Genomic DNA, 72,089 nt, shown 5'->3' with positions numbered 1-72,089 from the left:
AAATGAATCTTCTTATAATATGCTAATTAGAAAGTTTCACGATGAATGCAGCTAAAGTAAACAGTCCCTCAGAGAGCGGTTCGGAAGAGAGGAGCGGGGTCAGCAGAGCTCATTTGCATTTAAAGAAAAATGCAACGAAATGGTGTAAGAATTACAGAACCTCAGACACTTTGAACTTCTGAGATGGACAACACCAACACGGTGTATTAACATACAGACATCTGTTTCCACATCCCACTGAGAGAAAATGCAGGAAAATGCCTCTCTCACATATGCATCAGTTCCTTTTCATCCCCTTCCTTCCCCTCACCCATCCTTCCCTCCACTCTGCTTAGAATGGTCAATAGTAGATTGTAATGTTCTACATGAATGCAATGGGCTCATTCTTACAAGTAGTAAACTAAAAGGAAAAAAAGATCCTAAGAGTTTAGAGATATTTTGCACACTGTAGAGGGCGGGTCAGTTTCCAGTGGTTTCTATGCAAAATTACCTTTTGTCCCAAAAGGTGTTAACTCGGTCAATGCAAATTCCAATCGTTAGCTCCTGTCTCCATCTCGGGGGATGTGGGTCTTGGTCTGGGGTACTTAAGGAAATGTTGCAAAAGCAGTGTGGTGTGTCTCTATACTTCACACTATGGATTTCTATAAAGTCAGGTATGCATCTTTTACTCGTAGATTTATCTTTGAGAAATCAATGTTTTGTATTGATATGATTTGATATCTCTGAATTGGCTATGTAATTGACATAATACATATTTACCTGACTGATAATAAATTGTAACATTTGATCTTATTCTGTTTTACTCTGTAATTATTGACTCTAGTAGAATACGTTGTATCCTTGTTAACGACATGAGCACCTGAATGAACAAGTAAATATAAAGTAAAGAGTCACTAGAATAATCAAATATCAGAAGAATACTAATTAGAAATAGACAAACAACCAATTTGCAATTCAACCTAAATTCGAGGTTATAATAAAATGGAGTCAGATTAGATACTAAAATGGAGTCAGATTTGAAGTTAACCTAGATTGAATAACTTTGAAAAGGCCGAACACGCAGGAAACCTTCACCCACGATTGGATACCGTCCTTGAACCAAATTTGTGGACCTTACAATGGCTTGCTCTGAAAAGAGCTGTTTTTGATAGGGTAAAAAAGGTGTTTTTTTACACTACCATTGAGAAATGTTAACCAAACTATGTAACAGACTTTTCATTAAGACCCTAATGAATCATATCAACTTGTGGAAAATGTGCATCCAATGACCCCTTTAACTTAATTTAGGCTAAATCTGCAACACTGTCACTTACAATCTTTTTACCCATGCTGACAATATTTTTCCCTCTATTTCATTCAAAACTCATATAAAATACATTGAACAATGGGTTTCACTTTATTTTGATGGTCCCTTTAACACATTATATTGACTATAAGTAATGTTGCACCTACATTTCTACTAACTCTCATTAGATTGTTAGTAGTGTATTAGTTGACTGGTAGGGTTAGGGTTAGATTAAGTTGACACGTTCTTGCAAAGTTACTTATAGTCAGTAGAATATCTGTTGGGAGACCAACACAATAAGGAGTTAGTAGATATTAAGCAGACAGTCTACTAATACTCTTATGAGAGTTTGTTGAAATGTAGTTGCAACATTACTTAGTGTCAACAGAATGTTCAAAAGGGACCATCAAAATAAAGTGTTACCGAAAAATGAAAATGAAAAAGGAAAAATAAAAACTCATAATAAGCACCTCCATGCACTGACCCTTTGTTAAAAAATATTAATAAATTTTAAGAGTTTCAGGCCCTATTCTGTACTCTATTTATAAAAAGTGCGAGCCGCTGATGAATTTTGTGCCCATCAGAACTTGTGTAATGGCATGAGACCACCAGAGTTCCTATGAATGATTCAGCGCTCATGTTATTCACACTTCTGTGCTCCTGAACTCAGTCTAGACAGCTACCATTGTTTTACCAAACTAGACAAATCCATCACATGCACCATGGCATCAAAATGCAATAGGGTACAATGCAGTGTGTCACTGACACTCACATTTATTTCAGTCTTTCATCACGCTTAGCGAGACACATAGAAATGAGGAAATGTGTCTTCTGACCCATTTTATCTTCTACTGTTTCTTCATGCTTTCTTCTCCCTCCTCATTATGACTTTTAAATTAAATAAATATTAATACATGCTTAATCTGGTCAAGAAACGCCCACTCAGACAAAAAAAAAAAAAAAAAAAGGAAAAGTGTGTCAGACTAACACAAAAAGCAACCAACCAGCTTGTTGAGTTTATATAAAATAGATGATATCAAAATGAAAGTGAGCCATGGAAAATGTTAATTCTAACATCTAACCCATAAAACAGAGGACACGCATTGAGTCATTGATTCTATGAGGTGGCGACAGGTCTTCTGTGGTATCTGGTCCCATAATATCATCAGCAGGTCCTCCAGTTCTTGTACATTGGGGTGGTGGTGATCTTGCGCAAACCTGCTTTTCCAAGTCAAACCACAAATGTTTGACTGGGTGAATTTGGGTGAACCATCATTTTCCTCGAACCATTCCTTGATTATTCTGGCAGTGTAGCATGGCACACTATCCTGTTGGTAAAGGCCATCACCGTCAGGGAACACAGTTGCAATGAATGGGTGCACTTTGTCCACAACGATGTTCAGATACCTGACAGAATGGGAAAACTGCTGATTTATCAGAGTTTGATAAAGGGCAAATTGTTCAATACAAGGCACGCCATTTCCGAGATCAAAGTTTCAAGGCACCGGACAATCACAATTTGTCCTTTATCAAACTCTGATAAATCAGCAGTTTTCCCATTCTGGCACCAAACATTCTACAATCCGAAAGCCGGTCCTTGGGTGGTATATATATCGCTCTGTGAACTGCACCTGCATCACCATTTGGTTGCCAGATGCTCTAGACTGGGGGTTGTCATAACGGACATAACGGTTCAGTTCATGCAGTCAGACGATGAATACAATCGGTCGTAGGCGATCAGTTCAGAAGGGGTCATTCACGGTAATGCAACACTAGCCGGGATTCCATCCAAAAGCTGCGACTTTAACTTATGCGCAAAATTGGAATATCACATAAAACATTTACAAATAAGCACCGTATTCACGTCCTGCTAAACTGGCACTAATTATCACTAAGAAAGTAGAAGCCATTGAATATAATAAATTTATTATATAATAAATTGCTTGTGCCTCAGAGCAAGCAGACGAAACACAAATGCGGTCATTGCTTTCGGAGGTGGATGCCTGCTGTTTGGGAAGGCAGTCATGTAAGAGAATTCTTCTTTGATGACAGACTTTGGTCGGACATTTAAGAATGACCATAACAACATTTCAGACGCTGTGCAATGCAATCGGTCCGCAAGTTAGTCAAATTATACCTTCCAAGAGTGCAAAGTTACATTATTTTTTTTTGATGAACATGGAGGAATTTATTCGCAAAATTTATTTCCATCACCCATTATTCGCATTAAGCCTTTTTTTTTTCTCGCACAAGTCAAAAACCACCTCATATATATATATATATATTGCAACAGGAAAGAGCAGAAGAAGAGATGATTTAGGCACCAACCCCAAACAAGAATGGCGAGTTTGGAGTGCACACCAGGGCTTGAAGAATCACCTGCTTGTTTTGAATCAGCAGTGTGGGAAAGTTTTAGGTTCTAGAAATGCTGCATTGCAATCATTTCCCAAAACGTGATTTGTGTGGATTTTTTATGAAGTCTGTAAACAGGAGAAAATACTGTACCAGGCAGATCAAGCTCACTGTTCACAATGCTTGAAATATAAAAAAGACAAATATGTGAGGGTTTATATAAATGTATCTCTGAGAGGAGCTGAATGTCTTCAGAAATGTTTCGATGGCATTTTCTTTTCCTCTTGCCTCCATATAATGCATATTAAAGTAGTGTTTGTACTGTAAGTGCAGCTGCTTTGTTTACAGTGGTAACCAAGGAAACTCTATATTGCTGCTGTTCCATAAGCGCCACCTGCTATCAGAGAATGAATTTGCATTTTCATTCATTCAGTCTACTGTTTTTGTTTTGTGCAGGTGTCTTATGTAGCGTGATTTCACAAATCTAAAGTGAGACCATTTTGTTTTTGCTTTTAATCTTGAAATTATACAATCTAATTCAAACCAAAAACAACTGCTCATGCTACATTTATGCAGCACTACTGTCTGTTCAAAATAAATAACTGTACAGAACTTGTATCAAAATATGACCCAAAACCGAGTTACGTACCGAACTGTGACTTCTGTGTTCCATTACACACCTATAATGCAACGGATATTTGCACTAAGTGTAGAAATTTCTCAGTAAATTGTTCATTAACATACAATGAGCACAGTAATATGATAAAATAAGTCATTTATAAACATTGGCATATATTATCATCTGATACATCTTTGAATGACAAATTTCAATATTACCCATCGTTTTCCTTTAAAAGATCACGTAACCTATCAGATATGCTAATCAACTCAGATTTAGTAAGGAGGAAAAAGTCTGCTTTTATACAAGGATGTTTTCCGTGCAGAAATTGTGCTGCGTGCCAAAATATAGTAAATTGTAGACAGTTCATATGTCCAACAACACGAAATGCTTTAAAATTATATCTTGTATTACCTATTCAACTTGTAATGTGATCTATATGTTAAAATGTCCTTGTCAAAAAATATACATAGGTAAATCATCGCGTCAGTTGAAATTACAAATCAGTGAACACAAATCAAGTATAAGACGACAAGACATAACTTCTTCAGTAGCCAGACATTTTAATGAACTGGGACACGACATCAAACAATTGGAATGTATGGGTATAGAGGAAGTTGTTGGATCACGCAGAGGATGTAATATAAATAAAGAATTATTGAAACAAGAAGCATTTTGGATCTATAAACTTAAATCACTTACTCCAAATGTAATATTTTGTGGAGTTGATCTCAAGTATTCAGTGTGAAAATAAGTGATTATTAATGACGATGTATGTCTGCCCTGCTAAAAAAAAAAAAACAATAGAAGCCCAATATAAACAATCACAGAAATTCCAATGGTTTCCATTAAAATACCATTATGAACCATTAGCTTTTTCCAGTAAAACCATTACAAAATTCCTTTTTGTAGTGTGTTTTGGGCATTTTTCCAATAGGGTTTAACATCCCACCAATAGAATCCATCACATACCAGTAGACACCATTATAGTTTCCATTAAAACCAATAAAATTCCCATTATAACCATTAAATCCATTACATTTTCTATTGTGTTTTTGGGCAGGGTGATGATTTTAATCATTGAATTTTCCATTGTTATAAGTAGCCTATATACTTTATACAAGAATGATAAAAATGGAACCCGAGGTAATTTACGTTCAAATAAGAGGTATTGTTGTGCAGTGGTGGTTATGATAATGGGTACGATATTTAAATGCAAGTTGTTTAATATTGAAACGGAATACGTAAGCTTTAAATGAATGAACATTGGTAAATGAACGATGACGTCAAATGAGTAATTTAAAAAGTGGGTGGAGGATTATTGTTTAACACACTGAAGAAGGCCTTTGAGCTGAAACGTCTGTGTCCTTGTCCTATTGGTGATAAATGTAGAATAAAACGAAAAGAAAAGACTGTTTCATGTGAGTGCAGATCATGGTTTCGTACTATAACTTCATTTTAATTGAAAATAAATGCCTTTCCGATGCGATATAAGATTTGAAAAGGGAGAAAAAAAGTTCAGCAAAAGGCAGGTTCGAACTCGGGTCGATCACTTCAAAAAGCATAGGCCTTACCATCTGCGCCACTGAAACTGATGTTAAGTAAGTGTCTTTTTTCAGTCTTGACTCTTCCAATCAGACATTGGTGGGCGGAGTTAGTGTAAATAGCCTCTGCCAACAAGGCGGGCTCTTTGCACTTAGTGTAAATATACACTCCGTAAAAGGCAATTTAGCACATTTGCATTATATGCATCATATGAAAGTGAAAAAAGGCTGTAAAATAAAGGCTTTAAAAAAAAAAAAAAAAAAACTATATGGCTTTGGCTTGTTTATGCAAGTTACTAAGCTTATTCAGAAAATTCCAAATTCATTAGCATTAGATATTCAAATGTGTATGCACATTTCTGAATGAGACGTACATTTTTCAAAAGAATTTCACATGTGTGTATAAATCTTTCACTCATTTATTACTGAATGAGACCCAGTGATTCCGACAAATATGAAAACAACAATTCTAACGTTCAACAAATGCATTCAGGTGAAAGAAGGCTAAAATTTCCCAATTCTTATCCTACTGAATGCTGCCAATGGTGATGTTGGAGTTAGAATAAACATGCACAAACAAAACCCTCCATGAGCTGAAGGTCACAGGCATGTTGAAGTGTTTGTCCAACAACACAGCAGTTATTAATGTTTAAGATTATGGTACAGATAAAGGGCCAGTTTCATTTTGAAATCTGCAGTGGTAACAGAGGAAAGAATTTGTGTTCTCTCTGACAGGAAGCTCTCAAACAGTGTAGTGTATAATCATTTTGAGAGCCTGGGCAGGTGTTTATGTTAAGAGACAGCTGAGAGACAATGCTATCCCATCTTGGCCAGTGGCTGAGGTCTTGGCCCTGGCCCACATGCCTGGAAGTAAAAATAACCCATGGCTCCAGTGCACGTCTCCTGTCATCTGTCACAACACACTAGACTGACAAGAGCCCTCTCTCACACATACTCGTATGCCCACATTCCCTACCTTTTCCATTATCACACAATTTATTCCCAGCCGTCGTACTTCACTTGTTTTTACAGCTCTATGGTAATGCACTTCATCCCTGTAAAAATAAATGCATGCTCTGCAAGTCTCTCGCCAATGTATTTTGAAAAATAATGTTATTTTTTTATTGCTATTTAATAGTTTGTCATCTCAGAAAAAAAAAAAATCTATTAAATAAAATTCAATAAATACTATATATTTTGAAAACTAATAAAAAAGACAAAAACAACAAAATTACAAAATCTTTTAAATTAAAGGGAAAACAAAATAAACATAAAATCTAAATCATACTACTAACAAAAACTATAATAGTATATTAATGATACTAAAATAATAATCTAGACTTTTTTGTCATGATAAATGAAGAACAAACACATCAATCATGCATTCTGACCAGTATACACAATAAGAGATTTTCAAGAAGTAGCATGGTGCACCTTCATGTTTCTTCAAGTGCACAATCAGTACAGTTCAGCTGCTTCTGCAGGCATCATGCCTCACCAAACCGCATGAGCAGTCAAGAGCAAGCCGCGCTGAATGAGTGAGTCAGTCACACTGGACAAGGTCTTGCATTCAAAAACAGTTACATGGAGTGTAGCTCAATCGTGCAAGGGTCTCCAGACTTTCTTTTAGAAACAGAGTCTTAAAAACAGCACTTACGACTGTGCTGAAAAGGTATTGTAGTATACTGACTCTGTTCAACTAAAAACTTGATTTCTAAAATGAATCACCCTGGACTGTAGGATGATATACAACAAACAATGTACTGACTTGTAGACATGTTTCATCTATTCAGTATTCTGCCACAATAATATCTTCATTTGAAAGCTTTTCTCACAAAAAGCAATTCATTATAAATGTTGACGCCATGGTTTACTTTGATTACAATTTTTATTTGAATAACATCCTTACTTCTAATAGGTATTTCTATATGTTGTAATGTTTAGATTTAAAAGTTATACAGTGCATGTAAGGTTTGTCCATGTGCAATATTTTGCTTTTTTTTTCACATGCCGTGATGTTTTTATATGACATTCCAGCAATTGTTTAATTAAGATGTCTTTAATCATTGGAACTTTTTGGATTTAACTTTAATATCTTTTTATATTAAAGAAAGTTAATTAATACCCCTAACCTACAAATGTCATTCCCATTTTACATATGTCATCTATATAGGCACTCACAGATAAATATCACCTTCGGGTTCAGATTTATATTTAGTAAAATGTAAATAGCAAGCCAAAGTTATGGTACACACACCCACATACCATTCTAAATTATCATTAAATGTATTTTCATTGGCAAAATAAAACAATTATGTATGTATAGAAATTCTATATTGTTTATTATTGAATATTGTCAATATTAAATATTTGATTTTTTATTTATTTTATATTATTTCTTATTGCAATAAATGGTGATTTTGATAAAAGATGTCCAATAAACAATGAAAAAAAAAAAAAAACACTATGTGCAGCATGCAGGCAACCAAAGAAAAATAATTTCAAATAGCAAATAAATAAATAAACAAACAAATTTAACTCACTACACCCCCTCCACTCCACCAGAAAGACTGAGGGAGACTGAATTAAGTCACCTAAATTTCCTCCGGTTACAGGATCTTGATGAAACCTACACATATGAATGCCAAACAATAAAAACAATGAACACAAAAAATATTGTAAATATGCAGCAAAGCGAGACAGGGGTTCAACAATCTATACCATAACTGTAATATTTAGAAGAATACAAATGATGTTTGTTATTATTCGAAAGTAATTATTAAACCAGGCATTGAATTCCAGGATTAACTGCTCCATTCATAATTGCAATAAATTTTCAATATTATGAAACTTGTAAACAGTTTTTTTTTTTTTTCTTCTATTGCTGACGGAACTGCTTTAGCGTAAACAAATAAATAAATGTTGCTCTCTCAAAAGTCAATTTAGCCAGAAGCAAAATCACATATTTTCTGCTCTTGCCCATTTTCCCTAGTGTTATAAGTTTAGGTAAAGGTACCTTAAGGACATTGTGGGGGAAAAAACAAAAACATTATACTTTTAGTACTACATCATGAACCCTGAATGTATGAGGTCACAATTGCATTCCAGATTCTTCTGAAAAGCACTATGTAGCTATTTTACTAATTTTACCATAGTAATATCACAGTAACGCATCTCTTATGTGTTTTATGTGGCCTGTTTTCAGAGTGTTTGTTCTCTGAGGTTATACCTCTCTCTCAGACCTTTGACTTGTTAAATTTCATTATGCCATAGGTCATATTAGCATGATGTGCATAATGCACATATTCACCCAGATACAGGACTGCAGGGAAATGAAAGCAATTACCAAGCACCAGAGAAAGGTGAAATTGAACTACACAGTAATGATTAATTTTAGATATTAATCAGAACCTATAAGAAAATGTTTCACCAACATGCTTATTTGTATTCATATGTTAATGTATGTTGAGTAATGTTATGTAGCATAAAAGGGATGTTTGAGAATACACAAAATGTGAAGACAAACCACTGGATTTTGATTTTCTGATTCCTGGAAAGCTACTAATTTGATAGTCACAATTACGACATGATGTGCATTCAAGTGTCCAGAGCCCAAATGAAACCATCCATTTTAGATTTGCTTTTGTTTTGTTTTTTTGTTTTTTTTCACTAGATGGCAAAAAGGAAGCAAACTGATTTTTTACATTCAAAATTAATGGATGTAAATAAAACAATGTATCTTATAATTCTTGTTCTGCCACAAAAAAATAAATAAATAAAAATGTTGGAAAAGTGCAGTCACCCAAGCCTATATTCTTGTTGTAGCAAGTTTTTTCATAAGTTTCAGAAATAATACACAGCATACATCTAAACACACTTACATAGATTTATCTCAACTGCTCTGTGTACCCATAAATACACATGAACTAGACAAATTGAAAAAGTTTAGAGAAAAATGTACTATGCCATGGTACAACAGTTATAAGGCCCTTTCGCACCGCAGGAACCTTTTCATAGTACCCAAACTAATTGTGGAACTACCCACTTTTTGGCGTGTTCGCACCACGGGAACTAGGAACTGTTTTAGTTCCCGGAACTCCGTTTGGAGGAACTAATTAGCTCCTACTTCAGAGTAGGGTCTAAAACAGTTCCATAGGAACTATCGTGACGTAAGTGTACGCTGATTGGCTAAACGCGTACGAAAACGCCCTCACCCGCCATGATTTAAAACGCTGTGTAAACACATACTGTGTAAACATCGCATCAACTTATATTTCGCAAGAATGGAGAACAGTGATAGATGGACGGACGCTGAAGTGCAGGCACTTTTGAACATTTTGAACTCCTTTCCGATCTTTCAATCGCTTGACGTATAAGTTACGTCGACATTCCATGTCCATTATTGTGAACCCCGCAAGAAACAACAACAACTCTGATCACAGCGTCCTCCATCCTCCTGTTGTTATCTTTGTTCTTCTTTGTTTTCGTTATTGAACGCCGCGCACAAATGACGTCGCTGTCGACTGGCTTACGTCACTTCTTAGGACCCACTGTCGGTGCGAATGCAACCCTTTAAATGGTACTGGGAAATAGTTCGCGCAAAATCGTCCCAGTACTTTAGTACTGTACTTTTAGTTCTGGAACTAAAGCAGTGCGAAAGGGGCTATTGTCTCTCAAAAAAGAAACTCGTAATCTTGAGCGCAAATGGAGAAAAACTAACTTTTTAGAATTGCGTGGAAAAACAGTATGTCCAGCTATAGACAGGCAAAGCTGCCAGGGCAGAGCATATCCGCAAACTCATAGAAAATAACCAAAACTATCCAAGGTTTTTATTTAGCACAGTGGCTAGATTAACAAATAACCAGACGCCACCTGATCTAAATATTCTCTCACAGTTTAATAGTAATGATTTCAAAAAATATAAAAAATGATCTCTGTGAAGAATTTCAGTCAGGTTTCATGCCACATCACAGCACAGAAACTGCACTTGTTAAAAAAATTACAAATTACTTGTTTCTTGCATCAGACCAAGGCTTCATCTTATTGCTAGTTTTACTTGATCTTAGTGCTGCGTTCGACACTATAGATCATGACATACTCATAGATCGATTACAAAACTATGGGTATTCAAGGGTAGGCTTTACTATGGTTTATCCTACCTGTCAGATCGCTACCACTTTGTTTATTTAAACGGGGAGTCATCTCAATTATCACCAGTAAAGTATGGAGTACCACAAGGATCTGTCCTAGGTCCTCTGCTATTTTCAGTATACATGTTGCCCCTTGGTAATATTATTAGAAAATACGGGATTAGTTTCCATTGTTATGCTGATGATACTCAACTATATATCTCAACAAGACCAGATAAAATTCTAAATTATCTAAGCTAACAGAGTGTATTAAAAATGTAAAAGATTGGATGACCTATAATTTTCTCCTATTAAATTCAGATAAGACAGAGATATTACTTATTGGACCAAAAAACAGTACACAGAATCTCTTGGATAACAATTTGCAACTAGACTAATGTACTGTTACTTCCTCTACAGTTAAAAATCTGGGTGTTATATTAGACAGCAACTTGTCTTTTGAAAATCATATCTCCAATGTTACAAAAACAGCATTCTTCCATCTTAGAAACATTGCTGAGCTACGAAACATGTTACCTGTTTCCGATGCAGAAAAGCTAATTCATGCATTCATGACCACTAGACTGGAATATTGTAATGCACTGCTAGCTGGTTGTCCTGCATCTTCAATAAACAAGCTACAGGTAGTCCAAAATGCAGCGGCTATAGTCCTTACCAGGTCAAGAAAATATGATCCAATTTTACAGTCTCTGCACTGGCTACCTATTAAGTTCCGTATCAGTTACAAAATATTATTACTTGCCTATAAGGCTCTAAATGGTTTAGCTCCTGCGTACCTAACTAGTCTTCTATCACGCTACAATCCATCCCACTCCCTAAGGTCGCAAAACTCTGGACTCTTGGTAGTTCGTAGGATAGCAAAGTCCACGAAAGGAGGTAGAGCTTTTTCACATTTGGCTCCCAAACTCTGGAATAGACTTCCTGATAATGTTTGGGGTTCAGACACACTCTCTCTGTTTAAATCTAGATTAAAGACACATCTCTTTAGCCAAGCATTCACATAAAGCATCATATAATCTTGTACTGTTATACAGTTATATCTGATCAAACGCACATTATTATTTAGCTTGGGTTGAACAAATCATTTTTGTTTGGATGGAACAGCAGCTATGTTAATTATGTCTCTATTTAGGAATTACAGAAGCTTGATCCAACCCTTAAATGATTTGAGATGACCAAAAACCTGAGAAGAGATGATGCCAACCCCTCAGAGGATGCCAACCCTCAGACAAAATACAGCATTACCAAATTTTGCCATAAGTTAAATATATTAAGTTTCTACAATATATATATATATATATATATATATATATATACAGTATATATTGTAGAAACTTAATTTCCTGTAAAGCTGCTTTGCAACGATTTGTATCGTAAAAAGCGCTATACAAATAAACTTGAATTGAATTTGCAGCTTTTTATGATTTTTAAAAAATGTTTCAAAAGGGGGTTTTCACAGCAAAGCAACAGAAGGACCATCTTTGGTTCCTCAAAGATACTTTCAGTGAACAGTTCTTAAAGAATTCTTAGTTTGAAGAACATTTTAATAATCTCAATAATCTTTTTCCCACTAAAATGTAGCGTTCTGTTCAATCTAAAGGTTCCATGGATGTTAAAGGTTCTCCATGGAACCATATATTCCAATAAAGAACCTTTATTTTTAAGAGTGTACAGGCAACATCACTCACAATTCACAAATTATCTGTCAAAATACTGTATGTTGAAAAAGCTAAGTATATTGAGAACATATCCATCAAGCTCTAGTAACATTGGACAAGTAGTTTCCTGTCGCTGGATAAAAGCCTTTGACTCCAGTGTCTGAATATCAGTGGTGATATGTGGGTTTGGTATGTATGTGGGCGCGCTACTTTCTGCCGTCCAGGATAAAGTGAATGATGAAGTTCTGCTGAGTGGAAACCCACACCGCTGTTTCACATCAGAGCAGCTGTTCTTACTTTAAGCGAGGAAGAAAATATGCTTTTTACAAAAAAATGGAATTGGTGGACTGGAGGATCCGCATTGCCACGTGACAGGAAAACTAATGGATTTGCTTCAGCAGTGTCATCTTCCATCTAACTTAAAAAGTCCTAAAGTATCATGATCCCCATTGTATTTCAGCACTTACTGACCTGAACTTTCTCCATTATAGTAATTACTGTTTTATAGACATGGAAACTTCAGGATGTATTGAATTACAGCTCTTGTATAGTAAGTAGTGGTGCATGCTTCGAAATGCAAGTAGTGTTTTGCCATTAATGTTATTGAAATATTTGCTGAATCAAAAGAATCTTTGAAAATGTAATTTGGGAATATATCAGTCCCCTCTTACAAGTGCCCTCTTTCTTTGAGGCTTTTTATCCAGTGAAATATGTCCTTTAACAGTTTCCAAGTTAATAAGTATTTTGTCGTTACCCCCTTCACATTCACATCATGCTTCGGGATCTCAGTGACACAATGAAATAAAAAAATGCAAAAGTGACATTACACTGGACTGAAACTGTAACCTCTGGTGTTGCTGTAATGAGTGAATAACCACACACATTTTTTTTTTTTTTTTTTTATGTTATCATGTTTTTACCATGTTATTACTACATGATGAGTTGATGAAAAGCTAATACTGTAATTACTGAAACATTAAAAGAAGACTTTCTCAATGTATATTAAGTGGTAAGTATACATGTGGTTTTAGAAAGGACAATTTAAAAGAGAAAAAAGATTTTGGGACGAATCAATATATGAATAACTGACATTGTATGTAATAATATGTAATACATTAAAAGTAAATATAATTTCATTATGACCTTTTTCAAATATAACAATCTAAAATTAAAGTATAAAGTAATTCATTACTATTTAATATAAATTATAAAGTAATTTTTAATAAGAGCTTGTAGTCCAGGTGACATGTAATCAGGTACTCGCCAGCACTTTTTTAAATAATTTCAGTTACATCTTTTATCTTTTTATAGTGCCTTTGTGCCTGCATATTCATGTTTGCCATTAAAATTAAGTCTACAAGAAAGTACACAGCCTGCTTGAAAGCTTGAAAGTACAGTCTGGATACTATCTTGCTTCATTTTCAGGTCTATTTCACACTGTCCATGAGTCTTCCAATATATATATATATATATATATATATATATATATAGATAGATAGATAGATAGATAGATAGATAGATAGATAGATAGATAGATAGATAGATAGATAGATTGATTGATTGATTGATTGATTGATTGATTGATTGCAAGCAAAATAAAAAGTGTTAAAAAATAAAAAATATTGATCAATCTATCAATCAATATTTCATCACAATACTTGGCTACTTTTGAATGGCTGTCAATGGAGAAAGACCCATTTTACCTCCAAAATGGTGATGTTACAACATCTACCTAGCTGCCGCAGCTTAATAGACAGAATTGAGCTCCTGACATATGTTGCTATTTCTGAAGTGCTTGGCCCTGTTCACAGTGAATGTCTCACTGATGGGGTGGATCTAGAAAATTATTTATAGGGTGGCAAAGGGGTGGTATGAGGACCATGAGGGGTGGCAACACCAAAGCAAGCGTCTATGCATAGTTCTTCAGTATTTATGGCCTGATATACAAATTTGTGTACATGAATATGCAAAACAGTTGCATTACCACAAAGTCATCATCTATTTTGTTAATAACTTTAAATAACAAAATATCAATATCCAGGACAACAATACACTGTCTATTAAATCACATTAACAGATTATAAATATGTCTGAGCTTGTAAGAGTAGTTCTATGTTGGTAGGTACATGTTGTTTTATTAATATTATAGGCCACTTTATGACATATAAGACACAAGGTTTAGTGTATCAAGTTTAAGAGCAACAAAAACTTTTGAATTGGAACATCAAAAAGAATGCCAAAATATCAAAGCACTGAAGTGTTAGATTTTCTGTTATTAACCTAATAAAATGTCTGTATGTGGACGTTATAGACTCCAAGCCGGGAAAACGTACACTGTAAAAAGTGATAAGTTGACTTAACTTAAAAAAATTGAGGAAATCCGTTGCCTTAAAATTATTAAGTAAATAATCATTTAAAAAACAAAACAAAAAAAAAAACAGTGTAACAATTTTAAGAGGTGGTGATTGATGAAATGGTGATCTAAATATCAATCTAAATATTGTTTTAATTTTTAGAAAGTTCTAGATCCACGATGAAAGGGGAGCAGGCAATAAGAGAATATATGCGCCACAAGAAAATAGTGTAACACTTTAGTATAGGGACCAATTCTCACTATTAATAGTTTCATTAATGAGATTCATTGGACCCAAATTGTGAAATAGTGCAGTGAACATGAGGAATCATTTTCTTGTAAGAATTGGCTGCCACAGAGTCCTGAGGTTAACCCTGTTGAAAGTCTTGAGGATGTGCAGGAGTCGACTTCACAGAGTGGTTTGACTTTCATATTGTCAATACAAGATCTTGACCAAAACTTGATGCAACTCACAAATGAATGCTGTGATGTTGCATAATGTCGAAACAATGCCACAATGAAGGCACAATATAATCAAAGCTAAAGCTGGTCCAAAGAAACATTGGAGTGTGCAACTTTTTTGGACTTTCAGTGGGGTTAAGGTCAGGACTTAGTGGTGGCCAGTCTTTCACAATTTGCAGCTGATGAATCTTGACATTGTCATCCTGGAATATGTACATGAAAGTCTTCCGACATTATTGTATGAGAAATAAAAAAGTTATGCACTACAACAGGGTTAAAAGGGTTAAAGAACTGCCAGAATTATATTAATCAATCCTAAAATCTTAAGCATTTGCTTATTTAAATCCAGACACTGACTTTAAGCCAGACAGTGGAAAAAAATAAACAAATAATAATTTGAGGCAATGAAGCTCACTATTCTAAGCATACAGTAGTGTCATTCTCTCCAGCATGTTGGTTTGAGAAAACATTTAAAACCTAACCAGGACACACACCTCTAATCGTGCTAGATATTGCTAATTGATTTCTTGATGCTTTTCCACAGTGGAGAGGATGAATTAAGCGCGGAATTGAAATAGGAAGTGATTATGAGTACGTCCCTGTTTCAGTTCAGAGAGGGAAGTGACCTCCTGACCTGTTCTTATAGTAATGAGGAGGCAAGCCGTCCCCATGCTGCTATTCAGGCACTGACTAATGCTAACTGCAGCCATGATTGCCCATATTTGTGGAGGCCAGAGTACGTGAAAAACAATTTCGGCATAACAACCACCGTCCGCCATCTAACGCGGGAGAACATATTGTGAAAATAATGACAGGGTTTCAGGCGTCAGAGCTGTTCTGTCCCTACCTAATCAAATGCAACCAGTGGGGACGTTTTGGCACAACAGACTTTATTGGGGATGGTTCGGTCCCCACAGCTATTACAATCAACCAACCTATGCATTCATATATATGAATGCAATGTTCTCCTGCCCATACGACATATTAATTTCCCCCTCCCAGGTGGCACTAGGAATTGGCCCCTGAACACAAGGAGGAAACCAACTATATGAAAGAAATGACCCCCTAATGCGCCCGAATACAAACATCACACAGTCGTTGAATGTATTAATAAACACAGGTCACTCTGCAGGCACGTATCTCAGAGCTCTGGAGAGACAACAGAGTGACAGAGGGCTCTGCCACAGCTGTAACAGCAGTAAGAACAACATGTTGAAGATAGCAATGAGATTTTTAAAGAAATGGATGTCTAGATGACCTTGCCCATTCAGAGCTTTGCTGGTTTAAGTAGTCATTTCATTGGTGGTTCTTAATTGCTTTTGCATGGGACTAAAATAGTTTAGCATACAAAAGCAAGAAAACTCCATTTAATTTTTTTTATATTTTTTTAATGAAATAAATGTATTAATATTATTTACACTTTCATTCAAAAGTTAGGGGCAGTAAGATTTTCTTTAAGAAATTAATACTTTTATCAAGCAAAGTGACAGTTAATGGACATTTCTAATGTTACAAATATCAATTGAAACTTTTTATTATTTATCAAAGATTCCTGATTTAAAAAAATGCATCACAGAAACATGTCTGGTGAAAAATCAGCTTTGCCATCACAGGAATAATTAGCATTTTAAAACATTTAAATAGAAAACAGTTATTTTAAATGGTAATAATATTTCAAAATATTGCTGCTTTTGCTGTATTTTTGATCAAATTAACAAAGGGATGTTGAGAGCAAAAAATACTTTAAAAAAAAAAAATAAAAATCTGTCAAGGTTCACTAACCACAGTGTGGTTTAATAAGGTCTGTTACCACCAGCTAAAGGGTCGACTGGTTGTTCCCCAAAGGCTTTTACAGCATTATGTAACAAGACAGACCATATACTCCCCTAGGCACACTAGATATTTTTCATTGCTTTGAGAAAAACTGTCCTGCCTCGACCCATGGGATGCTGAGCCAGAAGACTGGAAAAAACATTTCCGAAGTGCATTCCCTGCCTTTCACACACACATAAGCATGCATAAAACTGGCCACCTCCTTCATGAGAGCATTTCTAGAGAGTGGCATTGGAGGCAAAGACCAATAAGAAATGCAATTTCCCGGCATCTGCCTATTTATTTTAAATCAAAATAAAACTCCGTAAATTCAAAAACACTCCACATTCACCACTGCTGAAGTACTTACTCCAATCAGTCTTGATGGAAATGACCCTGCCTTGAGAAAATACTTGCATAAATACAATTTAAACCTTAACTGGTCTATCATTAAATATACATGCAATTGTATAAGCAACAACAAATTAAATAATGAACTTTTAAAATCAGCATTGAAGGAGTGTGTGTGTGTGTGTGTGTGTGTGTGTAAAAAGATTTACTGTATATTTGATTGCTTTAGCTCTAATACTGTAGGAACATAAAAATGAAAGCATTAACTCTAAAACTGGATGCGCATCAGAATTCATCTTTAAATAGCAAAATAAGAAAAAATAAATAAATAAATAACAACATGCATTTACCAAATTAGGCATAACCTAAAATTGTACAACAGATTGTAGTTTAGGGTTTGGACAAGTTACAAAAGAGAGTGGAGCGCTGTGAGAGTCGAGCCTTATAAAAGTATGAAGTAGAAGGTGCATAGAGTATATAATTCAGTGAGAAAGATATATATTTTAAAAGGAATGACAGAAGAGACATTTGAACAAAAACACCAGTTAGAGATTTTGGTTTATTCTCAAAATGAAATCTAACTGAACCCTGTTTACCTTCTTAATGCACTTTCCTTTCTTATTGTGCAAGGAGGGAAAATTGTTATTTGTTTGTTATATTTCATATTTCAAAATATAGCTTTTCAAATACTACATTGAAAAGTTTGCAGTCAGTACATTTTTTATGAATTAATACTTTTATTCAGCAAGGACGCATTAAATTGATTAAAAAAAGACATTTATAATGGTACAAAAGATTTCCTAAAGAACTCTTAAACTGTCTATTCATCCAAAAATCCTGAAAAAGAATCACAGTTCCCACAAAAATAAATTATATATATATATATATATATATATATATATATATATATATATATATATTGAGCAGCATAACTGTTTAACATTGATAATAAGAAATGTTTCAAATCATCATATTAGAATGATTTCTGAAGCATCATGTGACACTGTGAATAATAATGCTGAAAAATCAGCTTTGCATCACGGAAATAATTACATTTGAAAATATATTCAAATAGAATCATTTTGTATTATTTTAAAATGGTAATATTTCAAAATTTCATATTTTTGCTCTATTTATTTTGATCAAATAAATGCCTTGCCAGTGTCTAATAATTTTGCCTGTAAAATCGGATTTTCCGGTTTGTATATTAATAGACAAAAAGACAAATAAAAAGGCAAATGTGATCCAGTTATATATAGATACTGTCTATATAAGTCTATGTGAAATGTATATCAGACACATTGTTGACAAATTGCTGTACATCTATAAGGACCTGGCATAGAATCGTTTTCTCAGTATTTCTGCATTCTCCTTAGGGGTGTCATGCAAATATTTGTGACTCAGATTAGGGTTAGGGTCTAACTTTGACTCTAAAGGTTATAACGCAGAATCTGGATTTCCTCAATTTCTGGCCTTTTACCCTCTAAAATCCTGCGTCTGCTGCAGCATGGAAAGATTTATATAATATTCATGGCTCTTCTATGTGCCGAGGGGTCATACATGGTACAGAGTGCCACTAACTCATCTGCTTGCTTTGCTGGTTTATTTATTCAGACATTTTAATGGGTTGCCAAGTCTTTGAGGTCATTTTGAAATACCTTGAGTGGTATTAGTGAAGTGTTTGAAATTGTGTGGGTCACTTATCATTCTAATTGAGATCCAGCGATCGGTTTATCTATTTCTCACACTTTCATCACAGGCAGAATCAAATTAGTGTGGAATTAATCCAATTAACAGAAATGTTATTCAGAATATTATCAGAAAAAATATTACACAGCACAACTGTTTTCAAAATTGATAAGAAATGTGTCTTGAGCAGCAAATCAGCATATTATATTGATTTCTGAAGAATAACATGACATTTATTGTAAATTACTGTTTTACTGTATTTTTGATCAAATAAATACAGCCTGGTTGAATTTACAGTAAGACTCTACTGTCAAAAACATTTAAAAGATCTTACAGCCAAGCTTTTGAAAGTTATAGTGTGTGTACAATTTGTCATCCATTTTACTGTCTTCCATACAAAAATTAGTTCTGATCACATAGAAAAGTTGATGATTTAATGCATAATTCATGTCTATAGCACAAACAATACTGGAAATGTTATGCAGCCAAATTTATTATAAAGCAGTTGTTTGTTCAACAGTTATTAGCACCTTTCAAAGCTCACAAATATGAATATGATCAGATGCTAATTTATGAAATTAGCTGCTGTTGGGATATAGGATTACAATTTAAGAAGAAAAAAAGAGCAATGTCTTGATGTGTAGTTTTACAATTGCAAGAGCAGTAATTATTTTGCTTCAAATGTGCGCTCCTGAACTTCTGTGATTCCCAGCTGAATCAGCAGACCTTGATAAAGCTAATAGGATAGAGTTGCACTGCTAACCATACAAATGATCTGAAATATTTAATAGGGATTATAGTATGTGCGAAACTTTGGAAAAAGTCAGAAAATATTTGACTAGACGGTAACTGCTTCTGGCCAGTCTTCTTTTATTCCTCTTAAATAACTTGGACGTATAATAAAAACACATCTTGTTCCATCTCTACACAGCCAAAGTGATTTAGCCACCTCAGTCAATGTTTACTCCTCGATTTTAAAAATACATCAGCCAAAAGGGAGAAAAAACAAGATTTCTACATTTTCACAAAATGCAAGCGTTCTTTTCCACACAAGACCTCACCACAACAATGCTAGCGTGTTCTGGGTGTCTGCCACTTGGACCTCATGCAAGCTTGAGCGCATGCTGATAACACCACTATTTCTGTACTAACTGATTTCCATTGACACTTGAGGATTAGATTTACAAAGACTGATGTAGCAGCATTCAAAGTCATATTTCTTTGGAGACGTGCAAGTCACTGAATTCAGCTGGTGTAGAGTTTTGCTGCTTGATCATCCATAAAGTTTCCATCTATTTTTCACAGAACGGAAGGCATTTTTTCCATATAAGAAATGCTTTGTTTGGACTTTTAAGAAGATGAATATACATCAATAAGCACAAAATTTAAGGTATTTTTTTCATCACTTGAAAACTTCAGACTGTGTGTGTGTGTGTGTGTGTGTGTGTGTGAGAGAGATCTACATTCCTGTGACTGCATTGTGATATTGCTGGGTGGACTTTTTTTTTCATTACAAATCATATTGTAAGCATAATATTTGACGTTAAAAATCATTAAAATGCCTTTGTAGGTTGGTCCCTCTTTTGCTTTAATGACAGCAACACTGCATGCAGCATGAATGAACTCCACCAAATGACGTTCTTCAGAACATGATGGTCTTTAGAAATTTTCACAAATTATGTTTTTGATTAGTGACAATGTATGAAATATATAGTTGTTCAAAATTTCTCACTATCCTAAAATGTTCTATTTGTTTCTAGGTTTAACAAATAGAGCATCGGTTTTTCCAAAGTGGTCTCTGACTTTTGGACCCCACAGTACACTGTCTCTCAGATTAAACGGGCCAATCAAAGGTAATTCACAGGAGTGCTTGTCACCAGTGACCTAACAGCTAACAGGCTTTTCATGTTTCCTCTGGCAGCTTTACCAGATGGGGTGCAAGGGTCATTTGGCCAGCTGAAATGAGTCAGTGACAGACAGGTACAAAGCAGAAATGCGTGCAGAGCAACATCCAGGCTTCTATTCGCTCCTCTGACTCAAACAGTTTACCATGTCTGCTGTAGAGACATCTTTCAGCAGAGCTGTGAAGTGTTGCCAGAGCTCCTCTGGAACACAGTCAGACACAGGAGCCAGAGACACTGAGAACTGAGATGCCACGGGTGTTATTTCGCCTGAGGGCTATACTTGCCATATTCACTTTACAGCTCTGCAAACCTACTATATGTCAACAATTATCTCATTTGTACACTGTAAGAAACAAACAAACAAAACATTTTAAGGCAACCAGCTTCAGCAGATTTTTGAGTTTGCTCAACTTATTTTTGTGGGAGATTCTCAAATTTTTGTTGTATAAACTTAAAACGACAAGTTGAGAAAATTCAAAAATCTGCTGAAGCTGGTTGCCTTAAAATTTTAAGTTGGCTCAACTTTTTTTTTTTTTTTTTCTTCAGTGTATACATTTTATTTGTCCAAGGGAACTTTGGAAGGAAAAATCCAAAGTTGATAATTAAATTAAGTGTCCTGACCCTGCAGGACTAGAAAAACGTATCTAGTTTAGTTGGTTGGCAGGACATTTTGCTGGTTAAGAATCCTGTAAGAAAAACCAGCATCCAGAACACATCATATGCTGGTGACCAGATCCATCAGTACTTTGTACTAACTGTGACAAGGACTGTTTTTGCAAGAATTTAAGCTCCAAGCAAGACAGAAAGAGACAGATAAGATAAATGCTGTTTACTGAAGGAAGTTTTGAGAGTAACAGAGATTTCTAAATATGGGAGTTAATTATGTTTCTTCATAATTATAAATAGAATGATAAAGAAAATGAGCAGTTCTAGGTGGATGTTTGTGCTGTGTTTTGTGTGCGGGTCAGGTTGTGCTATCATTCTGGTGACTAAATGTCCCAACAAGGATAAAACCTGAAATCCCCAACAGTGATGGGAGCAGCCAACAGTTGACACAAGAGCATCAGCTTAAAGGAGTTTAAAACTTTCAACCCTGTATAACTTCTGTTCCATTGAACACAACAGGAGACATTTTGATTAATATCCATGTTCTTTCTTTCAGTGCAATTATAATTAACAGGAGCTTTCAAGCTTCAAAAAGGATAAAGTCAAGGCTAAGGAACAAGATTTTAGAGTGAGTTTAACTCGAAAACAACAAGCTTAGACTCAAAAGAATGATTCTTTCATGAGAATGATTATTTCTCTCACTGAAAATGCTGGAAATCAGGGGTTCGCAAACCCTGTACATATGAAATAACTACTTATAGCATAATAATTCAATAATTTAAGAACATATGCATGCTTCCCAAATGAGACTTCACTCTGTGAGTGCGCCAAACTACTGGCTGGCAGAAGGTTTTGTCTACACCTACACCTACCCCTTACAATAATGAAAACAATTGTAATTATTGTTGTACAGTGCGACAAAAATTACATTGTATTGATGTGCGCATGCCCACGTATCCCTTTTAGCCTTAACCCTGGGCCATGTTCAAGCTTACACCGGTGCGCAACGTTTTGCTACGGGTTCCGGGTTGAAGGACATGTTTCCTGGAAATGGTGTGCAACAGGGTTTGAGATACGTTTTCTCTTGTTTGGTGGGCTTGTCAAAAATGTCAGCCCAATCAGCAGCAACATGTATATAAACCACGCGGTATTAAAGAGTCAGCTCGCACAATGGGTCCATTAAAGCCGTTTACAAATGTGTCCGCTGCAGCTGGGTATACACAACAATTGAAGATATTAGAAGACATGTTTGTCGAGAGTATTTTGCAGTATTCAACATGTATTTATACCGATTTCATCAGGCTATGAAAATTCTTCAAAAAGAACACAAAGAATGGCCTTCTCAGCTGCCATAGTTGCAACACTTGCGTCATCAGAACAGGGTGTTCAACGCACCAACGTTTCTGTTTAATAAATGTTTTGCTACGTTTTGTCCAGGCTGAACGCAGCCCTAGTAGAAAACGCTTCAAAAGTGTTCTGATTGGCTAAACAATCTGACCGCGGCTATTTTATACATTACTGCACTCCTGCGGGGAGGTTAAAAAGACAGGCATGTAATAAGGAGAGACGTTTATTTTTAACATAAACTCCTAAAAAATGGTAATTATAATCAGGGTGTGATTTGCCTTTAGGAATAGGAGGCAATTTCCCTGACGCTGCTTTTGATATGACCATTTTAAATATCATAAAAAGTCATGAGATTGGAACATCTTGTGAGTAGACCAATGAAATGTTTAACGTTAAATGTTTCTATAATGGTTAGGGGGGACAGTGGGTAGCAAATACAGTAAATATAATTAGCTTAACAGAAATTAGGCCAATTTGTGATATCTGTAGACTTCAGAAGCTTTGGGCTCCATACACACTGAGATTACATAGATGTATGCTGTTTTTCAGCCAAGTTATTTAAGGTTTTTTGCAGGGAAAAAAAGGACGGAAAAAGACAGACAGATTGGAATGGAGATTAGCCTGTCTTTCACAGTATCTCATATATCTCTCACAGCATCTCTCTCATTGTACATCTCAGCATTATACACAATTGCCTCAAATGTCGAAACAGAGAAAGATCCCACAGATGTCACTCTAAAAGGAAGCGAATTCCCATACTTTGGCAAAGATCTGGGAATGAAAAATGCGAATAAACACATTAACAGGTCATGTCACCACATCCTGACACACTGGAGATATATGCGTACATGTTTTACAGTCAGTGAAGTTGAAGTAGTGAGGGTTTATTGACTGCTGTTTGCAAAAAGGCCAGTCGTGAATGTATTTTTATGGCCCTATAGCTTCAAATATTTCTCTATTGTTCTTTTCAATGAGATAATATTGTGTAAAGCACTGATGTATTGGTCTTTTTAGAATAATTCTTTCATGTTGAAGTAACCTACTGTTTTATGAAACTGTCTGTAGTTATACAAGCCACAATTTTATAAATTGGTTTTTGGGTTATTGCAGAAAATATGCTCTGAGGCCAACAAACATTTATGATTCTTACACGTTTTGTTCATCACGAAAATCTTCACAAATGAATACAACTTTTATGAAATTTGAAGCCCAAATACTGTTTTATGAAACATACAGGTTTTTGTTAACATTTTTTTTTTATGTTGTAGAATAAACCATGAAAATGTCTTAAACTTGTGTTAACCAAAGACCGTATTTCAGACGTTTAACTAAAAACCCATTCAGAAAAACCATTGGCTTCGGGACAATGAAACGAAAAGTGCCAAAATGCTAATCTAGATTCTGAATGCTAATTAGAACCATGTCCTGACACTGGAGATTAACACCATGAGGAAAGTGTACTATTGTGACCTGGATGATCTGGATGGGTTGGGTGATGGCTTGGTGGATAAAAAAAAAAAGAGGAAATATTGACTGTATATGCAATATTTATCAGAAAACAATTATTATTTTCTTACATCCAAATGAGATTATTTTCAGAGTACAGTTTGACTCCTTGAACTGTGTCAAATCACCCTCTTCCAGCTTCACAAGAACATAGTTATATCATAAGTAAAGAATGAATACAGATATGAATGCTGATTACTGTAATTATGTCCTCGTCTCAGTGGCATAGATATTTTATATGCTGACCCTTTCCTTTATTTTATATGCTGACACTTTTTGCGTTTATGCTTACGCAATTGAGTTAGTGACAATGCAGCACTGCCACCTGTAGGACAATACATGTATTACATTATTCAGTGTAATGACAGTAATGACACCAGTAGGTTTTTATGGTTTAAGATGGGTTCTCATTAAATAAACACTTAATCAATAGAACACACAAAAGGTCGTACATTGAAATATTGTGAATGTTTAAATGATGTTTTCTGTCAATTCCAGTTTGAGATCATTTCAGGTAAATGAAAAAACTTAATTATCACGAAGAAAACATGCCAAGGTCTACATCACACAATCAACAGAACATAAATGACAGATTGAGTATACATGGCAAACATTATCACATGCAGGCAACTTGAATGTTAATATTAATGGCTCTGCAAAATCAAAAAAAATCAAAAAAGAAAGAAAAGAGACAGCTACAGAAAGGTACTGCTGTTGTCAACAGAACTTTTCTCCTCCTGAATCAGGTTCCTTGGCCAGTGCTTCCCTGGAACTACAGCCCATTGCTCTACATTTTATTGTGTAGAGCAACACGCTCTGTATTGTCTTTTGAGACATTGTAGCAGTCAGATGCATTTTGGAACTGTTTACACCTGGTATTAACATTCATCTTGGTTAATTTATTTACAAGTGGTCACCCAGAAGAAAAGATTGAGAACATTGTTGCTTCCAAATAAGCTTCAAATTTTAATTTCACCATAAATGTGACATTTTGAGGCATATTCATTTATGAACTGAACTTTGAAACTGCAACTGAGTTTTCATGAAGTCCTGTGCATGTAATTACAGGATTTTCCAAATATTTTGATTAGGTTAATTTCTAGGCATAAATAACTGGAAAGGTTGTTTGAGACCATTGCTTTAGCACAAAGAATGACTGACAGGTGAGTAGGTGGTCCTTCATGGTTTGAATTGTGTTTCTGTCCACCTTATGTGGTTTCAGTGATTCGATCACAGAATGTTTTGGACCCCATTTACACCTGATTTTATTACTGTCTACTTGTGAAGGGATCACCTGAAACTGATAATACCAGGAGCTTTTGGGTCAGAGTTCATGTAGAGGTTACAACTCTAATGCCAAAATACAATCGGAGCTGCTCCAGAAAGATGAAAGTAAGTACAGTGTGAGGAATCAGACGGATTCCAGCTGGGACAAGGCCCTGCGGAGACAAAACACATATTTACTACCAGAGTTTAACACACACTCGGAATATATAACAATCTTTATTGGCATTAAAAAAAATCACCTTGTAGAAAGCTTTAGGTCCGAGTTTTCCAGTATCAGACAGACAATGAATCACCCCCTACCACAGAAATTATAGTGTCACAACTGTTTTTGAAAGAAGTCTCTCACGCTCACCAAGCCTGCATTTATTTGATCAAATATACAGTAAAAACAATTATACTGTAAAATATTATTACAATTTAAAATGACTTTTATCAATGTTAATATATTCTGAAATGTAATGTATTATTATGCTGCAAAGCTGAATTTTCAGCAACATTACTCCAGTCTTCAGCTTCACGTTACTTTAGAAATCATCCTAATATACTGATTTGCAGCTCAAGATACATTTCTTACTATCAATGCTGTAGTGTACGGTGAATTAGACAAATTCAATGAAATTCAAGATGCAATGTAGATGTAAGATGAATATAATGTTTTTTTTAAAAATGGAGCAATTCAAGCAGAGTCTTACCCTGTATTCCCCCTTTGAATTCATCAGTCTGGTTTTCACCACATCCATAGGCTGACAGAGAACAGTAGCACAACCTCCCTGTGAATAAACCCTTAAAATATTACTAAGTGAGCTAAGCTGAACTACTAAGTGGAATCATCAACAACATGTTTTTTTTTTTTTTTTAAGACATGCCAAAAAAGGAATGGTCTTATAGTCACAGTTACAAAACCAGCTTGTTTAGTGAGAGAGAAGGTGTAAATGGTCATGCAGATTAAATCAAACTACTACATTACTACTTGACCAACATTATAAGTGGACCTTAGGGAAAAATAAAATAAAAATGTAAAAGAAGTAAAGGTTAGTTTATAATGCATTCCTGAGGAGGAGGGTAACTCACCGCAATGAAGCTAGCAACAAAGTGAGTGAAAATGTTATCTGTCATCAAACCAGTTCCCAGAACGAGCTGCTTGGCCTGGTCATAACAGGACAGCTAGAAGAACCACAGAAAGACCAGTGAGGAACTGAGACTATCCTGGTCATGGCAAAATGATGGACCACTCACAACCCATTCAATGACTGTCTGCAAGTGTGGTTATAATAACTAAACAGTTTTTCTTTACCTGCCCCACAGTGACCATAGCCCCTCTACTAGCTGCCATTGAGGCTCCAGAGAACAGTTTCCTTATTCCCTCTGTGAGCAAAAAATAGCAGGTCTTACAAACAGAGGTCTATGAATAATTCAAATAACCCCAACACTTGTCTGTTCTCTCTTTCCTGATGGATGAGTAAGGAGAACAGGCACACATTCTGTCATTTCCAGATTGCTGTGGGAAGGTTTTAATCTCTGACTTTAAGTGCAGACATCGGCATGCATACCTCCTCAGCAACAAACAATGCTGCAATTTATTCTATACTGTATTCTGTGACATTATCTTTCCAGACAGTTCAGCTGATATCTTATAGTCCTAAGCCAAAATGTCTCATTTTTTTGTAAACAGATTTTCTTATTCTCACCTTCTTTCCAGACGCGTAACAATCCATCAGGAGCATGTGCATAGCTGCAAAACACCATATGTTGTCATGACAGATTATTTTGTTTTAGTTTGGCATGTACTTCATATTTTTTGAGACTCACTTTCTTCTTAAATCAGGTGGCAACTTCACATCATTCTGCATTCTGTTATAAAACACAGGGTAGAGGAAAAGGCACAAAATTTACTTGAACCAGTTTCAGGGTGTTGTGCAGGTAAGGAGAGAGTTAAAGCATTGATATAATTGCAAAGTAAATGTATTAAATGAAAAACAAAATCAAAACACCCTGCAAGTCAGGAACACAGGATAAACGGAGGAGCAAAGCAAACCCTGGCCGAGCCAATGAAGGAAATGGCCACGGCAGAGGAAAAGACCACAGCGGGGCTGGAGACCCCCAATGGAGGAGGCAGCAGGTGAAAAGACCATGGTGGAGCCGGTGGAGAAGATGACCTGATGATAGAGCCATAGGGATGGAGATCCATGGAGGAGTTGGCTGGACAACTGACCATGGTGGAGCCAGTGGATTGGAAGACTGAGGAGGTGCCAGAGGAGGTAAAAACCTAAGTGAAGCCAGTGAATGGTGGACCAGGGCAACGTCACAGGCTTGGCGGACCAAGGTGGAGCCAGAGAGATGGACCCCAGTGAAGCAAGGGAAGACAACAGACCAAGTTGGAAACTTGGTGGATTCAGAGGGATAACAAACCATTGTGAGGCCAAGGCCCGAAGCGGAATCATGGTCTCAGAGGGCCAAGGTGAAACCAGAGGGTTGAACGTCACAGGTTGGGAGGACCTGGGTTGCCATGAGACCGTGGCTGCACCAGTAGAGCTGCAGGGCTGAGAAGGATTCTGACAGAATATCTAGAGGAAGGGCTAGGGCACTGGATGGGAGGAGTGAAGGAGGATGGGTTTTTGGGGTGGGTTTAAGAGTGGTGATTACTTCCAGGACACTCAGGTCAATAAGAGTTGGCTCTAAGATGGACTGGTGCGGCTGGCGCTGGCTCAAGGTTGAACAGGGTGGTGGGACGGACAAATCTTTGGATAGGGGGTCTGTTGCAGGCTAAAGCACCAGCTTAGGGCCCACGGTAGGCATGTGCATTGGCTTGGGGCCCGTGACTGGTGTGATGTGGTCCATTTTAAGGGTCTGTCCATGACATTTAAGCATAGATCTATTTGCAAAGCAGGAAATTTAACACAAAATAAACTGAGGAGAAAAGTCAACATTATATTGATGAGAACAGTGCCAAGAGCTGAATCAAACAGGCTTTATACATAGGCTAAATAAGGCAGAAAACAAGGAACAGGTGAGACTGATCAATTAACAAATCAATAACCATATGCACAAATGAAACCGACACTAAACTCAGGCACTCTCAGAACTAAAGTTACAATGTTGTCACTGCTGTGGTACATTTTCAAAAAATACAACTTTGTACCTAAAGGGTCCATATTGGTACCTTAAAAGTAACATATTAAAAAGTACAAAAGTGTACCTTGTGGAAAGGTACTGACAACTTTTGTACCTTTATTTCTGAGAGTGGGGGATGAAACTGAACTGAAACATGAAACAAGATATGACACATAGCAGTTTGCTTATTTACATAAAAAAAGAGTACCCAAAAAGATCTACAGTTGCTTCACCATAAAAACACTCACAACTCTGCTGCTGTTTTATGAGACTCCCTTGTGTAAATCACACATCCTGATATTACCAAGTGCGACGTGTTCCTGGGTCAACATATTTTGTTGACCCTGGAACAACATTTTAATCCAAAAATATAATCTTAACCATATTCCTACACCTAAACCTAACCTTACCCATGAGTAATCCCTAAAATCAGAGGAACTGATAGATGAATTACACTGATGTACAGGCACCAAACACTGATTGTAATCCTAAACTTCACAAAAATTATAAACTGGTTCTTGAAATCTGATTGGTTAATCACAATGTTGTTCCAGGGTCAACAAAGATGTTGACCCAGGAACACTTCGCACTTGGCAATATCAGGACATGTGTGTAAATCAGTGGCACTCACCTGACATTAACCATGTCCGCTGGTGTCCCAATAAACCCACCAGTAAGACCTACAGATTAAGAAATTAAAGGAACAGGTTTTTCTTTCTTCTGTTTTGTTATATAAAAACAGAGCCACTCAAACATTTTGCCATCTCATTTTGTGTTTTATAGAAAAAAAATACAACACATGATAAAAAAATGACGTGTTTGAATAAATGATGACAAAATTTTAATTATGAGGTGAACTGTCCCTATAAAACAGTGGTTCTCAACCAGGGGACCTCAGCAAACTTCCAAGAGGGCCTTAAAATGACATAAAATTATTAAAATAATTTTTATAAAGAATATATTTTTTACAGCTATCTCAGTTTATAAAATATTTTACTGAATATACAGAAATTGTGAGTAAATATATATATATATATATATATATATATATATATATATATACAAAAAATCCTTATTCTGTAAATCACAAATTACTGGAAAAATCATGTAAATGATAGCGTGAGATACCTGAAGAACATTCTGCTATTAAAACTATTTTTATGCTAATTTTAATTTGTTATTTTGATTTGTGGATACTTCTAGTTAACCAGAAAAAAGAAAGAAAATAAAAAAAACTTCTGAAAATAAAATTGTGGACAGTGGGAGTCTTATTTAAAAGATCACTGATTTAAAAGATGCCAAACAGAGAGATCCATCTTCAGTTCAGCATATGCTAAAGGCAAATTAATAGCGTTACAGGATTATACAGCATTAGTTGTGATGTTTTTACCTCCAAAAGCAGCCAGCAAGATCTTCTGGTAGAAGGGCATGGGCCCCTGGTTTTGACTAGAAATCTTGTCTCTCACAGTTTCATAAATGGCAAAGCGGGTCATCGAGTAAGTCATCTAGAAGAGTGAACATGGAACCACACTGTCAAAATAATCTTTTCCATTTGGGACGCCTTATTGTGAGACCTTAAGTGAGCACAAAAGCATAAATAAGCCAAATCCTCTGCAGAGGCACTAACCTGCCTGCAGAGTGAAGCACTGAGCCCATTGTAGAGCGCTAGCACCCCATCACTGCGCACCACCTGCATAGCCATGCCAGTCATCCTCATCTTCACTTCCTGCTGGGTTTGCAGATGAACCTGAAGGTGGAGGAAAGAACTAAGGCAAAACCCAGAATAGATAATACTAGACTACTGTACTATCTATACTACACTTCTGTATCTACTGTATTAAGGTATACTGGAACTATGCAACACTCCTCAAAATAAAGGTTCAAAATGGGGTTTTTGCAGTGATGCCATAGAATAACCATTTTTGGTTCCCCAAAGAACCTCGCAGTGAACAGTTCCTAAAAGAACCACTTTTTTTTCTTATAGTGTGAAGAACATTTTTATAGTCTAAAAACGATTCCATGGATACTAAAGGTTCTGCATGGAACCATAAATGTCAATAAAGAACCTTTTTTCTTAGCTCAGTTAGATTTGTCAATATAATATAATTAAATAACTTTAAGTTATCCTGTAGCCCCCTTGGAAGTGTGCTGAGCCCCCTGGTTGAGAACCATTGTACAATATCGTACCTTACTATACCAAAACAGAACTAGAAGAATTATGATGTTCCTGTTCCATAAATATGTTTACATTTGCAGTATACTATACTATAAACAATACTATACTATACTATATAGTCTACTATACTATACTATTTGCTACTACAATGGTTCTCCACAAAGGGGCCAGAAGATGGCTCAAAATGATTTAAAATATGACAAAACGAGCATAACATATTCACCCATCAATAACTGTCTTGAAACATACACAATGCAAATGTTCTGGAAATTGTGGAGGGCCTTGGAGTCAAAAAGGTTGAATCTCTGCTTGCTACAGTGCCTTGCAAAAGTATTCATACCCCTTCATTTGTTTCCATGTTTTTTTTATTTTATTTTTTTTTTATGTTGCTGCCTTATGTTAAACTGCTTTAAATTACTTGAATTCATTAAAAAATAAATAAATAACAAAAAAAAAAAAAAACAGAAATACGTACACTGCATAAACTGAGCCACTCAAGGACATTCACAGAGTTGTCTATAAGCCACTCTTGCTGTGTGTTTAGGTTCATTGCCCTGTTGGAACGTAAACCTTCTGCGCAGTCTGAGGTCCTGATACTCTGTACTGGGTTTTCATTAAGGCTATCTCAATATTTTGATGCGTTGAGGTTTTCTTCTACTCTTTCGGATGAGACGTTAAACCGAGGTCCTGACTCTCTGTGGTCATTAAAAATCCCATGACACTCATCGTAAAGAGTAGGGGTGTAACCCTGGTGTTCTGGCCAAATTCCCTCCGGTGGCCCTTGTCAATCATGGCTTCCCAATAATCCCCATCCACTTGATTGGCTCTATCTCTCTCTCTCTCTCCACCTGTAGCTGGTGTGTGGTGAGCACACTGGCGCCGTTGTCCTGTGGCTGCCGTTGCATCATCCAGGTGGATGCTGAACACTGGTGGTGGTTGAGGAGAGACCCCCCACATGATTGTAAAGCGCTTTGGGTGTATAGCAATACACAATAAAGCGCTATATAAATGCCTCATTCATTCATTCATTCATTCATTCATTCATTCATACTCCGACGGGTCCCTCAGTCCCTGCTGCTGAAAAACAGCCCCACAGCATGAGGCTGCTACCAGCACACTTTAATTTTGGGTTGGTACTCTGCAGGTGATGAGCAGAGCTGGTTTCCTTCAAACATGATGCTTAGAATTGAGGTTCATCAGACCAGATAATATTGTTTCTCACAGTCTGAGGGTCCTTTAGGTGCTTTTTTGTAAATTCCAAGTGTGCTCTCATGTGTCTTCACTGAGGAGAGGCTTGAATCTGGCCACAACGCCATAAAGCCCAGATCGGTGGAGTGTTGCAGTGATGTTTGTCCTTCTGTAGGTTTCTCTCATCTGCACATATGATCATGGAACTCAACTAGAGTGACCATCAGCTTCTTGTTCACCAGTCTAACCAAAGCCCTTCTCCATCAATTAATCAGTTTAGCCAGGAGGCCAGCTCTAGCAAGAGTCCTGGTTGTTTCAAACTTATTCCATTAAGGGTAACAGATACTACATGCAATATGTGACCCTTCAATGAAGCAGAATTTTTTCCTGAACTCTTTCACAGATATGTGGCTTGACACAAACCTGTTTCTGAGCTCTACAGGCAATTTTATTTTATTTATTTATTTATTTATTTTTTTACCTCAGGGCTTGTCTTTTGCTCTGTTATGCATTATCAGCTGTTAGACCTTTTATTAAGATATGTGTGCCTTTCCAAATCACGTCCAATCAATTGAATTTGCCACAGGTTACCTTCACTCGAAGTGCAGTAACATCTACAAGCAATATGAATGGTATGAGTACTTATGCAATAGAATCATTTAAGTTTTTCTTTTATTATTATTTTTAATAAATTTGCAAAGATGTTATTTTTTATTTTTGCTTTACCATTATGGTGTATGGAATGTAGATTGGTGTTGAAAGAAGGTAATTGAAAGCAGTTTAACACAAGGCAGCAACATAACAAAACGTGAAAAAAAAAAAAAAGAATTTGAAGGGAAACTTTCGCAAGGCACTGTAGCTATACTTTACTAGCCTATACTAACTATACTGTGCTACAATATACTTTAGTAAAACACATTTATAGCTGTTACACTTTAAAGGCTAATAAACTAAGAAACCTGCCGGTAGATTCCTCTCTCGTACCTTTATTAAGTCCAGTGGATGAGTGCAACATGCGGCCGCGCACGAGGCAACACCTCCGAAGTACCAGCGCGAAATGCGCGTCTCTGTCATGATTAAATCTCGGTTTATTCCGTGACGACACGATGAAGGAATGAAGTGGAATAACGCGACTCAGACGAGACATTAACCGCTCGGTTCTGTTATAAAAGTCCCAGTGATAATCCTCTAACTGCAGCTGATTGACTTAGTGCTGCCGGAAGACCTGCAGTGTCAAATAGTTTCTTTTATCCGCTATACATGGGATTACAAACGCGCAGATAGGCTAGTACAGAAAATCGCTCATTTGTAAGCATAGTAATCAAATGTACAGATAGGCCTATAGCGGGGAAACGCGCGGCTTAAGGAGCAGTGCGTCGCTCGGTATATTAGCGCGTCATGCTGCCACCTCGGACACTCAGGCGACCTTACAAGACCGAGCATCTGTCAGAAGAAAGTATCATGTGCCAAGGCAACATTGTTTCTTTAAGGGGACATGCAGTTGGCATAACTCACACAACACTGTTTGTGTTCATTCTGAAATTCCTTTTTATTTGCGTTTTAATTGTTCAAAATGTAAGCTTCTGATGGCTTTTGAATGACTCAAAGCATTATTGAGCCGCTATTTTCTGTCAGTTCTTGAAACCAATAAAATATCGTTTCGCTTTTACACTGAGAAAGTTTCACAAGGATCTCCTCAAGCGTGCTTTCAGTGAGAAGTGTGTACGTGACACATATAAATAGAATCAAGAAATGTTTGACCTCCGTAGGGTTTGTCAAAGGCTGTGCGTCAATAAAATCCACCTTGTGGTCGCTTCTAGAATAATAACAATGAGACCTATTCAGTTTGTTTTTCAAACCTCAGGTCATAATTGTGACCACTGTTGTTGAAGTGTGCATAAGGCACATCAAGTCAAGTCCGTTTTTTTTTTTTTTTTTTAGCCTATTGATTTTTATATATATGCCACAGGTTAATTGGGTGTATAAGTGTCCATTTTGTGCCCACTATGTGTGTTGGGCTGTCAGTGTCATATGTACACGTTATATAGCTCGAATGAATGAATGAATACATGTATGAATTAATTCTGGTTATTTAAAATAGCCTAATTTTAAATTCATTCTAAAGAACATTCATTTTTTTGTTGTTTGTATAACAGAAGACAAACAGCTCTACCGGCTATCAGGGGTCCCAGATGAGCTGTAGAGATAGCACATATTTACCAGAAATCAATTATAGCCTATATTAAATATTATCAATTGCAAACGCTGTCAATCAAGATTGGTTTGGCAATTAGGCTATACATTCTTAATTATCATAATAATAAACCGTGGTGTTCATCGATGAGGGGCACCTAGTAGCTTACCAAAAATATTCATATTAAACTGAATACATAATCCACAATCAGGTGAATGTCCAACAGGAAGAAGATTCGCGTAATGAACAGGTTTGATTAGCAGTGAATCAGACCAGCAGAGGACGCCAGAGACCACGGTGAGTGTTGAAAACCAATGAAACCTGTGAGACTTAAACAGAATAATATTGTGTATGTGTGTACAACATATAGGGCCTACTGTGTATCTTGAGAAAAGTACAGATACACATCATCACTCAACATGACTCTAACACACACTGATCTTACTGTCTGTATAAGGATTTATTAACATTTATGCTTACGTTATTTTAGTGACAGAAGTTCAGCTGAAGTATTAATGTAATGAAGAGAAAATAAAATTCGGTCACAATTTATATTAGGTGGCCTTAACTACTATTCACTAACATCAAAAAATGAGTACAATGTACTTATTGTGCTCATATTGTATTGCAAAGCACTTTTGCTGCTATTGAGGTGGGATACGGGTAAGGTTAGAGACAGGTTTGGTGGTATGGGTAGGTTTAAGGGTGGGTTAAGCTGTAAGGGATGGGCCAACAGTGTAATTATAAATGTAATTACATGTAGGTATTTTTAAAAATATAAGTACAATGTAAAAACAATAAGTACATTGTATCAAATGATTAGTTTAAATGTAAGTACATAGTAGTTAAGGTCACCTAATATAAAGTGGGACCTAAAATTCTCTAAAACATCTCACTGTTAATAATATATCATGCAAGCGTTAAGAGTATAATCTCTAGTATCTGTTCTGGTTCATCAACACAGTTTCAATGATGATCCTTTTGCCACCCAAAACCCAGGATAGAGCGGCTGAGTGAATGTGGTCTGGATCGTGTGAATGAGGTTTATTGTGTCAGAGACTACACGTGTTGAGCTACACGTTGTTATTGTGAAAGAATAAGTAACCGGAGGGAAAACGGAACGAACTCCAGGACTGATCATTATGTCCAAACAAACACTCATTTCCCAATCCCTTCCAGCTGATGCTCTATGACGACACTGATATATACAGACCATAATCTCCACTCCACTCAGTCTCCCAGTAACAGCGTCCAGAAACACTCTCTCTACACAACATCTGATAAATGTGCACGTCAAATCTGTCTGGATGATCAGGAGACAGATGATCTGTGCCAGTGTTCATAATCACTCTCAGACAGACGGAGGCATTTATTCACTGTGTTTGGATCCAGAGTGAACTGATGGGAATCTGAGAAAACACATCAGAATCAGCAATTATGAATCTGTTTTATCTTAATATAGATGAACTCTTTATCTGTTCACATACCCTGACCAGATATCCTGTGCATATCACCGTTTACATGATCAATTATAAAACTACTCTATCATGATTTTTTCACCTTCTATAGAAAATACATGAACACAATGCTTTTTTTCTTAGTGTCTTACATTATAGGAAGTCGTTCCTGGTCTTGGGAACGGTGGAAATCAACAAACACGAAAAGTGTGACTGAGAAGAGCAAGACATTTCTAACATAATTGTACATGATTATTAGATGATGGACTCTGAGACCAGATGAATCTCCAGGACTTTACCTCGGTCACAGATCTTCTTCATCTCCTCTTTGCAGAAATCCTCCAGTTTGTCTCTCAGCTGACAGACACATTCTCTCATGCCACCAAAAGGAGAAGAGAGAACTGAAAGGAATGTTGGGAGTGTCTGATTCAGGAGCTGCTAAAAGAGACTGGAAACTACAGAAAACAGAAATCAAATCTCATCACCTCCACATTTCACACAACAACCTGTTTTGTGTGGTTCTTGTTGACATTTTTTGTAGCATTCGGCACTTATAGCTTACTTTAACTTTTTTTTTTTAAAGGGCTCTTATTACGGAAATAATATCATTGAAAAGAATATACCTATGAACTAAATGTAATATTTTCAGAGACATGTTAATTGCAATTAAATTAAAAGTTTTATAGTTTAAATATACAGTGCACAGCATAGACTAATACACCCCCTCTGACTCTTAACAAATTCAGCTAATACTCTTTACTTAGAACACATGTTGGGTTCTTTAAAAATATTTTATGGCATGACACCCATATCTGGTTCTTAAGTAAAAAGACGGGTTTTATATGAATTTCAAAAGTGTGCCCCCTAAAAGCACAAGTGTGAAATTATTCAGTGTACAGTGATCACCAATTACTCACTTCTGACAAAAATGGTCTTTTACACTGTGTGCAGAATTATTAGGCAAGTTGATATTATGGTCATATTTTTTTTTCCAAGAACATTTTACCAATTCCAAACCACATCAATCTTAATAACTACTATTGATTTTGTATTTAATCATTTCTAAGTTATATATAATTGTCCATGAAGGCTGAAAGTCAAAAACTCCTTATTTCAGGTGTGCTGAATTATTAGGCAGGTTTTCTTTTACAGATAAAATGAGCCAAAAAGAGATTGAACTCAGACTAAAAGTAAAAAAAAAATTAAATAATTAAATGCCCATGAGAAGGATGCAATACTAATTCAATAATAGAATTAACAAAGTTAAGGCATGATCATTGGGCAGCTAAATGCTCATTGGGTCAGAAAAAACAGGTGGAGAAGAAAAGACACGTTAACTGCACAAGAATTAAGGTGAAGAATCTCTGCAAGACAAACTTTTTAGGATAGGAGATGGAATAAAAATGAGCTCCTAAAACTTACTGCCAGATTCTGGAAGATAAATTCTTCAAACTGTGACACAAGAGGATGTGATGCTGGTCCTTCAAGAGTCACTCTCAACTTATCTGTCCATAAAGCCTATACAAAATCAGTCTTCATGTATTTCACAACACTTCAGCATGTTATTCATATTAAGTGAGGGTTATTTTTTTTAGCATTTTTTACCCAAGCAAGGTCTCTGAGAACCTGACACATTGCACTTCTGGAGACTCCAGGAAGGTTGCAGTTCTGGAAAATTGTGGCGCTGCAGACTAAATGATTCCTGATGGTTTCACAGCTAATTCTTGACATTAATTTTTTGCAGTTAACGTGTCTTTTCTTCTCCACCTGTTTTTTTCTGACCCAATGAGCATTTAGCTGCCCAATGATCATGCCTTAACTTTGCTAATTCTATTATTGAATTAGTATTGCATCCTTCTCATGGGCATTTAATTATTTAATTTTTTTTTAGTCTGAGTTCAATCTCTTTTTTGGCTCATTTTATCTGTAAAGGAAAACCTGCCTAATAATTCTGCACACCTGAAATAAGGAGTTTTTGACTTTCAGCCTTCATGGACAATTATATATCACTTATAAATTATTAAATACAAAATCAATAGTAGTTATTAAGATTGATGTGGTTTGGAATTGGTAAAATTTTCTTGGCAAAAAAATATGACCAGAATATCAACTTGCCTAATAATTCTGCACAGTGTATAATGCATTGATTATTGCTCTATAAGCCAATAGTAATAATAATTACGATACTCAGTATGGTATAACATGTTTATTTAACCACAAGCAACAGCATCACATCCCTTTGTCAGGACATCCCCAGTACCAAAGAAACAGACCAGCTCCATCCACCCTGCCCAAAACAGCACGTGTGTAGCTAAAGGACAGATGGAGGAGTCAGTGATGGGTGGGTGTGTTTGTTAGAGTTCAGTCTGTAAAGTTCAACACCCAGACCACCTCTTGTGGACCAAGTGGTCATTTTAAAGGCATTATTTGTTTTCTTCAAATTCCTTTTCATCTTTTTTGTAAAAAAAAAACAAAAAAAACAACAGAAAACGATGACTGACAGGTAACAAGTGATCAAGTGAAGGGCCAGCGCGGATATTCACTCCAGTACCACAGTGCCTCCTGCTGCTTCTAGTGCTGCTTTCAGTTTTTCTGCTTCATCTTTAAACACATTTGCCCGGATCTCCTGAGGTAGAGACTCTACGAGCTTCTTGGCCTGTAAATGAGTAGAAAACGCATCATAAACGGAGTCCTTTAGAAATGAAAATCAGCAGCAACTCCCATTCATGGGTAACGAAATCTCATGAGCTGCATTGCTGTCTGCAGCCTTTTGACACACTGGAAACAAACTACATAGACAGCAACTAATATGTGCTAATAAGAGACTGAAATAAATTTAGATTAGCCTTCATGCTACTGTAGCCTACAAAACAAATCCTCATATTACTTTGTAATACTTAAAAACATCTTACCTGTACAAGATTCAGACCCTCCATGCAATTCTTCACTTCTTTAATCAGTTTAACTTTGTCAGCCGCTTTGAATTCTGTCAGTTTGATTGTAAAATGGGTTTTCTCTTTCTTTGCAGGTGCCGCCTCCTCCTCTACTCCCTGGAAATTCAGTTAATCATTACAGCAAAAACTTCACAAACAAAACCTTTATATTTTGCACAAAAATATACAAAATATTTAGAGCTATTAAAATATACATTTCTTTTTCCTTTCTCAACAAATGTTCCATAAAAACCAGTTTACAGTTTACCAACAACTGCAATAATTGTTACAATTACATAAATCATTTACAAACAGGTAACAATTTTATAAAACTACACCACAATGGGTAAAATGGTTGAAAATTTAACTCTCATTCACTAGGGGGAGCACTGGTTTGAGACCAAATGTTAGTTTCTGGTTACTGATAAACTCAAAGTTAGGGCTGTCAAAAAAATAAAATAAAATAACTTTTCAAATATTCGTCAAATTTAAAATAGTCCACATTTGAATGCAAAAATGTTGCATTCGAATTTTAGGTGTGCGTCAGGCAGCCTCATCAGTGGCACACGAGGTGCGATGACGATGTAGGTGCATTTTAATGTTTTTTTAGGTTTATAAACATTATTTTAAACATTATGCATTTTTTTCAAAAATAGTCGTGTTATTTTATTGCTTTGAAGAAACGTGCATTAGTTATATTTTGCTCGATGCGCCCTCTTGTGGCCTCAGGAGAGAAGCCAAAATATTTTTTTCCAACTAAACTGAAATTATGCCTTTTAAATTAGAATATAAATTTAAATATTGATAATATTTAAGTACAAAACTCGAATTTCGTTTTTCAGCCATTTTGAAAGCCCTACGCAAAGTTTCTAAAAGCAACAACAAAGTGCATAAAATGTATTGTGCCACATACTGGTCTTGTATGACTAATAAAGCTTTACCTCAGAAGCAGGAGCAGCTGCTATTGCTGCCATTGAACCCATGGGCATCATTCCAACATCCTGAATGTTCAGAGTTTTCTGACGAGGACAAAAACATAGTTCAGTGTTTTCAGTAAAGATGATCACACACTGTGATTATTCACTATATCGCCCAGCTCTAACAATTTCAAATTCAGCAACATCATATATAGTGAAGAACTATATTAGACCATTAAGTTTACAAAAGATTATACATTCAAGTGGCTATTTGTTTCATTAATATTATATTAACTGCAAGTTTTTCTTTTTTTAAAATATATTTTTAAAGGGTTACTCTACACCAAAATGAAAATTTTGTCATTAATCACTTACCCCCATGTCGTTCCAAACCCATAAAAGCTTCGTTCGTCTTCAGAACACAGTTTAAGATATTTTGGATGAAACCCAGGAGCTTGACTGTCCCATTGACTGCCAAAAAATTAACAGTCAAGGCCCAGAAAAGTATGAAAGACATCGTCAAAATAGTCAAGTAGTGGATCAATCTGAATGGTATGAAGCGACAAGAAAACTTTTTATGCGCAAAGAAAAAAAAAATTACGACTTAATTGAACAATTCGTCTCCTCCTCATCACCGTAGCGCCATTTTGGAAAATATCCGCTGGACGCAAACTGCTTATGCTCTTCTGTTTCAGCCGCACCACACGGAGACGAATTGTTGAATAAAGTCGTCATTTTTATTTTAACATTCAGATTGAACGACTGACAGCAGATGGACTATTCTGACGAGGCCTTTCATACTTTTTCTGGGCCTTGACAATGGTATTTACTTGACAGTCAATGGACAGTCATGAGCCTCCCGGTTTTCATCCGAAATATCTTAAATTGTGTTTCGAAGACGAACAAAGCTTTTACGGGTTTGGAACGACATGGGGGTAAGTGATTAATGACAGAATTTTCATTTTAGGGTGGAGTAACCATTTAAGCTTTACATTACACTACAAGTGCACATTCAATACAAGTGCTCTTCTTCTTGTGTCATTATTCAAAAAGTCCCAGATAAAATATGCAGGTAAACACTTTGTATCGTGTATGTCATAATTGTGACACTGGTGTATATGAATTAAAATGATTAAATATCATTCTTATTTGTGTTCATTTATGTCTTGATTATTTTTAACTGGATTTCTGTTCTGTTTTATGTCTTGCATTAAACATTAAAAATAGCTGGTGTTTTGACAGCGTGCTGCACCTTTAGTAAATCGTTGAGGTCAGACACTTCTATGAGCGTGAGGTTGGCAATGTCATTGACCAGCTGTTGGATTTTGGGAGAGTACTGCTTAGGCATCCCATCCAGAGAAGGTGTTGCAATGGCATCAGACGGACTGACAGGGCTGGTCTTGAGTGTTCGCAGGGCACACAGTGCTGCCATCTGTAGGTTGTGTCTGTGAAATGAGTCCATTCAAACAATAATGAGCACATAAAGCAGCAATAAACATCATGTAGTGCATTCTCTGTTAGCAAAAGAGCAGCAAACCAGGATATTAGAATGATTTCTGAAGGATCATGCGAGTAGACTGCTGACTGGAAGACTGGAGTAATGATGCTGCAAATTATTATTTTAAATTGTAATAATATTTCACAATATCACCATTTTTACTGTATGCTTCATCAATAAAAGGGTTAGTTCACCCAAAAATAATCATTAATTGCTCACCCTCATGTCGTTCCAACCCGCAAGACCTTGGTTCATCTTCGGAACACAAATTAAGATATTTTGATGAAATCCGAGAGCTTTCTGACCCTCCATAGACAGCAACGTAACTGAAACGTTCCCAGGTCCAGAAACCTAACCCGGACCTAAACCTAATCTTCTTAGCTTCATAAAATTACGGTTGAACCACTGATGTGACAAGGACTGTTTTACAGATGCTCTTACTACCTTTCTGGGCCTTGAACGTGTCAGTTGCACTGCTGTCTATGCAGGGTCAGAAAACTCTCGGATTTCATCAAAAATATCTTAATTTGTCGGCGCAAATAGCCTCGTGGGAAGCGCGACATACAGCACCGTTGCGCATCGGGCGTCCCAAGTTCGAGTCCTGGCTCGTGGACCTTTCCTGAGCCGACCCATCCTCTCTTTCTCTCTTTCCCACTTCACTTCCTGTCTAGTATACTGTCCTATCCTAATAAAGGCAAAATCTTAAGATTAAAATCTTAATTTGAGTTCTGAAGATGAACGAAGGTCTTACGGGTTTGGAACGACATGACAGTGAGCAATAAATAACAGGATTTTCATTTTTGGGTGATCTATTCCTTTAAATGCAGCCTAGGTGGGTAAATAAAAATAAATAAATAATAATTAAAAAAAAAAAAAAAAATGTAATCTTACCAACCCCAAAACTTTGAACGGTTTGTTTCTATTAAACTGCATTATAAATATACAGCGGAGTCTAAAAGTCTGAGACCACTAGTGACAATTTTGCATTTTTTTGTTGCACAATATACTGTCAAGCATAATACTAATAAGGGTTTCTTAACTTGAGGAGGTTATCCACTACTGACCTTTAGTACAAAGGAGTTCACACGGTCAATGTCACAGATGTGCTTACATTCAATTAGTGACTCAATAACAGACCCTATTAAATGCTAATGAACATTATAACAGAGCTTCTTAATTTCAACCATTTAAAAATAGTTTCCAGGTGCAAACGAGAAAACAAATCCCAGATCTTCAGTGTGGTCTCAGCCTGCACGTCAGCACACATCTCTTTAAATATCGGCTGACCACCATCAGAAATATAGAGAGGAAATTATACATTTATGATTCATTAACAGAAGTCACGTGACCTTCCACACCGGCACACGGTCATTCTCGTTTAGGTTAGTTGCATTACAAAGTAAAAATCAGGTAAACATTAAAACAGTATATGTACTATGCTATTACATATACGTTCCCTCACTTTTGCCGATGAGAGAATCAGATCTGCTGCAGGATAAAGATGCATCTCATCTCATGTCAGAATTTTATCTGAGCACATCACGGTTCATATTTGTGAACGTTAGATCTTAATAATATCTGCATGTGTGTTTCATTGACAGCGACACTGCTGACACCTCTAGTACGTGAAATATTCTTGGTGAATTCTCTGTCCTTGAGCGCAGGGGGTTTTGTAAGGCTCTTACCGGTGTGTGTTTGCCGCGGTCCGCAGCGCGATCCGGACGCAGTATCTGCTGCAGTACATCATGACCCGAGAGCACGACTAACCGTTCAGTGAACGCGACAAACGACAGGCCAGCTCCCAAAACACAGCTCTCTCAGTGCGAGACTGACTGTCAGACCTCCTCTAACAAAAGCACATGGCGTCCTCCACTGGCTCTTCCTGACCTACCCACAATGCATCGCGCCGGAGGGACAAAACTTTATTTAAAATACTCCTTTCACGTTGTTTTACAAAACTCCTTCTCTTAAATAAACGTCTTAATTTAGAGATAAATAGCCTCTTAAAACAATGAGCAAAATATTAAAGAAAACGTACAGAAATAAAAACCTACATACATGGGGTTTTAAAATAAAAGTCTCTGAACTGAGACGCATTACATAAATTAGTACATAAAAGTCTCTAAAACAAATCCTAGACATACCGAGCTAAAATATTAGTAGGCAGTGTATGAAATAATGCAGAAATTCGCTATATTTAAAATTAACTTACATTTATTTTAAATCTATTTATTTACTTACTTACCATATAGGGCCTGTGAAAATTACAGGTATAAAATAGAATAGAAATGCACGCATACAATACTTAGGTGCTCCGTAAAAATTAGGACAGTCTCTCAAATCCTTCCTATTATAAACAGACCCTTAAATGGCCACAGTGGTTATGTAATAATAATACACAGAGGTAATCACTCAGCAAGCGAGTGAAATAAATAAATGGAGCAACCGATGTTGGACCATTTGAGATAAATTAACCCACAGAAAATTTCCATGATTAATGCAATTTTCTGATTTTCTTATACAGTTCAGTTCACTTGTGTGGCTATAGCTCAAAATGTGTTTTATGTGTTAGTGCTGATGTGCTTTATGGCCAAATGAAACAACGGTTTAATCAGAATCAGACATTTCAGAGTGCTGTACAAAATCAAATATCACCCGACTTCACAAAATTTCCAAGATTTGCATGCTCTCTTTGGTTCTTTAATGAAGTTATTTTGAGTTCTTTGGTTGTGCAGAACTTGAATGGGAGGAGCAGACAGAAGCCTCTTATCCAGGTAATCTCCTGATCCATCTGCTGGTTCTTCAGCCTTGGCATGTAACATGGCGTATAAAAATAAATATGTTCAACATTTAGCAAGAGTCCACTAATGTTCCTTTCTTCTGCAGATCATGCTGCTCTCTCCTGCAGCTGAGCGCAGTCAGGACGGGCTGCTGTCGGTGCTCTGGGAGCTACTGGAGGAGCGGTCTCACCGTGAGCTGTTCGGTCTCGAGTTGGGATCAGGCACAGGGCAGCATGTGGTGCACTTCGCTCGGGAAATGCCCTTTGTCACATGGCAGCCATCAGACATCAAGGAGGAAGCACGAAACAGGTACAGTACACAGGCTGTTGTGTAATTACAAATGACATTATGAGGCATATATCTCAGAATTATCAGGGTTTGTAATGTGTCTCTGCTGCAGTATCAGAGCTTATATAGAGGCCACTAAGGCAAAAACAGTGCTGGAGCCCGTGTATCTGGATGCCAGTGAACCCTGGGAGAAATGGGCAGGACTTCCACAAAGCTCTTGTGACATTATTATAGCAATCAACCTGCTTCAGTACAGCCCCTTCAGAACTGCAGAGGTATGACACCAATATATGTAATATTGATTTATGACTTTTTGTACTTTCAAATTGATGTTTTTGTATTTAGCAGAGTTTTAAAATAGAATTGGACTATGAAAAATAAGTAACTATATTATACTATACTAGTAAACTAAATATGTGAAGTCGGTAAGATTTTTTCAATGCTTTAGAAAGAAATATATTTTATGCTCACCAAAGCTGCATTTATTCGATTAAATTAATTTGAATTATTTTATAAATATAAAATTTTAACATTTCATAAATCCTAAAATGGAATTTATTCCTGTGATGCAAAGCTGAATTTTCAGCATCATTACTCCAGTCTTCAGTGTCACGTGATCTTTCAGAAATCGGTCTAATATGCTGATTTGCTGCTCAAGAAATATCTTCTTATCAATGTTGAAAACAGTTGTGCTTCATATTTTTGTGGAAACTGATTTTTTTTTTCAGCATTCTTTCATTAATAAAGTTCAAAAGAACAGCATTTATGTGAAATTCAAATACATTTGGAATAAAATGATTAATAAAAGTGTTAATTTCTTTCAAAAACTTTTAAAACTATTGTATGTATTCAAATACAGTTCAAAAGTGCATTAATGTAGTCTTGTATTCACAGGGTGTGTTTAAAGGATCTGGGCAGATGCTGAAGCAGAACGGCCTTTTAATGACTTACGGAGTGAGTTTGTGTATTGTATAATTTTCTTATGATGTTTTAGATAACAGAGTCATAACCACATCTTCCTATAAACATCATAACCTTATGTAATGAAATGTGTCTCAGCCGTATGCTATCAATGGAACAATCACACCAATCTGCAATGAACAACTGGACCAGACATTACGCCAGATGTGGGTTTTCAAACTCGCAGTTCTTTATTTTATATTTTAAGATTCAATATATTGGTGTTTATTAATGCATTAAGATATGTTGACACATTTTTCAGCTTCCAAACCACTGTCTGTCTTGCCCTATTTTACACCAACTGTCAACAGGAATCCGGACTGGGGTCTTCCAGACATCGATGTGCTCAGACAACTGGCGTTCAGTAACGGAATGAGAATGGAACGAATGGTGAGGAGCAATTAATTACTTAAATTAGGAATTCAAAATATTTGGGTAAATCTCACAATACATGTCCAGTCCAGCTCACATTTCGCCCTAAAATCAAAAGAAACAAACCTATTTTAGAATAATTTTGATTTTTAGCATCATGACGACATACAACAATTAAGCATATTTTGTCCCATCATTCCAATTACCATAATGTTTTACTTTATCATAATATATTTTTTTTTGGAATTCTCATTCTCTCATTTTTCTTTGTTATTTAAATTACAATATATTACAATCATAACATGCAAATTTAAAACACATTTTAAATTCACACTGCAATCCAAGTTTTTGTGCAACAGCAATGAGGATTTGAAGGTTTTAATTGCTAAATTATCAAAAAAAAAAAGTCACAAAGCACTAAATCTTAATGGTCTTAAATAAAGGCGTCATTTTCTTTAAGCAAAATATAATTCCTCATGTCTATCTCATGATTTAGAGATGAAATGTGACTGGACATTCTTAATAAGTTTGATATTTGAAACCAGCATAGATAACCTCTGTCTGGTGTTACTCAACAGATCGAGATGCCTGAGAGTAACAAATGCCTTGTCTTCAGAAAACTGTAGGAAATCTGTCCATTCAGAGAACATGGAAAATATTTACGTTTCAATTTCTTTCAGTCAGTTTCTCATTCTGCCTGCACTTCAAACACACAAATAAACAGACAGACATTGTTTTATTGTGCACATACTTTCAGAGACAAGAAAATAAACATTTCCACTAATGTATAACCAATAAAAGAACAAGATATTTATTAAGTATGATCTTAAAATTACTTTTTAACATGAGGTGGATCAGTATGGAATAAAGATGATATTAAAGGGGTTACAGACGTCACCGGTTCTGTGTGTGTGTTACAAACATGCAGCGTTCGTGTCATCCATCAAACCCATCCACAGGCTGTCAACAGTTTTTACAACCACTGTCTAAAAATAGACTTCCTTTGTCCGCCATTGATCCAGTACTCAATTTTGCACTAATTAATTGGTAATGAAACCGCGGCTTTGGGATCGATTGATTGGTCTAGTTCTGCGCAGTCAGGTCTGAACCCCTGGCTATGCCACTCTGTGAAGGTCCACAAAGAGCAAAGACAAACAGATGTGACGCCTGGCAAACTTACATGCAGTATCTGGAAACACCAGCCTATTTATTTCGAATAGATTGGTGATATGCAAATGGCAGTAAAGTTGACATCTCATTGGCTGTTAATTATATGACAGAAGCCAATGTTTGCGCCATCTACTGCATAAATTGTTAGCGAGGATTCCACAACACTGATCCTAAACGCAGAGCTTCTGAAGCATCTCTAGAATCGCATACATGGAAACCAGCACTGGAATGTCACATGATCTTACAGCATTTTAGAGCAAATCGGAGCTGAAAAACTGCTATGATGCCTCAGTGACCTCTGCTAAAATCAGCAAGTCTCTTAAACCGAAAAATAAAAAAAAGAAAAATAAAATGGCCGTTACATATTCACTCATGCAAACACATCTTAGAAAAATATGAGTCAAAAAATGGTTATGTCTTTTCGATTCATATTGTGTTTTTTTTCCTCTATGGTACGAATGACTAACTTCGCATCAGCTTAGCTTTATAAGGAAAAACTACATTTGTGAAAATCTAGAGATGAAAGTTAGAGGTAGGATGAATCTCACAACATGTCTAGTTCATATTTTTAATAGAATCTAATTTCTGCCACCTAAGCTTTAGTGAAACTTCTTTGAAAAAACCTCAACATTATGAGATATTAAGTCACAATTATGACAAAATAGACTAGTTTGTCATAATTTGACTTTCTCTCAAATATGACTTAGCATCTCATAATTTTGACTGTCAGAACTGGCCTAATTAGTGTAATTTCAACTTTTAAAAAAAAAACTAAATTATGGAGATACTAAAGTCATAATTCTGAGATAAAAAGTTTTAATTATGGCGAATCTTTTTATCTCACAATTACTTACAATGTCAACTTCGAATTTGAAATAAGTTGTAATTATGACATTAATTACAAGACAATGACATACTGTATTAGTTATGACTTCGTATTGTATAATTTTGACATAATATTTCAACTTATGTCATAATTATGATTTACCAAAGTATCTTATGTTGCAGAAATGGGCTTTATACATATCCATACACACAAAAGAAGCCATTTCATTCTAGGACCATTAAGATCATTGTCATAAATCATATTTCCACCAAAACTCTCATATGTTTAATGTGTCAAGACGACTTGAGAGTTTGCTTGTTTTGTTTTTTGGTAATTCTCATAATTGCCAATGGTGAATCTCATTACTAAAACATTTTAAAGTCATTTTTAAATCATAATATCAGGATAAAGGCAGTACAACAAATATTACCATGTAACTACTTTACATTTGAAATAAAATACCAATTTTCTGCTTTACAATAATGAGAATGGAGAAAGGAAACATTTAATTGTCATAACTGATGTCACAACACAAAAAATGTAATGACGTAAAATAGGTTTCTTTTTTAAGTGCAAAAAAAAAAGAAAAGAAAAAAAAAGGAGTGTATTTTTTGTTTTGGGGTAAAATATGATCTAGACATTGCGTTTTGTGAGATTCATCCAGTTGAGAGACAAAGGTTCCCCACCAGCTCCATCTGTAGCCTTTCCTCCATTTAAAGAGACAAAGAGAGGAGGGGGACTCAGACAGCTAAATGCTTTTGCAATATTTGTACATCTTCAGTATCTGTGGAGCATAGTGAAGCGAGAGCAGGTGCAGGGCGATAAACCCAGTAACAGCAGGGTAAGGGAGGGTTGAATGTAGTGTGCTGGACCTGGTGGGTAAAGGCATATGATGAGCTATGATCAGTCAAATGAAATGAGCTGAGCCTCTGCACTGCCCGGAGGAGCCTGCACCGGCTGCTGTTGTGATTGCTGCTGCGGACCGCCAGGGGGAGCCATCTGCTTAAAAACATGAGCAGACAACATGATGCAGATTAATAAAGTGCTACAGTGCCAGCACAGTTTGTCAGAGCAGAGCCGGCCCAAGGCATAAGCGAACTAAGCAGCTGCTTAGGGCCCCCGTGGCCACCAGAGAGCCCCCAAGAGTAGCCTACATGATAAGACAGTTTATTTTATTTTATTTAAATACGTGATAGGCTATATTATGTCAATGGACAGTGGTAATTATATGAAAGCGCGATATTAAATAATCTGTACATATTTGATTATTTCCATTGCGACGTGTCATGCAGGCACAATAATGACCATGTTGATACTATGCACTGGACGCTGCCATGTGGATCTGTCAGATTAACATTTGATAGGAATAAAACACGTTGTCCAGTAATTGAAAGGATTATTATTGCTGCTTCCCATAGAAATCAGTGTGTAGCCTATTTAACAAACTAAATGTATTTTTTACTTAATTGAAGTGTATTTAAATGTCTGAAACCTAAAATAAACTTTATTTGGAAATATGAAAAGCACTGAGCACATCTTTTTCTAGCTCAGAGCCAGCCAAAGCGCGGCGCATCAAAGGGTTAAAATCGATTGCATTTTGGGGGTGGAGGGGGGCAAATTCAACATGGGGGTTTTGTGGCACAAATCAGGGGTGCGTTTCTAAAAACCATCGTTAGCTAACTATGGTCGTTATCAGAGTTGGGATGTATGCTTTACTCAGTAACATGTTACTGTAATCTAATTACTTTTCCTGGTAATGCAGTAAAGTAACGAGTTAAATTTTAAATTTGTGTAATTTGATTACAGTTACTTATGTCAATAAAATTACGTTACTTAAGTTACAAATGCAGTGTTAAAAAAAAAAATGAAGTAAAGCGCGTTAGTATGCCCTTTAAAAAAAATCACCGGAGAATGCGAGCTAAAATGAGAGTCCTACAACATTTAGATGCAATGAATGGTTGCCTATCACAGTGTTTCCCAACCACTGTGCCGCGGCACACTAGTGTGCCGTGACAGGTTGTCTGGTGTGCAGTGGAAAATTATCCAAAATTCCATCTCTCTATTATATTTGTTATTATTATATTAAATCAGTGCTATTGGTCATCGTTATGTCTGTTTGTGGGGTTTACAAATATTTAACCAATGAAAAGCATTCAAAAGAGCTTGTGACTAAACCTCGTAACGCCATTGGATCCTCAAATTGTCAGTCAAACCTCATAACTCCACCCCGCCTCCATTCAGAATGAAGCGCCGCCACCTTACAGTCTATTGGCTGCGACGCGCAGTTTGAAGACAGACGTCTACTTCTTCACAATGCAAGGTTAGCTAAATAAAGAACTGATGTTTGAATAAGAGCAGTGTTTCCTTTACTCAAGAAACGCTGTCTATAAAGGCTAATGTTTTTGTATGTTTAAAGAGCAGTCTATCTTAGCATTTGGTGTCTAGTTGTAGCCAATACACTTTTGTACGTTTTAAATATCCTGTGCATAGCGGTTCATCTTTTATATCCTGAGATTTTGGTCAAATGTATTAAACAACAAGAGAAACTGAGTGCCCATATAGCTACAATAAACTTTAAACCTGCAAACTAATGAAAACGTGATGCTATTTATTTACTACCTCAGATGCGGCCGTTCTAATGATGGACAAAACACAGATCTCTGTCATTCCGTAGTCAAAGACCTTGTTAACTCCATTTGAGTATGATTTTAAGAAATTAAGTGCAAGTGTCTGATCCTATATAAAGCCAAAATACCAACTCTGAAGACGCAGTGTTTAATTATTGGGGGGGAAAAAACTTTATTTTCCCATTTATTGACTGACAAGTCTCCAGTCCCCATATTGGGAGAAATCGGAAGTGCAGAGGTGTTGTGTGCGCTGTGTGAACATGTTACTGTAGTTCTAGATTAAGTCAAGTCACCTTTATTTATATAGCGCTTTTAACAATACAGATTGTGTCAAAGCACTTAACAGTATCAAATTGGAGGATAGAGTGTCAGTAACGTATAATTAAATGTGAATGTGCATTAATTCATCCCACTCGCAAAAAAAATTTTTAGTATTCATCAAAATGAATTAAAACAGTGAAATGCAAACTCAGAATATGACATAAACCTGCAGTAATTAAATGTTAAATAACACAAATGTATCTAATCTCATTTTATTAACCAATGTCTTTGCTGCTGACCTTTGATGATCCAGTTCAATCATACTAATAAGCAAAAATGACTTTAGATAAACTAAAAATTATGCTTCATTGTTTTTTATTGCTGAAGAGTGTTGAACCTTCTCCTGCATTCTACTGTACAAACGTGAATTTACTTTTCCTTCAGCCTGAGGTTTATTCATTACACTTTTTGGTGTGAAAGGGCTTTTACATTTGCTATAAATAGAACTTCTTATATTAAAAACAATCAAGCCCTGCTCATATTTTAAAAGTAACGCAAGGCATTGCTTTCCATAAAAAGTAACTAAGTAACGTAATTAGTTACTTTTTTAGGGAGTAACGCAATATTGTAATGCATTACTTTTAAAAGTAACTCCTCACAGAGCATCTTTTTCCAAAAACAAAAAGTAGCCGAGATTAATCTTTCTTTGTTTACAGAGATGATGTGGACATTTACATGTTCGCGCGTCTCAAGCTTGGTTTCACGTGGATGATTATCTTATAGTGTGCGATGTGCATGGGCATGATCACATTATGTGAGCTCAGACGGGAAAGACTGACGTTGGTTTCATACCGATGATTTTATCAGAGAATATTTGTTTTTGACATGACTTACTTCATTTAATAATAGACACTTCAAGCTTTCTTTAGATATAGTGTATTTATCATGTCATTTTCGTTCATTCTAGTCACTCGTTTCAGGAAGATATTCACGGAGACTGAGAATGCAGAAAGCACACCCTATTTGTTTTCTTTATTTTACAAAACCAAAAAAAGAAAGGTTTTGTTGATATTGGGAGTGAATCAGGGTATACAAATAATAGGCCTACTTATGTATTTGTTTCAGTCAATATGAAATTAATGAAATAACTGAGTTTCTCTTTGTAGTGTATATTTTAGGTTTGATAACTTGAAAAGTAACTTGAAAGTAAAGTAATTAGTAATCTGATCACTTTTTAAATGCAGTAATCAGTAATGTAATCAAATTACAATTTTAAAGTAGTAATTAGTAATTTGTAGTGGATTACTTTTTTTCAGTAACTTACCCAACACTGGTCGTTATTTCCATTGAACTCTAACGTTATTGGTAATGACAGAACTTGCGACCATATAGTTGCTTTTGGGAAACGCACCCCTGATCAGATCAGACCCAGGTAGGGTATCTTTTTATTTTAGGGAAGTTCATGTTTGAACATCAAACCATCAGCAAATAGACATCTTAATATATATAACATTTTACTTAGTTTTAGTTAGTCTTCTGCATAAAAATAACTTTCCTGGGTATATATTTTTGTAATAAAATAAAAAAAATTGTGTTTCTTAAACTGATAACAGCTTAACATTATTTAACTTAGCCTACATTTGGGGACTTTGCTATTATATTCCAATATCATTATGCCTTAATTAGCTAGATATAGATTAAGAGTTGTTATGTTATATGTACAGATGCTCTGTGCTGTGTTTAATAGGCCTATTTATTATAAAACAAAGTCTGACTTGTAATAAAAGTACAACTTTGATTAATATTTATGTTGTTAAAATAACATTCTGTTCTGTAAATGCATTGTCTGCTGGTCCGCACACCACATTAAGTATGCCACAATTAATACTTTAAGACTTTGAATGTTAAAATGCAAATTAACACCTGACCACAAATCAAAAAAAAAAAAAAAAAAAAAAAAAATCACAGAAGGGTAAAAACATGCCAGGCAGACAATGGTATGATGTAAGAGACACATCAACAAACAAAACTGATAATGGGTGTGTTAGATTTATAGTGTGTGAATAATCAAGATTTGACTATAACCAGTCATATTGGCGCCACCGAGGGGCCCCGAAATAAAATTCTGCTTAGGGCTCCATAAAGGCTTGGGCCGGCCCTGTGTCAGAGGCATTGGATCTGAAAGTAATTTCCATTCACTTTCCAGTAGAGATTAAAAAAATTATTATATATTATTATTATATATTATTATTATTATATATATATATATATATATATATATATATATATATATATATATATATATATATATATATATATATATATATATATATATATATTTTTTTTTTTTTTTTAAATAAGTCTCTTATGCTCATCAAAGCTGCATTTATTTGATCAAAAACACAGTAAAAATAGTAATTTTCTTTTTTAATATAGAAACAGTAGTTTTCTATTTTAATATACTTATTTAATATAACATACAAAATACTTAATTTTTCCTGTGGTGGCAAAGCTGATTTTTCATCAGCCATTAATCATCAGTGATCTTTCAGAAATTATTCTTGTATGTAGGGCTGTCACGATAACTACTTTTTGTTGCGCGATATATTGCACCAAAATTAATTGCGATAAACGATATTATTGTCATTTTAAGACAATTTTATTTAACTTATTATGTAATTACAGTATGACAATATAATAGCATAATAATGCAAGTACACTCTTTCAAAGAACAAAGAACATTTTATTCTTAAGAATATTTAGACATTGGAACCGGAATGTGAAAAAAATATATGCTAAATACATAAAGCAAATACCGGCTCATTCACGTTATTTGGCTCTCCTCTCTCGCTCGGCTTAAAGCCAAAATGTTCCCACACCGGAGCTGAAGACTGCGGCTTTGAAACGAAGTCCATTGGGACTTGTTCTTCCTAACTGGCTGTAGTTGTCACGAAACACTTTATAACGCAGTGGGTTCACGCCTTCTCTTCACCTGTCGCGGTCCGCTCTGTGTGCGTGTGTGTGGGGGGAGACGCTGCCTAAGCCCCGCCTCCGCCACAGAGAGCAGACGAGATGACAGAGGCAGCGCGATCGACTAAAATGTTGGTGATATTCATTTTTATGTAAAAAAATATATATAATCATTATTTTTAATTATAAAAAAATGATCAGTCGCAATATATCGCGGCACCAAAAATGATCGCTCATTTCCATATATCGTGCGATAAGTCGATATATCGACTATCGCGACAGGCCTACTTGTATGCGGATTTATTTTCAATGTTGGAAACAGTTGCGCTGCTTAATGTCTTAAAGTTATCATCTTGGAAATAATTAGTCATGTTTCATGTTTATATCAAACTTTTATATCAAAAAAATTACTTCAGGTTGAATTTTCACAAATTAAATTGAAGGTAGAGCACACTGCATTTTATAAAGGTGTGTAATCTGCAAAAAATACAAATGCTGTTGAAATAGTAAGAGAGTAGTAAACTATTCCACACAAATTAAGTGTTTCTACATAAAAATGCTGACCTGCTGGTACATAGGCTGCTGCCCAGGCATGTAGGGCTGTTGGGGAGGCATGTTGGGGTCTTGTCCTGGAAGAGCGGTCATCATATTCTGCAAAAGAAGGTAACAGCAATCAGTCACAGTCTCCAAAATTTCCATTCCATATGGTTTTTGTAAGTCGGGAAGAACATCAGATCCGACACATACAGGTTGTAATGCAAGACACAACCTGCGATCTGATACAGTAAAACGTAAACATTATAAACACAGTAAACGTACCTGCATGCTGTATGGCTGGTAGCCCATGTAGGCAATACCGTTGGTGGGGGCAGCCTGGGACATCTGGGGCAAACTTTGAGCTTGAGAGACCACGTTCTACAAAAAGAACATGCAAGCATTCATGCCAAACTTTCAAATTAACTGTGTAACTCATTAAGTAGACTTGCTCTTCCTGAAAGAAATAACTGTGGAAGCCTGTTTTTGCTACTCTATAAAAAAAAAAAAAAAAGGTAATTTCAACTTTTTAACTCACAATTCTGACTATTTTACTCAGAATTGTGTGATAGAAACGTGCAATTATGACTTGTAATTGTGATGTATAAAGTCAGAATTTCAAGTTTATATTGCAATTCTGACTTTATAAGATGCAACTGTGAGTTATAAAGTCAGAATTGTGAGATATAGACAATTGTAAGAAAATAGTATTTTTTTCCTCAGAATTGGACTTTATAACTCGCAACTGCAAGTTTATCTCAATTCTGGAAAAAAAAGTCAGAATTGCGAGAAATTTTTTTTTTTCTTTTTTCTTTTTTTTATTTAGTGGCGGAAACGGGCTTTGGTGCTTGTAAAGCAGTAAAATAATATGAACATTTTAGGTTAATGTGAAGAAACATCTCCTGACCTGGTAGCCCTGAGTAGGTGTGGGCTGGTAGTTAGTGTAGGCAGGGGTGGTTGTGGGAGGGGCTTGTCCAGGGGCGGCTGGCTGCCCACTGGTGCCTGCAGTCTGATACATGTAAGCATTCACCATGTTGGGATCTAAAAGAGAGTGAGCAGAGAATCTATTAAATAAAAAAGTGCCACATTTGAAGTTGTTGTGGTTTATTCATTAAAGACAGAGGATGATTGGTTGACCTGTAGCTGACACAGGCATGGCCTGGTACGGGCCACCTGCAGCTGTCTGTCCGGGCTGGTTCATGTAGACTCCATGCATGGGCGATCCCTCCACTGAGCCAGCTGGACTGAACGTGCCAGGATAGCTGGGAGGGCCAGCGGGGGGATACACCACCCCTCCTGCCACGTTAGGAGGCAGTGACTGCAACTACAAGCACCAAACAGCACATTACAAATAGGGCTGCAACAACATATTGATAAAATCAAATGACAATCAATAATGAAAATAATTAACAACAAATCTGATTATAAATTAATCATGTCTTTACATTTTAAAATAATAGGGAGTTATGGGATTACTTCCATTCCATAAAGGATCATTCTGACATCAGACTGAAGACGCAGTAGAATGGGAGCACAATGATTCTGACTAAAATCAATATTTTGCTAAAATATGTCGTTTGATGTTAAATCAGAAAGCAGTCACTGTATAGAGACTGTTATTCTGGGAGTATACATTTTATATAATTACTGTTTAAATGAATGTGCGTGTTCATCCTGCTTCGTAGCAGTTAATATTTAGTCTGCAATTTGATTTTCCTCTAATATCAATTTTAGTTTAGTGATTTTAACTTCTATTTTTAAGTGGTACGCAATCAGTTTATATTATATATAAATTTATATTATTTATATTTAACACTTTTCACACATTATGTACAGAATAACCTACATGGATACGTTCACTATATTTGTTTACATAACCTTTGGACAACAAGGCACAAGTCATCCATCAACATTTTGCAAATAGTGTGTTAAAATTAGTTCATTTGTTAATTAAAATGTTCATTTTTTTTCTTTTTACATTTTTCATCTGATTAATTTATCTAAATAATTGTTAGTCTAATTATAACATGCAGATCTATGAGAACAGTTTTTGATAAATCCAACAATATAATCTTTTATCTAAAATACAAAATATTTACTATATATATATATATATATATATATATATATATATATATATATATATATATATTCACAATGACAGTCATTTAAAGTTAAACAATGAGAACACTGGAATGACTTTAATACGTTTTTGTATTAACCCTGAAGTGGTCATATTGTTAGACTAGTTTCATGATGCTTCACTTGAATATGATTCAATATTCTTGCTTGTATTAATTTAATAAACATGTTTTTGTTATTATTTAAAAATGTATTTGTACTTTTTTTTTAGCCATTTCAGATCATATGATCAAAAAACAGAGAAAAGAAACAAACAAACTTAGTTTAATATCATCCAGCCCTACAACTAATTTACAAATCTCAGTAAAAGCAAACTTTTAACTATTTATAAAGAAACCATAATTAACAAATACATAATGTGTGTAACATTCATCATGACTGATTCACTGATCGCTGAATGTGTCAAATGTGTGTATGTAGCAGTGCACACCTGTGCGTAAGGCAGAGAGAACGCAGGCATCTGTGCTCTCATCTGAATGGTGTGTTTCTGCTGCTCCAGACGCATCTGTCTCTCCTTCTCCTGCTCCTGCAGACGCTGGATTGCGAGCTGTCTTTGCATCTCCAGGTACTCCTGCAGTAAACAATCACTGTCAGCTTTCCCTCATCACATGATTCACAGGCTCAAAAGAAAAGCAACTTGCCTGTTTCTTCTGCCGCATTATCCCCAGTTTCTGGGCGAGCTGGATTTGTCTCTGTCTCTCTGCCTCCTCGGCAGCCCGTCTCAGCTTCTCCCTGTGCTCCTCTCTCAGAGCATTCAGTGCTGCCCGTGCATCACGCACCTGCGCCAGTTTGTCCTGAAGACCCTCATAGTACACTAAACAAGAGAGGAGACAACATTCATTCATAGAGGTCGACCGATATGGGTTTTTCTCTGGCTGAAGCCGATATTTAGAAATCAGGGCAGCTGATGGCCGATATGATGCCAATTTTATTTTTTCCCTTCATCTCATAAAAGAGAGTTTGAGTAAATTTATTATTGCAAGGTACAAGACAGTAATAATAGTAATAGTAGCCTAATTCATAGTAATAATACATGGCTCAAAACTTAAAGGGATAGTTCACCAAAAAATGAAAATTTGATGTTTATCTGCTTACCCCCAGGGCATCCAAGATGTAGGTGACTTTGTTTCTTCAGTAAAACACAAACTAAGATTTTTAACTCAAACCGTTGCAGTCTGTCAGTCATATAATGGCAGTCAATGGTCTCCACGGCTTTGAGTCAAAAAAACATACAGACAAAACCAAATTAAACCCTGCGGTTTGTGACGATACACTGAGGTCTAAAGACACGAAACGATCGGTCTGTGCAAGAAACTGAACAGTATTTATATCGTATTTTTTACCTCTGATCCACCGCAATGTCCAACTGTCCTGAGCGTGTTCACAACAACCGGCACATGACGCATCTTCTTCTTCTTGCTTTATGGCGGATCGCAGACTTATAAGTGCACTACTGCCACCTATCTCTCAAATGGACCAGTGACACTCCTAATTGAGATTGTAGATAGTGTCAATGGTCCATTTGATGGTCCAGGTAAAAAATGATATAAATACTGTTCAGTTTCTTGCACAGAACAATCGTTTCGTGTCTTTACACATCAATGTATTGTCACGAGCCGCAGGATTTAATTTGGTTTTGTCTGTGTATGTTTTTTTGACTCTCAAAGCCATGAGTCCCATTGACTGCCATTATATGACTGACAGACTGCAACGGTTTGAGTTAAAAATCTTAATTTGTGGGCGATCTATCCCTTTAAGCACCTTCTCAAAACAGTTCTGAAGCATGCTTTTTTGTTTGTTTGTTGATAGACACCAGTGTTTCCCACAGACTTGCAAATGCAAATTCATTCTCTGCCAGCAGGAGGCGCTGTGTGAGCCAGAGATACAGTGGCTGTAATCGAGTAAGTGCTGCACTCACAAATGCAACTTTATCAGGCATTACAGGAAAGACAAAATGAAAATGATATCAAAGCTTTTCTTAAGACGGTCGCTTCTTTTCAAAGATACATTAATGTAAAAACACCCGTGCTGCATCTATTTATGGCGGTCAGTTTTGAAATTGTGACAAGCCGCCACAAATAAATCAATGTATAGGAAACATTGGACACTGCTACGAGTCAAATGGCCATAATCTAAGTGGTAATAAAAATAAAAGAATTCACATATTACACAGCCTGCTGCTCATAACTGCTTAAGAGTGCACTGGCCACGAGCGATGACATCGTGGAGGCTACTGTCGGACACACAGACACATTTAACGAGGAAAGTCAACGTGCATGTTATAATCAGCCCCAAAGTTTCGTCTAAATTGTTTCTACTTTCACATGCAAATTACTTGTTGCATTTATGAATATGATAAGCACGGTCAGTATCAATTCCAGTAGGACAAAACTTAATTACACTTTCGTCTGTTTTGCCTGGCCATCGTTAGCTGAAGCTGTGTGTGAACAAACCACGGCTGCAGAGTGTGAGCTGCTCCGTCTCACACGCATCCTCAGAGGGAGAGAGGTTCTCCGGTACAGCGTTTCACAGCAACACTTAGCTGCCCGCAGATGCGCCAGCCAATAAATCAGCCTAATTTGCAGCACAATCGGCCGATGCCAATTAATTAAAAAATGCCAAAAATCGTCCGACCTCTAATTTAAAACCTTCAGTAGTGTGTAATGTTTTGATCCAAATGATTGTTTTGCAAAATGTAAATTGAATTCTAATTATTTAATAGCAAATCAAATGTGGTGTTTTTCACTATTTGGCATTAATGAATTAATACAGGAGGTTTTCTATGCACACAGGAAAGACCTCACTAACTGATAATGAAATTATGATTTGATTATTTTCATTCGCAATAATTAACGGTTTTATTGAACAGTTGTTGCGGCCCTTGATTAGATCACAACATGTTTTGGACCCCATTTACACTTATATTTAGCACTGTATGTCAATGCTGATACCAGGTGGACACGGGCTTGAAACACAAACATGTACACGTGACTCACGTCTCTTTTCATCCAGCTGATTGAGTACTTCCAGCAGCTGTGGGTGCATGTTGTTGATGGACTGGAAGAGAGAGAGCACAGCGCTGTCGTTGGTGATGCTGCGGCCACGCAAGTGGTTGCTCTTCATTCGGTTAAGGAAAGTGGTGACTGCGTTCTGCAAGGCCTTCAGGAACTGCTCATGGTTCTCCTCAGATTCTCCATTCTGATACTGCTGCTGAAGAGAAAGATGCAAGACATTCAGTGCAGAACATGATTTAACAATTTTCTTGATTATCCATTTCCAGTGCTCCAGGTACCTCCACTATGTTGATGGGCTGGACCGGAGTGTGGCTTTCCACTGGTTGGCTGATTGGCACGGGCTCAGCCAGTGAAACTGGAGCAGGAGCAGAGGGGGTGGGACTCTTGCGAACCTCTTCCTGTTTCTTCTCCCAGTAAGTTCTGTTTAGGTAACGAGCCAGCTGAAAATATAGAAAATATTATTTAAATACAATGATTGGGTTTGTCATATACTACCATTCAAAAGTTTTGGGTCTTTTTTTGTGACTGCTTAAAAAAAAAAAGAAAAAAAAAAAAAAGGTTTGTACTGATAAAAATCATTGCCTTTTTTAAAAATGAAATAAAAATATATGCTTAAATACTTATTCAAAAGTGACAGTAAAGACAAAAGATTTATATTTCAAATAAATGCTGCTTTTGATCTTTCTTAATTATGAAATAATACTGAAAAAATGGGTCATGAATGGTAATAATAATTTAAAAATTTGAAATTTAAAATCTGCCATGTAATGATGCTGAAAATTTGCATCACAAGAATAAATTAAATTTAAAACATAGAAACAGTCATTTTAAATTGTAATAATATTGCATATTACTGTTTTTTTACAGTATTTTCAATCAAATAAGTGCACCCTTGGTGAGCATAAGAGATTTTCAAAAGCATTTTTCTTTTCTTTTTTTTTTAAATCTTACATTTTAAAATGTTTTTTGAACAGCATTGTACATAATTACATTAGATTATTGAAATTTACTGTAATAAAACAAAAAAACTAAATTACATAAACTATTTGTGAAGGAACTATTCCTTTAAAATGATTGGTTTTTCACCTCTGGATCCACGTCTTCAGCCGATGGAGCTGATGAGTTCTGAAAGGTAAAAAGAGAAACAATTTACCCACTAAAGATGAATTTAGACAAGGTGTTTCAATTAATAACTTGAATGTTTCTTACCACGGTAGAGGAGTAGAGAGTGCTGACAGGAGGGGCAGAGGAAGTCACAGGGGTGGGATCGGCTTTGGGGTACACAGAGTAAGTGTTCTTCTGTCTCTGTAAACAAACACATTCATCATGCGACCCCTTATTTATGCTGACAGAACAGCTGGCTTACAGATGTTAGACATCGTACCATCCTCTCCTTCTCCTCTGCCTCACTCTGAGACAGTGCGATGGCCAGCTGCAGCTCCTCTTCCTCCTGCAGCGCAGCCTCATCTCTCTTAGGAGGCATCTGTGGAGCAGAGCAGCAAGAGGAGGTCAAGAAGAAAACAACAGGAAGATGAGGAGAGGGCGCTATACACATTTTGATTCAATTATTTTGCGTTATCTTTTTTAAAAACAATATTGGCTAATAATGGATTTTATAGATTAATAATTAATAATGAATAATTAGTAAGGGGTCAAATCATTGGCTTCCACTGATTCGGACAAAACAAAATTAATTAATTAAAACACACCAACACTGATACTGATATGATCACTGAAATTGTGTGCATCTATATTAAAGGTGAAGAGCGTAATTTCTACACTATTAACAGCACCAAATGAAACTGCAATTTGTCTGCTTGCCTGACATTACATTGTCTCTACCATTGGTGTGAAACTGATTAATTGTTATGAATATACACTACTGTTTAAAAGTCTGGAGTAAGATTTTTTTTTAATAATAATAATAATAATAATAATAATAATAATAATAATAATATTTTGTTCAGCAAGGATGCAATAATTTGATCTTATACTACCAGGCCGTTGAATGCTTGAATCTGATTGGCTGACGAACGTTCTAAGGCATGCAATTATTTTCAGGGAAACGCACGGCGAACGTAGTTCCAGGCGGTCAAGAGCTGCATTACATGACCATATAACTTCGCCATATGATTTCTGTTATTTCAAAGGTCTTACAACAGCAAAATAACCAACACCAACAACGACACTGGCCAAACAAATAAATATAGTAATCAAAATGATAAAAACGACAGATCAGGTCCGTGTTTTTGCCACAAAATTACACTTTATTATGTACGGAAACAACATACTCTTTCTCCCGCTCTCTCTCCCTCACAGCTGCACACACATAACAGTTTGCACACACACTAACATACATCGCGCTAATGTTGTTAGCGCTAGTCTGACAATTTTATCAGTAAACAACTTAAAAACTACATGACTTCTCACAAGCGAGGGAACAACAACGGCGCTGTTCGTGAACAAAAGGAACTAAGTTTCACTATAACTAGAGACATTGCTGCCGAACACTATTGAGAGACGCACAGAGGTAATTCTCTCTCTCTCTCTCTCTCTCTCTCTTATAACTTAGTTATTAACTGTATTAACTGCATTAATCTGTTATCAACGGCTCAAGCCTCCGTTACTAGGTTTAAAATGACGTTTTGGAATTAGCAACGGAAGCGCTGGATGAGATGCAGAAGAAATAATCCTATTCACAACAGCGATTTAAGTAGAAATACCGGACGAATGCCTTGAAATATATCATCTGATCGATGTCTTGAGGTGTGGCAACCGTAGTATAAGCGGAATAATCGACTTCGGTCTGTTGAATTATTAGAAAACTTATGCACACCCGAGGTGTAACGGCCACGATGCGAATCACCACCTCGGGTGTGCATTACATTTTTAATTATCCAACGGCCCGTCGTCAATTATTCCTTACAAATATGATAGTAAAGACATTTTATTTTTACAAAAAACTAAAAATCTATTACAAATAAATATTCATTTCTATTCATCAAAAATAGTAAGAATAGTAAGAAGTATTACTAATAGTAATAGTGCAGTATTTATAATAGTAAGAAATACTTTATGAGCATCAAATCAGCATATTAGAATGAAAGATCATGTGACATTGAGGACTGGAGTAATGATGCTAAAAATTCAGCTTTGCATCACAGGAATAAAATACATTTTAAAATATATTAGAATAGAAAACAGATGTTTCAAACTGTAAAAACGTTACTGTATTTTCAATCAAATAAATGCAGCCTTGATGAACAAAGAGACTTCAAACTCTTATCATATTATAATGAAATTAACGGCTCCTACAACAGCCAGCTGTTTTTTCAGTAATTCTATTTGGTCATACTAGTGACACAGAAATGATACACTTCACCTTTAAATACAGCGTTTATTACTGATTGGAGTCGGATTGATGGTAAGCACACAAACTAGACAATAATATGTGCTCTCACTCATGAGCCTCAAAATTGCTTTGCATTCAAGGTCCAAATAAACTTGTGCGTGAATGATAAACTATTGCTTTATTGTCCGTTTCAACAAATTTGGTGGCATGCTTCATAATTGTGACGCCCATGAGAGTGAGCCCTCTATGAAATGCAACTACTTACTGATTCGGTGGGCACTACCTGAGACTGCTGGGACAGAGGGCTGGTCAGGTACTCAGGGGGAAGCTCGGACTGCCCAGTGCTGGCGGCCTTCCCTTCAGCTTTCCTAGGAGGGGGAGAGAGGGAGGGGTGGCTGGTGAGGAGGAGGGGTTAGGAGACACACACATCCTGGTAAATCTCTGGGGGTCAGCAGGCTTATGAACATGAGAAACCCAAGGGACAACTCCAAGATGATATTACACAGATATAAAGAAATCCTCTGACAAAAGATGGGGGAAAAACAAAGCTGCCTTTCTGTCTAATGCCTACATCAGCTGCAGATGGGTCACAAATGACTGATTTGGGACAAACAGCATCTATATAGTACAATTAAAAAAAAAAAAATTGAAGTCATTAGAAAAACAAATGTTTTTGAAAAGTCTCTTGTCCCACCAGGATTTTGCAGAACTTTTTTTCAGATTTTTTCAAAATTTGCAGCAATGCTTGATCTTTTTGTTGTTGTTTTGCAATGAAAATATACCACAGACAACACTATTCCTTTTCTGACCTCAAGATCACGTGTAAACTATTTTCATTTCTATTTAAATTTGTCTAAATGTAAAAGATATATTTATATATAATTATTATTTTTGACTAATTGTTTAATTATTTCAGTCTTTACAGGATTAATAACAAGTTCATGTCATCACACGACGTGTCTAGGCCCAAAATCTTTGTGGGAAATAATATAGAAAAATTGCAAGCTCCTCTGAACATTTTGGATTTTGCTTGATTAAATTTTGTGAAACTTCTGAAGGGACTGATTAAGTTGATCGAAACAAATATAGCAAAACAATAATATTGTCAAATGTGAAATATTATTAATATTATTGTACTTTAAAATGTAATTTATTTCTGTTCCAGCTGTATGGAGATTCTTTAAAACAATAAAAAAAATAAAATAAACACAAAATAAGTACTTGTCTTTTTTACATATACTCACTTGTTGAGAAGCTCGAAGCAGGGCTCACACACACGCACCTCCTTCTCAATGCCAAATTTGGGAATGGTAGAGTACTTAGAAGAGCACTTCCCACAGAAAATCTGCCCACATGCCCTGCAGTGGTGCTGAACGAAGAGTCACCAGCAGTTATGCATCAGAAAACTGCCTTATATATGGTACTTCATAAACATGATATAGATAGATTGTCAAAGAAGCAATATGTACCTTTCGGGTCATAACACCAAACTGAACCCTACATCTATGACACTCCTCAGCATCCACCCAATCAGGAGCCTGGAAGAGAAACACGACAAACCTATGCCAAACCAAACATCTCAGAGTGCACAAAACATACTTCATTTACTCAACAGTTATTCTCACCCTTTCAGCTGCAAACATGGCATCACTTTCCTTGAATTCTGGGAAGACATGACCTAAGCAAGTAGAAGCAATTGTTTTTCTTTCAAAAGTTTCACAGCTTGACATCTTATTTTTACTGACATTTAAAAATGAATCATGTATTTTTGCTATTAAATTGTGTAATGTATTTCATGTTTACGAATCTGTGTAAAGCCTTACCTTCCACCTTCATGATCTGATAGGTGTCCTGGATGACTTTGTACTTGGGCTCGTTGCGGAAGGCGTGGGACCAGGCCTGAATCAGATATAGGATCTTGGTCTTCACGTTCGGTTCGGTTTGTTTCTAAACACAAAAGTGTCCCATTCTGTCAGTGACGACTTAAAAACCAATATCTCAGCTGTGAAGTCAGAACTCAGAAGTTGTCTAACCGGTTAGTAAAGAAAAAGAGAGCGAGAGAGAGAGAGAAAACAGAAAAATATCTAGTCTCTTTTTGACCACCTCAAAACCTTATCCGTGATTTTTAAATCTTAGAAAGCAAACGAAATCCAACAACAGTGTGCTGTTTCTGTACTTTCCTCAGCCAAATAAACATGTGACGATGACAGAATCAGGAAGTACAGTCACTGGGTCTGACCCACTTGGAAAGATCATAAAGGGAGGGCCAAAGACAACCCTTAAAGCAACAGTCACAGATTATAGGTGAAGTTGAGCAGAAATCACCTTGAACAGCTCCTTCAGCTCTTCCATTGTCTGCTTACTGGCCACTTCATCATGAACCGTCTGGCCACAGTTCTTCACCACTGACTCCAGGACCTGTTGACAAGCAAATGCTAACTTGCACACATGACCCTGACTGATCGAGGCATAATACAAAAACTTTATACTTTATACTATAGACCTTTTTCTGAACGCGGAAGTCTCCCCCGATTAGAACGGTGCTTTACATTTCTGGTTTCTAGTCACATTTACATATTTTCAGAGCCGATAATATAATGTGAAACCTATGAAAGTAATTAAAAAAAAATCATGTGGCGCCATTGTTTCATCACTTTACAGTGTCGCAATGACCGTCTTTTTGCAGTAAAGGACCAGTCATAGTTCAATAGTGGGAAGATGACATAAAGCGACACGAGGTTAAGCTGCATTGAAAACAGATGAGTGATACAGCTCCCGATCGGGGTGAAGTTCATGGGATTTTGTACACAGAATGATAAAAGCAAACATTATTTTAACATATATTATTATTTCACACTCAGTATTTTAACTTAAGCGCTGCAAGCCATGTATACAGTGCCTGACAAGACAGATTTTCGGATACGCAAAACAAGTACTTTAAAGGATTTCCTTAGCTTACTGCCGTTACTGTGGCAGCCAACAACAGCACAGCAACCCTCCGCACATTTTTATATGTAGTTATATTGAAAAAGTTTCAATTCAGTCTATCTTTTTTTTTATCCCGTTTTAACAGATTTCTATGGAGACTGGAACACGAGAGCACCCAAACGGAAGTTAGAATCCATCATGGCGGTTACTCAGGAAAAAGGTCTATACAAAAACTTTGTAGAAACTCAACATTAAGTAATTAGGTATACGAGTTAAGGCCTTTCATACCAAGGACAAAAACTATAATGATTATGTAAGAATAGGGAAGTCCACACCACAACTATACCAATAACAACACAGAGGAACAATACCATTGGAATCACTTAAAAGTTTTATTTTAAATGATACAAACAATGACAGCCAGTCAGAATCCCCATGACTTTAAAGAACAAGTCACAGATAACAAAAGTGCAGTGTGAGCTGATTGTGAGCTGATAGTGAGCTTTGGTGTCTTTCTATTACATAGAATTATTACTTGGTTTTTTAGTCATACATAGTCTGTACTGTTATTTACAGTACTATTTCATTATTTAACCATTATTATATTTTATTATTTATTTAAATCTATTTTGTATTATTTATTCATTTTAATATATTTTGTTTAATTTTTTTATCATTTTTATTATTTAATTTTATTTATTTTTTTCCCACAATTTATTTTTACTTTTTGTTGTTGTTGCTTGAAAGCCCCTGGTCTACAGTGCTCTATATATGTAGATTAACTACACTTACCTCAAGAGCATAGAGCGCGACATGTGGATTTTTGTCATTGAGTTTTTTCTTGATGGCACCAATCGCATATTTTGCCCTGGTGGCAGGAAATAACAAAACAGTATATAAGGAAGTCAAGGCCATATTTATCACAACACATGACTGACATGCAGTCAAATTAGACAATGTTTTCTCTTACTGCGTATCGCCTTGCCGAATGAGGTCACATATCTGCAGAATGGACTCCCAGTCTGTCTCCAGCAGCAGCTGACTTGTAGCCTTATCTGTCAAGGATTGGAAGAGCGCATTTTTATCATCAAGTGGTATGAGTATCTATTCTATTCTCTAGAATTAGATTAAAAAATGTGTGTACACAGGGCCGTCCTCTGGGCGGTGCAACTGGTGCGGTCGCACCGGGCCCTGCACTGTGAGGGGGCCCCACGGCGAACGGGGGCACGCGATCAGTTGTTTTCCGCATCTCACAGAGCGTTCACAGTGAATGCAGTGAACTCCTTTACTGTATATATACTGTGAGTTTAGCACACATCTGAGAACTCAACGGCCACCAGTTACACTTTTCACATCAGCATAATTCTGAACATATTAATGGGCAAATGCTTACAGCATTTCACAAGATTTGTAACAAGACACGTTTGTAAACGTGTTTTCCCTGAATCTGGAGTTTTCCGCCAAAATAAAAGCTCATAGGTTTATCTCTTGCAAGCAAGGATTAAAATTAACAGACACACACCGAAAAAAAAATACTGTACAGGCAGAACAGGCTCACTGTTTAGTGGAAGTAAAATATAAATATTGGAAAGGAGGGTTTATATTAATGTATTTCTGAAGGGAACTGGCTTCAGAGAAGTTTCGATGACTTTTTCTCTTCTCATCACTGTTGTTCCATAAGCTCCCCCTGCTGTCAGAGAGTGAAATTATTTGTTGTTTTATGTAGGTTTTAGCACAATTTCACTGACTCAGACCATTCTGTTTTTGCTTCAAATGTTGAAATGGTATAATCAAATGTAAATAAAAAAACTGCTCATGCTACATGTGTGTAGCATCTTTGTTTGCATTATGATTAAAACGCAGTGGTTGATTCTAATTTCAAATGGCATTTTTTTAAATTATAAGGCTAAATATGTTTATTTGTTGTAGTAGCAGCAACTGCAAAAACAGTTTCATGGCCAGGGAAAAAAAATATTTATAGCCGGTAAATTTTCTCAAATCACCAGAATATTTTGTTTGTATCGTGATTAAAATGGCAGATGTGGCAACAGGTTAATTTTAGGCCCTGCTTGCAAGTGTAGAAATTAGGACAAAAGTACTGCAATTTCTCCACTTTAGAGTAAGGTAAAATAATATACCTGTGAAAAACTTATTTTCATTTATTTTACAGTGCAATTGTTTTTCAATATATGGCTATTACTGTCATAGGAATAATAACAAAATTATTACTATTATTGTTGTTATCATTATATTCTAATTTGTTTGGCTTCCAGATTCACCGGTGTGAGTGTAATTTAGACTGAGACACTACATCACAACTAAAAAGAGGATTGAGTCCCCTTTAAAACTCAAGTACAAGTCATTTCACCAGCATTTTTCTTTGTTTATTTTGCACATTGAACCTATGTTGGAGCTCTTAATTTTGAACTCTCAAAGTGCACCAGATAGAGGAATTTAACTGTAAAATGTACAAAATTAGGCAATTAAGTAACTAGGTATACGAGTTAAGGCATTTCATACCAGGAACTGGTGTGTTTAACAGGAAGTTACTGTTATGTGGTAAACCTAAATACAAATGGGCCAAACCTCTGTACACAGCAGCACTCGATTACATGAGCAAACAGGAACAACCCCCCGTGACTAATGGGAATACTTTCACAATCTTCAAATTACATTTTTATTAAAGGTGTGAGCAACTGAAAACATGAATACTCATATGAAGTGCCACGACAATGTTTACAGCCTGTGTCTCATTAAGGGTGCGGTATAATTGCCTGCTTAACAGCGAGATTTGGCAAAGACAAACACAACGTAGCAGTTACTTGTTAACGACTACAGACACACAAGAAAAAGTACACAAAATAACGTTGCTTATGTTATTTGTAGCTTGTGAAAAGAGGCCCGAAAAATAGCTTTAGCTCCGATGTGCTACTAACTAGCATACGTAAAATAATCGATTTGTCAACTACAGATACAACACTATACGGTTTAACTGAGAAAGATGTTCGCGATGTCATGTTTAAGTCACTGGTGTCCTGAAGCTCCGGTGGGAAATATAAAAACAATAGACGTTAAATGCTAACGTTCCCGTGACTGTTCAAACTGTGCTAGCGTTAGCATTAGCACATTTCATCTATGTATTAGCGATTCATCTGCCCGTCAGTCGAAATAAACACTAAAAACATGAAGTTTAACACATACCCAACAGTCTGTCAAACGTTCCGCCGCCTTTGCCCATTTCTGATCTCTGTTATCGGGACGCTCGGTGTCTGTTTTGCTGTTGTTCACCTGTGTGAAAAAGCGAGTTTCACTGCCGGGTGACCCGCGCATGCGCGGACGACATGACGCAAATAAGTCCAAGTGACAGTAACATTATTGATCTTTAGATATGTTTTCATTTTTTTTCATGTATATAATGTAGGCAATGCAGGTTATTTTATTATTAATTGCATTATTGGCCATTTTAGTGCTATCAAAACAACACAAATGAATGCTGATCAATAGTGGTTTATTGAGAATAAGCAGAAAATTCGAGTGTACCAGTCATTGCATTATTTACACTGTGTATTTGTTGCAAACAATGCCATATCTTCAACTCTCTTTGCATTTGTAAGTACTGTGAAAGAGTAGCACTTGTCTCATATGTAAAAAAAAAAATGGTGCCAACCACACTCCCCTTAGGTTCCTTTATCCCTTTATACTCCAGCAGTCAAGACAACAATAACCACTTTTCTATATCTTACAACCCCGGATTTTCACTCGTAGCATTAGGTCATATATGAGTCACTACCTGGCGCAGTAGACAATGCAGCTATTGTAAATGTTGTGCTGTGGTACAGCATACAGTGGTATTGTACTGCTGTCTATAGAAGCAGCCCCCATAACAACAGCCAGAGATGCTCAGAGAGTCAAGACAACGTGAGCCAAGAATGGCTTCATTTGGCCTGAACTGTTTACATGAGTTGGAAATCGAGGTTCATCTCAAATTATGTGTATCAGATATTGTGTAAATCCAGTTAATGACCTTAAAAAAGTAGGATTTATTTACTGTATTATCTCTGTATTATCATATTTTTGTATTATTTATTCATGTTCATGGTGTTCCAAACCTATATTAATATATACAAAAGCAGATATTTTGAGAAATATCACTGTTTTGTTTTGTTTTTTTTGTCCATACAATGACAATTACTGGGGTCTAATGGTGTTCAAATATCTGTTTTGTGAAGACAGTAAGTCATACAGATGTAGAGAGGCATGAGGGTGAGCAAATTTAAATAGCAGTTTGGATTTTGGGGTGAATAATCCTTTTAGGGACAACTATTTTTAAGTTATACCTTTCAGATAGTTTAAACATTTTAATATGTTCAGTATGTTAGCATCTTAAGTTCACATAAAAAAAGAAAATTCTGTCATAAATTTTTGAGCACCACATCATTCCAATACCATAAGGCAATATTTATTTTATAAACACAAATGAATATATTTTAAATGAAACCTGAGAGATTTCTGTCCTTCCATTTAAAAGTCCACACCACTAAAACTTTGACAATTCAAAATTTCATAAAGACTTTTTAAAAGTAATCCATATGAACGAATTAATCCAAGTCTTCTGAGAAAAAAAAAAACAAAAAAAAAAACATGATCACATGATGAACACATTTAATTTAGTCTTTTATTCACATATAAACATTGATAAATGCACATACACAGAACACATCGAATATGGTAAACCGTACTTGTTTGACGCACCAGAACCAATGAGCTTTGATCTTGTGTGTCACACAAATACATTAAAGCTTTTGCAAAAACTAAGATTTCTTCAATGTCTTAGAAACGTTTAGAAGTGTCAACGATTTTGTGTAATTCCCTTCAGTGGAGGGACAGAAATGTCTCAGGTTTTATTAAAAAATATATTCCCTTTGTATTTCAAAGATTAACAGAAGACAGAAGAAAAATGATGACAGAATTTTTATTTTTGGTGAACTATCCCTTTAACTAACATGTGTGACATCAGCAGTCATCTTCATAAACAGACAGACCTCTAAAAATTCAGAAATGACACTATAAAGGATTTAAGGTTTTATTACTGAATAACATAATAGACAAATACAGAGATAGACAGACTTATGAGTGGACATTAGAGGTGGCAAGGAAACTTGATTTCACATTTCTATTCACTGCCTCCATCAGACTACAGAAATATTCTGAATGATAAAAAATAGATTAAAATTAACTTGAATCTATCACAATGGGAAACTCTAGCAGAGAAGGCTTCCGGGGACTGGCGTGTCGCTGCTGGTCATTAAACATAACCTTTGACCTGAGCTGGTCCCCCCGCTCGACGTGGGCTGCTCTCGCCGCTGCTAAATGTAGGAGAAGAGGGAATCCCAGGGGGATTGGACCCTGCGTAGAGGAGCGATCCACCGATCAAGAGCAAAGCCGAACCCCCCCAGCCCAGGTAGAGTGCGGGGCCAAGCTCACGTTTGTGAGGAGCCGCCACATAGGGGTCATAGAAATCCCTGATGATGGAATGGGCTGTCCAGCAGACAGGTACGAGGATGAGGAACCCCGCGATGACAAAAAGCACGCCGGACACTCGTGCCAAGCGCGCTTTGAGGCTTGGGAGGCCCACGCACTCTGTGCACTTGATACCCAGAACACCGAGTGTGAGCGCCAGGGTGCAGATGAGCAAAGCAAGAACCGTCAAACCACGGGCGGCCTTCATGTCACTAGGAAGAGCCAGAAGGCTGTCATACACCTTGCACTGAATCTCCCCTGTGCTCTGCCAGATGCAATTCATCCACAGGCCCTCCCATGTGATCTGCGCTGTTACAATGTTGTTTCCGATGAAGGCGGTGACCCTCCACATGGGCAGGGTGCACACCAGGAACCCGCCCACCCAACCTATGATGGACAGGACCAGGCCGAGCAGCTGCATGCCGGTAGTTGCCATGGTGAATCTTTTCCAAGAATGATCACTTAGAAGCGTCCGATGGATGGCAGAGACAGAAACCTTCGATACACTTCAAAGTCCTTGAGAATTGCGAAGACAAAGTCCTTGCAAAGTGAGTTCCAATTATGGAAGAGCGTAGACTTTAGTGGACCTAAAGATTGGAACAAATGAATGCAAATTAGTTACATAAAGTTACCGTATGTTGTTAGAGTATATAAACTAAATTTCTAAATTATTAATGGCCTTAAAACAGTCATGTAGAATCTTGCTCCTGGAGGACCACCATCCAGCTAAGTGTAGCTCTATCCTTAAATAAACACCTGATCCCGCTACTCAAAGTCTTCATGATCACTGTAAACGTCCAAGCACGTGTGTTGGAGATGAACTCTGTAGGAACATGGCCCTCCAGGAGCAGGATTGGACAAACTTGTCTTAAAGAGAAGTTATGGGCTCAAGTTAAGCCAGGTGTTTCCAGTTCTGCACCTGGAGGGCCAATGTCCTGTAGAATTT

General features: G+C 36.3%; 5 protein-coding genes across 17 annotated transcripts; 1 reads left to right on the top strand and 4 right to left on the bottom strand.

The window, feature by feature from the left end:
* Positions 1-20,503: 20,503 nt before the first annotated feature.
* zgc:103625 (methyltransferase-like 26 B) lies at positions 20,504-46,516 on the top strand. 7 transcript variants are annotated; one of them, XM_058771571.1, is made up of 9 exons: positions 20,504-20,665; positions 21,036-21,128; positions 44,135-44,173; positions 44,286-44,488; positions 44,580-44,742; positions 45,362-45,421; positions 45,527-45,594; positions 45,739-45,817; positions 46,378-46,516. In XM_058771571.1, exons 4-9 carry the CDS (start codon positions 44,289-44,291, stop codon positions 46,423-46,425), a joined length of 618 nt encoding a protein of 205 aa, XP_058627554.1. In that variant the 5' UTR covers positions 20,504-20,665; positions 21,036-21,128; positions 44,135-44,173; positions 44,286-44,288; the 3' UTR covers positions 46,426-46,516. The 7 variants fall into 7 exon arrangements, with proteins under 7 accessions (XP_058627554.1, XP_058627548.1, XP_058627550.1 ...); XM_058771565.1 differs by lacking the exons at positions 20,504-20,665; positions 21,036-21,128 and having other exon boundaries at positions 43,463-44,173; XM_058771567.1 differs by lacking the exons at positions 20,504-20,665; positions 21,036-21,128 and having other exon boundaries at positions 43,463-44,173; positions 45,690-45,817.
* slc25a10a (solute carrier family 25 member 10a) lies at positions 21,615-37,059 on the bottom strand. Its single transcript, XM_058771564.1, has 11 exons — positions 33,385-37,059; positions 30,664-30,783; positions 30,427-30,541; positions 29,668-29,716; positions 27,735-27,776; positions 27,614-27,657; positions 27,220-27,290; positions 26,997-27,089; positions 26,618-26,695; positions 26,165-26,221; positions 21,615-26,077 (listed from the first exon to the last, which is right to left on the bottom strand). Exons 1-11 carry the CDS (start codon positions 33,472-33,474, stop codon positions 25,970-25,972), a joined length of 867 nt encoding a protein of 288 aa, XP_058627547.1. The 5' UTR covers positions 33,475-37,059; the 3' UTR covers positions 21,615-25,969.
* mrpl12 (mitochondrial ribosomal protein L12) lies at positions 38,243-43,302 on the bottom strand. The gene is made up of 5 exons (XM_058771574.1): positions 43,085-43,302; positions 41,154-41,346; positions 39,926-40,003; positions 38,964-39,101; positions 38,243-38,707 (listed from the first exon to the last, which is right to left on the bottom strand). The coding sequence occupies exons 1-5, from the start codon at positions 43,144-43,146 to the stop codon at positions 38,591-38,593; spliced, it is 588 nt and encodes a 195-aa protein (XP_058627557.1). The 5' UTR covers positions 43,147-43,302; the 3' UTR covers positions 38,243-38,590.
* hgs (hepatocyte growth factor-regulated tyrosine kinase substrate) lies at positions 46,517-68,981 on the bottom strand. Of its 7 annotated transcripts, none has more exons than XM_058771555.1 (21): positions 68,825-68,981; positions 66,594-66,678; positions 66,416-66,491; positions 65,021-65,113; positions 64,519-64,642; positions 64,321-64,373; positions 64,165-64,233; positions 63,940-64,064; positions 62,961-63,090; positions 60,728-60,826; positions 60,553-60,648; positions 60,430-60,468; positions 59,622-59,783; positions 59,326-59,539; positions 56,971-57,143; positions 56,760-56,900; positions 55,325-55,511; positions 55,095-55,228; positions 54,473-54,568; positions 54,218-54,304; positions 46,517-48,794 (listed from the first exon to the last, which is right to left on the bottom strand). In XM_058771555.1, the coding sequence occupies exons 1-21, from the start codon at positions 68,859-68,861 to the stop codon at positions 48,699-48,701; spliced, it is 2,316 nt and encodes a 771-aa protein (XP_058627538.1). In that variant the 5' UTR covers positions 68,862-68,981; the 3' UTR covers positions 46,517-48,698. The 7 variants fall into 7 exon arrangements, with proteins under 7 accessions (XP_058627538.1, XP_058627539.1, XP_058627540.1 ...); XM_058771556.1 differs by having other exon boundaries at positions 59,326-59,536; XM_058771557.1 differs by having other exon boundaries at positions 62,979-63,090.
* A 1,711-nt stretch (positions 68,982-70,692) lies between these two features.
* On the bottom strand, positions 70,693-71,588 carry cldnk (claudin k). The gene has a single exon (XM_058771573.1). It carries the CDS (start codon positions 71,577-71,579, stop codon positions 70,929-70,931), a length of 651 nt encoding a protein of 216 aa, XP_058627556.1. The 5' UTR covers positions 71,580-71,588; the 3' UTR covers positions 70,693-70,928.
* Between the last annotated feature and the right edge of the window lie 501 nt (positions 71,589-72,089).

The sequence above is a fragment of the Onychostoma macrolepis genome, chromosome 03 (genome assembly GCF_012432095.1).
Source record: "Onychostoma macrolepis isolate SWU-2019 chromosome 03, ASM1243209v1, whole genome shotgun sequence".
Taxonomy (NCBI): Eukaryota; Metazoa; Chordata; class Actinopteri; order Cypriniformes; family Cyprinidae; genus Onychostoma; species Onychostoma macrolepis.
This window is presented reverse-complemented; position numbering and strand designations above follow the sequence as displayed.

Bases quoted from the DNA above. Each gene is read 5' to 3' on its own strand.
- slc25a10a (XM_058771564.1), bottom strand. From the start codon at position 33,474: ATGACAGAGACGCGCATTTCGCGCTGGTACTTCGGAGGTGTTGCCTCG. The intron at 30,784-33,384 runs GTACGAGAGAGG...CTCCACCTTCAG, and splicing joins ATCCACTGGACTTAATAAAG to GTTCATCTGCAAACCCAGCA. The intron at 27,291-27,613 runs GTGAGAATAAGA...TTTTGCTCACAG, and splicing joins GTTACGCGTCTGGAAAGAAG to AGGGAATAAGGAAACTGTTC.
- hgs (XM_058771555.1), bottom strand. From the start codon at position 68,861: ATGGGCAAAGGCGGCGGAACGTTTGACAGACTGTTGG. The intron at 60,649-60,727 runs GTACGATGTCTA...GTTTGTTTACAG, and splicing joins CAGAGGAGAAGGAGAGGATG to AGACAGAAGAACACTTACTC. The intron at 55,512-56,759 runs GTGTGCACTGCT...TGGTGCTTGTAG, and splicing joins TCTCTCTGCCTTACGCACAG to TTGCAGTCACTGCCTCCTAA.
- mrpl12 (XM_058771574.1), bottom strand. From the start codon at position 43,146: ATGATGTACTGCAGCAGATACTGCGTCCGGATCGCGCTGCGGACCGCG. The intron at 41,347-43,084 runs GTAAGAGCCTTA...CTCATTTCACAG, and splicing joins ACCGCGGCAAACACACACCG to ACACAACCTACAGATGGCAG. The intron at 38,708-38,963 runs GTAAGATGTTTT...ACTCATTTACAG, and splicing joins AGGGTCTGAATCTTGTACAG to GCCAAGAAGCTCGTAGAGTC.
- cldnk (XM_058771573.1), bottom strand. From the start codon at position 71,579: ATGGCAACTACCGGCATGCAGCTGCTCGGCCTGGTCCTGTCCATCATA.
- zgc:103625 (XM_058771565.1), top strand. From the start codon at position 43,994: ATGAAACAACGGTTTAATCAGAATCAGACATTTCAGAGTGCTGTACAA. The intron at 44,174-44,285 runs GTAATCTCCTGA...TTTCTTCTGCAG, and splicing joins GACAGAAGCCTCTTATCCAG to ATCATGCTGCTCTCTCCTGC. The intron at 45,818-46,377 runs GTGAGGAGCAAT...GTTACTCAACAG, and splicing joins GAATGAGAATGGAACGAATG to ATCGAGATGCCTGAGAGTAA.